The sequence below is a fragment of the Amaranthus tricolor genome, chromosome 1, assembly GCF_026212465.1.
Source record: "Amaranthus tricolor cultivar Red isolate AtriRed21 chromosome 1, ASM2621246v1, whole genome shotgun sequence".
NCBI classification, from domain to species: domain Eukaryota; kingdom Viridiplantae; phylum Streptophyta; class Magnoliopsida; order Caryophyllales; family Amaranthaceae; genus Amaranthus; species Amaranthus tricolor.
In genome coordinates, this window is record NC_080047.1 from 2,557,021 (window position 1) to 2,623,027 (window position 66,007).

General features: G+C 29.8%; 5 protein-coding genes across 6 annotated transcripts; 1 reads left to right on the forward strand and 4 right to left on the reverse strand.

The window, feature by feature from the left end:
* Positions 1-8,353: 8,353 nt before the first annotated feature.
* On the reverse strand, positions 8,354-17,073 carry LOC130798798 (protein kinase STUNTED-like). Its single transcript, XM_057661896.1, has 10 exons — positions 16,434-17,073; positions 16,250-16,323; positions 16,038-16,156; positions 15,747-15,862; positions 13,923-14,534; positions 13,573-13,821; positions 13,161-13,324; positions 12,115-12,327; positions 11,205-11,357; positions 8,354-9,069 (listed from the first exon to the last, which is right to left on the reverse strand). Exons 1-10 carry the CDS (start codon positions 16,597-16,599, stop codon positions 8,803-8,805), a joined length of 2,133 nt encoding a protein of 710 aa, XP_057517879.1. The 5' UTR covers positions 16,600-17,073; the 3' UTR covers positions 8,354-8,802.
* Positions 17,074-29,170: 12,097 nt separating this feature from the next.
* Positions 29,171-31,957, reverse strand: LOC130798819 (ubiquitin-conjugating enzyme E2 10-like). Its single transcript, XM_057661916.1, has 4 exons — positions 31,624-31,957; positions 30,815-30,942; positions 30,374-30,478; positions 29,171-29,538 (listed from the first exon to the last, which is right to left on the reverse strand). Exons 1-4 carry the CDS (start codon positions 31,691-31,693, stop codon positions 29,395-29,397), a joined length of 447 nt encoding a protein of 148 aa, XP_057517899.1. The 5' UTR covers positions 31,694-31,957; the 3' UTR covers positions 29,171-29,394.
* Positions 31,958-33,344: 1,387 nt separating this feature from the next.
* LOC130798813 (rac-like GTP-binding protein 5) lies at positions 33,345-38,967 on the reverse strand. 2 transcript variants are annotated; one of them, XM_057661908.1, is made up of 8 exons: positions 38,778-38,967; positions 38,459-38,667; positions 36,538-36,625; positions 36,288-36,397; positions 36,131-36,194; positions 34,033-34,097; positions 33,875-33,940; positions 33,345-33,786 (listed from the first exon to the last, which is right to left on the reverse strand). In XM_057661908.1, the coding sequence occupies exons 2-8, from the start codon at positions 38,555-38,557 to the stop codon at positions 33,682-33,684; spliced, it is 597 nt and encodes a 198-aa protein (XP_057517891.1). In that variant the 5' UTR covers positions 38,558-38,667; positions 38,778-38,967; the 3' UTR covers positions 33,345-33,681. The 2 variants fall into 2 exon arrangements, with proteins under 2 accessions (XP_057517891.1, XP_057517895.1); XM_057661912.1 differs by having other exon boundaries at positions 38,459-38,662; positions 38,778-38,930.
* A 1,547-nt stretch (positions 38,968-40,514) lies between these two features.
* LOC130798804 (uncharacterized) lies at positions 40,515-44,740 on the reverse strand. Its single transcript, XM_057661902.1, has 11 exons — positions 44,531-44,740; positions 43,951-44,131; positions 43,773-43,847; positions 43,437-43,674; positions 43,221-43,345; positions 42,622-42,655; positions 42,489-42,535; positions 41,916-42,056; positions 41,527-41,591; positions 41,369-41,441; positions 40,515-41,263 (listed from the first exon to the last, which is right to left on the reverse strand). The coding sequence occupies exons 1-11, from the start codon at positions 44,634-44,636 to the stop codon at positions 41,086-41,088; spliced, it is 1,263 nt and encodes a 420-aa protein (XP_057517885.1). The 5' UTR covers positions 44,637-44,740; the 3' UTR covers positions 40,515-41,085.
* Positions 44,741-46,528: 1,788 nt separating this feature from the next.
* LOC130798827 (beta-galactosidase 13-like) lies at positions 46,529-60,195 on the forward strand. Its single transcript, XM_057661923.1, has 19 exons — positions 46,529-46,825; positions 47,811-47,906; positions 48,135-48,247; positions 48,699-48,765; positions 48,888-48,980; positions 50,831-50,974; positions 51,711-51,808; positions 52,989-53,094; positions 53,332-53,416; positions 53,514-53,632; positions 53,828-53,989; positions 54,851-55,017; positions 55,175-55,284; positions 56,141-56,250; positions 57,555-57,662; positions 57,750-57,854; positions 58,070-58,215; positions 58,634-58,979; positions 59,923-60,195. The coding sequence occupies exons 1-19, from the start codon at positions 46,616-46,618 to the stop codon at positions 60,049-60,051; spliced, it is 2,514 nt and encodes an 837-aa protein (XP_057517906.1). The 5' UTR covers positions 46,529-46,615; the 3' UTR covers positions 60,052-60,195.
* Positions 60,196-66,007: the final 5,812 nt, after the last annotated feature.

Here is a 66,007-nt window from a genome sequence, read left to right on the forward strand (position 1 = left end):
ATATTTTTGGGTTTTTTAAAAAACAATAGTATAAATTTTATCAAGCAAATTTTTAGTATTTTTCTGACATCTCTCTTATATTCTCAGTCACTTTAATTATTTTCGAAAATTTTTAAGCTACAACTTAAGTTTCGGTGTTGGGCATTCATATTTTTACAAAAGAAAATAATTCATTCTTAATCAAGGGTTAAGACCCATTTCAGATCCGTTAGAGTACATTTATTGTCTTATAAAGAGTAAAATTGAATTTTTTTTGTAAAAAGGATTGAAATTAGAGTTTTCAAGAAAACTAATGTTTTAAAATTTGATTAATAATTATGTTTCATGATTATCAATTAGGTTTAAATTGAAAGATTTCTTATCAGGGTTATGAATTTCAGCATTTAATTGGTTAGTTAATAAAGTAATTTTTGGGTTATAATTTTATAAGTTGGGCATTTTAACATTGTTACTTGATAATAATGTATTATTAGACATTATTTGTGTAGACTTCTTTCCATTTTTTTGTTGCAATTTAAGTGTGTTCAAAGGTTGAATTTAAAATTTATTTTTGATGACATATTGCAATTTTAAGTATAAGGAATGGAATAACCGAAAAAGAAAGCAAGAAAGCTCAATTGCAATTTAAAAAACATATGGGTTTAGATTAGCATACACCTTATCAATAATCTATTGTTGATGCCATATTTTTGTTGAAGATAGTCAAAAAATCAAGATGATCTTCATGTGTGCTATTTTAAGAAAGAATGTATCATGTATGGGGTGGTGATATCTATAAAGTACATTATGTTTGACCTCTTGATATTATTAGGTAGAAGTAGCTTAAGAAATGAGAGATTAAACACCTATTATGAATTTTTTTTAAGACTATAATACTTAATGAATACTTTTACACAAATAATTCTTATGATTTTGTGCTTTGTATGGGTATGTAACTAGTTTGATTTGAATTGATTAAAGTATCATTTAGAATTAAATGATCAATTTAATTTGGGTTAAAAATTAGTACAATTAGTAATCTGATTCTAGCAAAAATTTTTACGAAATCGTCCAAAAAAGCTAAATAGATAAATGTTATTTATATCATATGATATTTTTTCATACGGTGCTTCTCCTGAGAGACCTTCCTTATAAGATACGACTCTTAAAGCTCAAGCCCAATGATTAAAAAAAAGAAAAAAAACCTAAAAACTGACACGCGCGCTTGAGCCTATTTGTAGTTAGTGTTATAAACCTATTAAAGTTGGTGTTATAAACTATTAAAGGTTGTATTATAACCTATTAAAGTTGTTATTTGGAGTTGGTGTTATAACCTATTGAAGTTGGTATTATAACCTATTTGGAGATACCAACTTTAATAGGTTATAATACAAACTCTAACAGGTTATAATACCAACTTCAATAGGTTATAACACCAACTCCAAATAGAATTACTCAACGCGCGTTTTTTTTATAGTTGTTTTTTTAAGTAATAATGGGTCGGCTCATTTAAGACGCGTCTCTTCTAAAGACAGTCTCAAATAAGAATTTGTGTTTTTCATAAAATATAATATTTTTCCATCACTATAAAAGTAACTTTATTTACATAATTAAATTAATTTTATAATGATAATATATATATATATATATATATATATATATATATATATATATATATATATATATATATATATATATATATATATATATATATATATATATATATATATCCACATTAGCATTCAACTATATATACAATACATTACAATAATGATTTGAATAATTTGCAAACTACAACTTTAAAATTTAGCACTTTTGTGAATTATATTCTTAATGTTTATTTTTTGCGAATTACAACCACTAAAATATCAAAGTTTACAAGTTCAGGCTAAAAACACATAACTTCGACCACTTAGCCTAAATTTCGACAATCAAAATGGTCGGAATTATGTGTTTTGGCCTGAATCTGTTAACTTTTGATACTTTGGTGGTTGTAATTTGCAAAAAATAAATAGTGAGGCTATAATTTGCAAAAATGCTAATTTGCAAAAATGCTAATTTTTAAGGCTGTAATTCATAAATTATTCTAAGATTTTAACTGACATTATCAAGGCATTTGCAGGCTTATAAGGTATTTGAATTAGAAAAAATACTTTTTTTTAGAAAACTAATTTTTTTCTATTTTGGTTTGATAATTGAATTGAAAAGAAAATCTAGGGTTAGAGATCGTTATCTATCCCTTTATAAAAATGGATCTTATTAATGAACATCATCGGGGTGTTACTTAATGATGATATATTACTTAATATAGATAAAATTTAAAATTTATCAACAAATTTAAAATCTATCACAAAAGGCCAAACACCACTTAAATTATATGTGTACATCCTATCTTTTGATATTAGGAAAACTTACCTAGAATAATAAAAAATTTCATAATTTTCCTACAATAATCCCACATATTAATTAACCATGAACAATCTAACTTTAAGGACTATCTGCCTAAAGTAAACACGGATAATCCGATGACCTGCTATAAAATATTAGAAAACTAAAGTAAATCAGCGAAATATTTTGAAAATTTTGCATAAAATTTTTTTGAATTATATAAAAGATTAGAAAATTTTCTAAACATTTTTTTTACATTTTTTCAACATTTTAATTTTAATTATCTTTTTTTAAAAATAAAAATTGCTATAGCAAGTCATTTAATTATCAAATTTACTCTAGAAAAATACCCATTAAAGTTAGAATTATTCTTGTTTATTATGCATTAATCGAGGCGTTTTTACTATTGTAAAAAGATCCAAAACTAAGATTTATAAATTATTAGCTCCATTATAATGAACAAGCTAGGTCTAATACTCTAATATATACAATTTTTGCGACTTAATGATAAATACTAGTATATTGTACGTGTATGAAAGAGACTATTAACTTCAATTATGTAATTTTTTATTTCATTTTATTTATTTATTTGTTTATTTATTTATGTATTTCAACTCCTAGTTGAGACTAGTCCTCATGTCAGATTATAATGATTATAAAGAGAATCATAATATAAAAAATGCTTTATTAAATTTGAAATTTATTAATTTGGACCACGAATCTAAATTGTGAAAAGGATAAAACACAATTATTTTTAGGTTGAGTTTCCAACAATCACAATCTTAATTTTTTTATAAAGATGACTAGCAAGTTATTATACATTTATAATTGTATAGTTTTAATAATTGAAGCAAATAAAAATAAAAAATATTATAAAAATATTGTACGGACAATCAATTAAATGGATAAATATATTTGAGGCTTGAGACGATTTTAATAAACAAAGCGAAGATACCAATATACCATGCTTGATCGTGAAGAAAGACAAAGTCCACTTATTATGATAATAACAACTTGTCAACCATGTACATATTCTGATACTTTGGTTGTTCATATCAAAATAGATTCATTATTTTTATTCAAGGGTAATATATATATATATATATATATATATATATATATATATATATATATATATATATATATATATATATATATATATATATATATATAAAGAGATATTTCATTAATGATTGGCTTTTCAAGAATTTGATTGGCCAAATTCTTTATAAAAATTAGTATTTTCATCACCAAAATAAATTTCAAGTTTATATTACAAGTAATTAGAGTGAATGAAGACCCTTGCTAGTGAGAGATACTCTGAGCCAATCTTGGGTCCCCATTATTTATTTGAATATAATATAAATTTAAAAATTCAATAATTATAATCCAAAAGAAAAAATACCCATCAATATTTATATGAATCGCTATTAATAGTAACCCATTGAACATTTGCAGTGTGAAAACAAAATATATAACAATCGAAAATATTAAATATTAAAATAGTACATTAAATAGTATGTAATAAATATAATAACATTAGAAAAAATATCTGATTAATAATAGGTAATCATACTCAGCTAGGAGAGCCCTTCAAAATTTTGGTTTGGGTTCGCCTATGATATCACTCGATCATAAATGATTCTAAATTTATCGAATTAATATTATGCATATCGTAAATGTATTAAAAATATCATATTCTTAAGTCTAATTAAGGGATATCTCATGGATTAATATTTTTTTAGTGCTATGATTAAATCACATTAATCACCAGGTATAGCTCAGTGAAAATAAGGCATGTGTTTATGAGTAAGGTAGCTTTTCGAGTCCTACATGAAGCCATCACCATTTTTTCAATTTTTACACAAAATATGAGGGACTTGTGCAATGACCCATCTCGCCCACGGCCCACCCAAGGACCGAACCTTGAGATACTCTTACATGTTGCAATGGGTATGTATCTATCAACATTACTATGTATAATTACACCTCGTATGGTTGTTGCATGTTATTCACTAAATAAATGGTGCTCATTAAGATTATTTAACAATTTATACTTTATAATATAATTTTTCATAGAATGTAACATTGTTTTATGCTGATGAAACTTTGATCATTTAAAATTTTTTTTCCCAATTTTCGATACCATCTAATTCTAGCAATCTAAATGATAATGCATCAAAATGAATTTTGTTGATAAAAAATGAGATGATTAAAGTCGAAAAAGCATAACCATTAAACTTCTCAAATTTTTTTTTACCATAATTACATTAACTTTACATTTTCATTCCCGGCCACTATTTAATATTAACAACTAATTATGGTAGATAGGAGTGTTCAATACTGGATATCGGATCGAACGGATCCAGATATCCCAGTTTTAAAGTTTTTAAATTTTTTTGGCCTATTGAAACAAATTTGCAATTTTTTATACATAATTATTTAATCTCACTTCGCGTTTTTTAATCAAGCTTATTTTTTAAAGTTAGAAAATTCATAAACAAAAGATGGAAGTAGCAGAGATACGAATGTTGCAGTGGGTGTGTGGTAACACAATAATTGATGGTTACTAGAACCAAGAGTTTAGAGAAAAGCTAGGCGTTGTCCCATTATCTGCTAAAATGCGTGAAAATAGATTAAGATGGTTTGGACATGTGCAAAGAAAGACTTTCGACTTTTCCGTTAGAAGGATAGAAAATATCATAGTGGAGGGTAACATAAGTCGAAAAAGACCTAAGAAAACGTAGGTATAGCAAATAAAGAACGACATGAGTAAATAGTATATTCAAAACCAAGATAAAGTTTTTTTACAAATATTATATACATATAAAGTAAAATACAAAAAATTTAAAAAGTTAGAAAACCAGATATCGGTTTTGCAAATATCCCGAACCGGATCCTGTATATAATTTTCAAAACTCTGATAAATAATCCGGTTTTTAAACTTAATACCAAATATTCCAAATCGGATATTTTTGTACACCCATAATTACAAACATGGAGCGATTACCCTCTTTTAACAATATCGATTAAAAAATTATGAAAGGAGAATCGCTCGATGTTATTCCTTATCCAATTTTGATCAACTATAAGTAAAGGGTTATTTTAAAAATTAATTTTAAATATCTATTTAAAAAAAGAAAAAACTCATATTTTCGAAAGTTCAATCAATTCAAACTTGGGCCACAAGGCAAATCAAAATTGGTAAGAAATTTTTTCGGGCCAGACTGCATCTCAATAACTGACCAACCATTACGCTACAAGGCCCACATCCAAAAAAATCAAATATTTTCAAATACATATCTTTTTCACAAATTCTTATTTGTGATCGTCTTAAAAGACGCTTCTTAAATTGGCCGGCTTATTATTAATATAAAAAAACCACCAGAAAAACGCACGCTGTGTAATCTTATTTGAAGTTTGCGTTATAACATATTGAAGTTGGTATTATAACCTATTAGAGTTGGTATTATAGTCTTTGAAATCTGGTATCTCCAAATAGCTTATAACACCCACTCCAAATACCAATTTTAATAGGTTATAATAACAACTTTAGTAGGTTATAACACCAACTCAAAATAGGGTCCAATGCCCGCGTCAATTTTTAGATTTTTCTTTTTTTTAATTGTTGGGCCTGGGCCTAGAGAGCCGTCTCTTATAAAGACAGTCTCTCAGGAGAGGCGTTGTATCTTTTTCCAAAAAAATAAGTTTTTTTTAAAAAAAAAAAAACATGTCCAGACAATTTTTGGTACAAGACGTTATATCACTATATTTCAGAGTACAAACGGTCTTAAGGTGTGATCCTTTTTATGTTTTTATGTTTAGGGTTTTATTTGATGTTTTTATGTCTATTGCCATGATTAGTGATTGTAGATTAGTGGAGTATATATCTACGATAGAGAAGAGAGATTGATCCCAACCTGATTATGGATATTGTAAAAATGTCTATAAAATATGGATTTGTAATCAAAACTAGACCAATTAGTTGTGAATTAATTGTTCTTTGTTAACTTTATCGATAATGACAATTTGAGACTAGGAGTGGAGTAACTTAAATTCTAGGTAAAATTAAGTTAAATTCTATTAATTTAATCAATATAGCGGAAATTTGAGATAATATTTGACAGAGTTTTAATCTAGTTAGTTAATTGACATAGCTTAAATTAACATAAATAGACCTGAAAAAATTTGATCCGACCCGAAAATGAACTCGGGACCCGACCCGACAAAACCCAAATCCGACCGACCCGAAAGCGACTTAATCCGAAACATGACCGACCCGAAAATGACCCGACCAGAAACCGACCCGTTTTGACAGATTTAATATCAATTTTTAGAGTAATTTCAATGTTAGAATTCATTTCAAATAAAATTTTAGTTTTCAAAGTATCTCAACATATTGAGTATATCACTTGAACCCTAAAACTCATCAATAGATGTCAAAAAACACGTATTTAACGTCTTTTTAGCCATCGTAATTATTTTTCTTTAAAAACAGAACGTTATAATCATCTTAATTGAATACATGTATCTTGTTAAATCAGTCAAATGAGTTTTTAATTCTTCTACATTTCAGTAAGCAAATTAATATAATTTATACGAACGTTTCGCACGTTTGAATGAGCTTTTCAAAAAACGAATGTCGCTACCCTAAATTATAAACGCGTATCTTATAAGACGAAATAAGTACTTAGTTAGTTGCATATCTTTCCAACATGAAAATTGTGAAGATAATTTTAACGTCATTTTTATCTAACGTTACAATTATAATAAACAAAATAATTTTTATAAAGCGCCTATCTTACAAGTCTTTCAAAATAAGTATTAATTCCCCTATTTTTCTTGCACTTAAATGAACTTGACATACCTACTATTTTTTGAAATCGTATATGTAATTTCTCTAATGATTTTTTTTAGACATTTTAATGATTTTTTTTATGTTGAATTAGTCGATTGGATATTCTAATGTTTTATGGTAACCCGTTGGGTCAATCCGAACCTACCCGAAACCCAGAGTGATCCGACCTGAAACTGACCTGATCCGAAACTGACCCGACCCAAAAATGACCCGACCGAAATTGATCCGACCCAAAACCCGACCGACCGACCGTTTTCCCAGGTCTAAACATAAATCACCCTTGTTTACGTATTTGGTCCATAAATTTAGACAAGGAGTTGCAACCGTCATCCACATGTGAATTGGGTGATTTTCAATATTCTAGGCCTTCAAATTATATAATTTAAATTCAATTAGAAAATAATTTTCAATAATTAGATATAAAATTCAATCAAATTTTATTTTTGTTCACTATGTGCGATTATAGGGTAGCGCAAAAATCATAAAACTAATTCTCTTTTGTTCGACCTACAACTACACATATATTGTGCGCATGCAATAAATAAAATTTCCTCATCAATTGTATATGTAAAATATTTGCTAGAAACAATTAGGATAGAAAATTATCTGGGAGGATTAATTTAATGTTAATCTGGGAGGAATTAATAAGTTTAGATGGTAATCTGACAATATTTATCTAGAAGGATTGGAAGAACATTAAACGTACAACAATAATATTAGTGCATGAGAAGGTCACGTGGGTTGGTAGACACTTGTCAAATATAGAAAATCATCATAAGCTAGTGGGATATGTGTTAATAGGAGAAGCAAAGAGCACCATGAAAAATAAAGAAGAAATTAACACGTTCAGGACAAGCACAATGGCATGCAAGAGAATTTTGGGGATTGGTGATATAGTAGAAGAAAGTTCTGCATGTACGAGGATAAGACTATAAATATACATCAAAGATCACATAAATGTGTTACTTGGAAATAAATTGAATTTTACTATTAAGAAAGATACAAAGAAAACCAAGTAATTTATGGCAAAAGGGTTATTACATCTGATTTTTAAAGATCCCCGTTAATTTTCAGAGAAACATTAATTTCTCAAATCATAAAGTCTAAGAAAGTAATTACTATTGTCATCAGTAAATTTTGCTAGATATTAATCACATAAAACCTCACGTCAGAATAAGTCCTAAGTAGTAATCCACCTTTGCAGCCATAGTGCTCCTGGAATGACCTATTAGGTAATTTGTCTCAGATTGATACTGACTTGGGCGCCGGAGTAGGTCCCCGGAAAAACATGAGGCCCCGCTAACCCTTTGTTACATTTTACAGAAAACAGTCATCTTCTCAAACGATCTTACTGTATAATTTAACAAGATAGCAAAGACAGATTTCCACCAGCACTTAATTTTTTATTAATAACAAATTAGGGGATTAAATTCTTAATTAATTATCCTACTAAATCATACAGGAACATCAATATAATATACCATATTGTTATTATATATACTTGTGTAAATGGATTTGTTTTCTCAAAACTATACATAGATTATGAATAAAATTATTATTTCACATCAAGGGGGTGGCTAATCGAAGCTACAAGACCTTTTGTACGTTGCACTAAAGAAATCCCCGAGAGTACGAGGGCTGCTGCTTCGTTCACCACTACTGCACGACGAAGTGAACTCATCGTGTTCAACATCTAAAAGTGCGAGGCTTAAGTGTGATTTGTTTGCACACGAATTTTGGTAAAAATCGTCCTCATTAATACCCAACTCTTCGTCTTCATTTTCTTGATCGTCATCATACACTTGAGATTTGATACTTTTTTCTCCTTTCAAAAGTTCTAAAATCTGAAAAGATCATTTTTTTTAACGTATTAGCAACATGATCGTAAACTAGTATAGTGGCCCATTAATACTTACATAAAAATGAAACGGTCCTATGGTGAGATAATTTCTATTAGATTGACCCAATGCACACTTGATGTCTTAAAGTAATCACTTACAATTTTTAAGCGATTATTTTTTATAGGGGTATTTGGCAAAAAGTTGATTATTGATTACAGTGGCTGATTTAACCAACTGATTTTATTAATTGGTTTGACCAGCTGATTTTGAATTCGATGCTACAAGCAGCTTGTTCAAAAACAGCTTATTCATATCAATAAATTGTTTCAACCAGCTAGTTTACCAAACATTAGCATTGATTGGTTTGACTATTCAACCCTCTATTTGTATCAAAATAAGCTAAAATGATCAATTAGAGAAAAATTAATTATATAACCTTATTAGACTCATCACTTATATAACCTTAAAAAGTGATCATTTAAGTTTAAAATGATCAATTAGAGAAAAATTAATTATATAGACTTATCTCATGGTGTAATGATTTCATATATAATATTTGCTATCATAGTTAATATTAAATAGTCTATATTTAATATTTTGCCCCAACCTTTCAAATCAAAATCGACCATAATACATTCATATCATATTCATCCACGATAAAAGAATCGCAAAAATTTTGTAGAATGTGTGCAACGTTAGAAAACCGTATTTAAATAAAAACATGACTAGAACAATTAATTTGTGATGGTCTAATCGATAAAAAACATCTTAACCCAAAAATTTAATTTGAATCCCATCAGAAAATGACGAGTCTTTAAATCATTAAATGTATAAAATAATTAAATTATAGACATAGATTCATAGAATGGACCCATTAGTTAATTTAAATACATAATTAATTTAGTTGGTCTTGGACAAGACGACCTCATAATGAGACCTTTAATTTGGGCCGGCCTAATTCGCGCGTGTATCAAATTCACATGCTTTCTCTTGTTTTTTCTATTTTCTGTGCATTTTTCAATTTTAATTTTAAAGGTATTAATTTTGACCTTAAAGTAAACTTTAAATAGATCAATTGACATAAAAAATTCCAATTTTGACCTATTTGTGATCAATTTTGACGTTAAACTGATTAATTTCGACCTAAATATGATTCTATTTCACAATTTGAAAACGAAGTTAGTAAAATGGTATTATTTCAATCATTTTATGGATGAATTTTAAAGAACGAATGAATGGTCAATAACACTATCAATAATAGTGTTTAAACATTGTACAATACAATTACTTTTATCAATGCAACATGATGGTTCTAATGGAATATAAGAGCACTAGTACTCTTTGATCATCGATCAATAATAGTGATATTACTATTTTCTTAACACATATATATATATATTTGTAAATAGTTCAAATTGAATATGTTAATAGTTAAATTATGACACATAAATTGACAATTGATGTTTTATAATCTAACTCAATTTTGAACATATAAGCTTCAATTATCGTTTTCAAAATAAGTATTTCAATGTCAATAAAGATATTGTATAGGTTTTAGTTCAAATTGAATATATTAATAGTTAAATTATGACATATAATTTGACAATGATGTTTTATAATCTAACTAAATTTTGAACTTCTAATCTTCAATTATCGTTTTAAAATAAGTATCCAAATTGTATAGATATATTGTGTAACATTTAGTTCAAATTTAATAGGTTAATAGTTTTAACACTATTATTTATAGTTATATTGACCATTCATTTGTTGTTTGAAATTCATCTATAGAATGATAGAATAATATCATTTTATATAACTTCGTTTTAAAATTGTGAAATAGAACCATATTTAGGTAGAAATTGATCACTTATAGGTTCAAATTAAATTTTTTACTTTAATTGATATGTTTAAGTATTACTTTACATTGAAATTAATACCTTTAAAGTCAAAATTAATATCTTAAAGGTCAAAATTGATAAATGTCCAGAAAATGAAAAAACAAAGAAAAACGTGTGATGTTGTTACACGCGCAAATTGGGCCGGCCTACTCTTGGTCTTAATTTGAGACGGTCTCGTCCAAGTTTTAGTGTAATTAATTGAGAGGGATTGATATTCTAATTGTGGGTCCTGAAACAAACCTGGTTCATATTAGGACGCAGTCTCATTGGTCTGGTCAAGCAAAGGGTAGCTGCCAGGACCATTCTTTGCATTTGGGTCTCATCAACGCTCCCTTCCAAACTCGGGTCTATAATTCTTTTTATTTTCTTCCCACTTTGTAACATTGGTTTTGCCTGCATTTTCATTGATATATACAAAAATTTAGTAACTTAAATTTATTACATACAAATCTCTGCAAATTAATTATAAGATAAAAATAATTAGATTTGATTTACGCACTTGAAAACCAGAAAGTTAGAACACAGAATTTGAACTCAGATTTGAACCATACATAATTTACCAACTAAATTAAAAAACATTTACGACTTTAAACTGTTGTAAAATTTGAGCAATTTGACTTTGGTTGGTATTATAAGTTCCCTTTTAATTTTAGATTTAAACAGGGTGTTTGGTTTAGAAAAGTACATATTTATCTTAAAAGAATTTTAACCAATTTTCATTGTCTGGTTTGATGAAGGATAGAATATGAACAATTTTCCTCTAAAATTGAAATAAAATCAAATTATTTGCACTCTTTCTTCCCAAATCTTTATTTTTTCTCATTTTTACTTGACGAAAAAAATAATTATCAATCACAATTTCTCATCATTATCATCATACCCGATGTATTATGTTCATAGAAAACTATGATCAAATTTGGGGAGAAAAAGAAGGCGGCAACTCATACCCATAAAAAAAATGCGAGTAAAGAGTCGCTCAAATCACAATTTCTATTTACAAATATTTTTTATACAAAATAATTTCTAAAAATGTTTTTCATCAAACCCAAGACCTACAAAGTAATAATTAAAAAGCAACAAGTAGTAATTAATAAATATATTCAAAAAAAAAGTAGTAATTAATAAATAGAATAAAAATAGAAAAACCTACCCACAAGACCAAACTTTTTTGGCCTTTGGAAGAATCAATGGGTTTTCTACCCGTCAATAATTCAAGAAGCACCACACCAAAAGAGTAGACATCTAGCTTGTCGGTGACCTTGCCGTACATGAAATACTCAGGTGCGAGGTATCCGAATGTACCCACCACTTCTGTGTAGGTCTCACTATTTGGACCCCATATTGCTAGCCCAAAATCTGACAACTACAATCAAATTCAAATTAATTCACTCAAATTTTTCAAAAGTGATTATTAATTAATTAATTAATGGCTTAAACTTTATGCAATTTCCTCCATCCTTAGTCAAATTTTGTGGTTGCAAAGTTATATAGTTACTCCTATTTGTATAACTATTATAACATTTAACAAGAAAAAGGTGGGTAAAACAAAAAAAAAAATAAAATAACATCAAACATGATATATGCGAGAAGTTAAGCTCGTACCTAAATTTTTATGATTGCGATTATATTTTTATCAATATTAATTTTGTATATGATATAATGTAAATAAAATAATAGTCACAAGTTGATTCAATACACATATAAAGATGAATTTTTGATTTGCTTTTGTGTTCTTGTATAGATGAGGTGGTAGGAAATTGTTGACTTTTAAGAGTGGCCAGTGGCCCGACAAATCTACTTGTTGGATTTAGTGTTTTGCCCAATTAAATAAACCCTTAATTTGGAAATAAGGTCTTAAATATCTTATGTTTGAATATTCATAAATATTTATTATTTTTTGGGTTGGTGGAATAGAATTTAGGGGCCTTATCTAAGTAAAATGGCATATAGGCTTCTTATGTACAAATTGAAAGATATGAATATTCTTTCAATCAAAACAATTGCATCATGAGTTGCATATGTTGAAGTGAGAAGTTGATCTACAATAAAAGAGATTGTCCTTAAAATTTAATGACTTTTTCCTAAGTTGATCTACCACTCTCAAGACTAGCTCTAAGTTTGGAATGCTCTTTTATCAATCTTGCCATGCTAATATAATGTACAAATAATCATATACTTAGACTTCTAATAAGGTACCTGAGGTTCAAATTTGTCGGACAGAAGAATATTAGAAGTTTTGACATCTCGATGAATAATATTCCTTGAACATCCTTGATGCAAATAAACAAGGGCTTCTGCTATTCCAATCGCTACTTTAAACCTTACATCCCATGATAATCCAAGCTTTTCGTTGTTCTCAACTGTTACAATTTTGGATAGAAAGAAAAAATCAATTGACGAGAGTATTTGACAAACGACTGATAACTGATAATTGATTAAAGTCGCTAATTTGATCAACTGATGTAATCAGCTGATAGCCTGATATTGAACAAGTTGGTGTGTGCAGTTTATTGCAAATTTACTTAAAGTTATTAGATGGTTTCACTACCAAAATAACTTTGAAGAAACAATTAGCTAGAACATAATTAATTTATTACATAAAACTTACCATGTAAATTATCTTCTAAACTGCCTTTGGACATGAACTCATAAACAGAAATAAGCTCACTATTGTCAACACAAACACCAAGCAAAGGTGTAATATTCTTGTGCCTCAAAGAAGACATTATATTAACTTCTAAAGAGAAGTCTTTCCATGCTTGTTTTGAAGATTTTAAAACTTTCACGGCCACTTCCTTACCATCAAGAAATGTACCCTTATAAACGCGACTACATCCCCCTTTACCTATTATGTTCTCTGCATACACAATATAATCATGATTTTAATCGAAATATAATAAATCAAACTGAAACAGATGAATAGTATTTACTAAACAAGATTATTACGGATAAACTAACCTGAAGAGAAATTTAATGTCGCATTTCTCAAAACCTCGTAACTAAACCAAGTGAAATCCAAAAATTTCAATTCAAATGGAAGCCCGGGTTCTTGATCAATCAAGTCATTAAAGAGCGAGTTACTACTTTTACTACTAAATAAACTTTTACTTGTATCGTCATTATCGTGTCCAATGGGACTTTCCGACTTGCTTGAGCACGAGTCATGATTACTATTACTACTACTACGACTACTACTTTGTGGAGTTTCGGGTGGTGAGCGGTCAGGGAAGCTCATAACCCATTGAATTACGGACATTTTCCTAGAGTCTAAAGCCTTTTGTGTTGGAAGGCTAGATCTTCTAAGCAAGGGCCAACCGGGTTTTTGCTCCGCAACGCCTTCTATGCAATTATTGTAACTAGCTGATGTTCTTAGAGAATAAGCTTCTTTTTTTTCAGGATCAATATTTGCATACTCATTTTCTGTTTCAAGAAATTCTATACTATTAGCATCTATTGATCCTGATTCTGAACTCTGACACTCTAATTTAGGGCTTTCCGAACTCAATTCTGATGATTCTGCATGGAGAATTTCGGGTTTGTGGAAGCTTGGCCTTGGATCTTCTTGTAGTCCTAGCATGAATACATAGAAAAAATACATACTTTTAGTCGGGGAAGGTTGCATGTTTAACATGTTCGACCGCACAGGGCCCTAAAATATTGGGGACATCAATATTAATTTACGTAGTATATGTTAAGTGTTTAAAGATACAAAGTTGTTTGAAAAATTAAATAAGTTTTAAAAATTTTAGAGCCTTAAAATAATTTATCAATTTTTGCTCTAGCTCTACTTTTAGTATGTTATAACTTATTAGTTTATTACATCAAAATGAAACTTCTTTTAGGTTTTGGGCTGATTGGGCATTTAATTGCTTAAATAATAAAAAATATATTTGGTAAATGACTATTAAGCAAATTGAAAATTTTAATTTTTTAGCCAAAACCAAAATTAGTGTAATTTTCTTATTGACTTTTGACTTTTTAAATACTTTTATACTATAAATTAAAACAAAACACAACTGACATAAGAAACTCAAAAAATTGAGTTGTCATCTTCTTTTGAGATTGTTTCCCTCATCTAAGCAAAAATGATGTCATTGAATAAGGATGATTATAGGAATCTTAAATGTTAAGGATGATTATAAGATGATTAATTTGACCATCATTAAAAACTTTAGTTAGGACTATAAATACTATTAAAATTTGAAAAACAATATAATAAATGGTAGTATGTAATAAAAATGCACAAATTATTATCTTTGATTTTAAATTTACAAAGCACCATTGATCTATATTTATTTAAAAAAACATTCATTCATTTACAAATTAATTATATTTTTTTTAAATATACTTCAAAAAAAATTTTCACTAAAATGCTAATTATATTATAGATACATTTTATAATGGCCCATTGCTTTATCATTATTATAATGATAATTATAAAAAAAAAAAGTTTGAATTCTAATTTTCATGAATGTAATAAAATGTGTATTAAGAAATAATTAAAATTAATGTAATATTATGCCAGACCTATTCAATTTATTTGTTTTTTACATCAAAAACGAAAAAAAATTGTGCATCGCACGGGAATAATCTAATTAGCTGCTATAAGAGAAAACATTATTAATGGGCAAATATCTTAATAACAATTAAATCAAATAATTAGTTAAAAACTAGCAAATCAATCAAAATTTGTTCTTGACTAACAACTAAAGTTAAAAGATACCCATTAGTTAAGATCAAAGGACATAAACTTTAAAATAAAAAGATGAAAGGATATAAAACCTTGTGAATGTGCATTAGAGTGCCTTTGAAAGACAATTTTGCCATTATGAACGGTGAAGATTTGAGTGGTTGAAGGCAAATGCTTTGCACAATACTTAGCCGTTGATACTCTTCCCCTGAAAATTGATTAACTGTTCACAGTGATCAGAAAGAACCATATAATATTTTCAAATACAAAATGTAAACTATTTTTGATGACAATATTCAATCCTTTCCAAATTTTAATCATAATTTTTATAAGCAGAATAAACTAACTACAATCATTATCCAATTTGAAGAGCTTTTTCTTACCCAATTGAACCCGGTTTACTTATTCCAACAATTACAGCAACAGCACCAGAATTTTTTGCCTCATTTACAATGCTTTTTCTTATTGAATTTCCTGGTAATATCTTCCCACTAAGTTTTACCTGAAATATCATTTTTTTTTCCTTTTTTAAAATTAACAAGGAAAATTTAAAAAAAAATAGAAAAAAACAAAAAAACAGAGGAAATATATATACCTTCTTAATATCACATATGCCCTTATAAATCTCTAGATGATCATCCAACAATATCTTCTCCTTTGATCCATCATCTATAACATAACATTTTATGATAATTTTTTTGATAAATTAACAAATTATTTTATATATATATACAATATTTTAAAAAAAATAATTCCTAGATTAGGTAAAATTATTGTACCTGAATTTCTGCAAACATGAATAACAACAACATGATCATGAATCTCAGCAACCTTAACAATGGCCCAAGAAATAAGCTCTTTGCAATCGGAATCGAATCGAATTGCCACTAATAGTTTCCTAGATTGATTTTGTTTAATCCCCATTACTTCCTCCAAAATTGGCATTTTTTGAAATATTTTTCTTTTATTTTTTTATTACTTGGTATAGTTTCTTGATGGGATTATCTGTTCTTCATAGCCATTAACAAGCTAATAAATTTAAAGAAATCCCATCAAGAAAAAAATCTCACATAACCCTACTTTTGATTAGACAATAAACATAAGATCGGGTTCCTAGATTAGGTAATAATTTCCTACATTTAATATTATTGTGAGAGGTCGATAGGTAGAAAATTACAAAACATTAAGTGACAAAAAAAATCAACCTGAAAATTCTGAACGGGATTTTTATATAAATAAAAAAAAAATAAAGTAAGACTATAAAAGAAAAAAAAAGTTTATACAATATGGATGTAAATGATGGATTTTTTAAATGAGGAGAATGTACCGCCAAATACCATTTGTAGATCAACACTAACCACTTTTGCAACTACATTTTGGACCCATCATTTGTAATTTTGTATAAAACTTTTATTTATGAAAATGATGGATGATTAAAGCCAAAGGATGATATCACCTTATTTAAATTTTAAAATTTAAAATTAGTTAAATTTCATGTAATATAACTTTGAATTTTCGGCTTTTTTGTGTGGTAGACAAATATTTTTTAATCAGTATGGTGACCTTGAACTTCAAATTTTTCCACTAGTAGACAAAATAAAATTTTTTTTTTTAACTTCATGCTATTTCTACCCAACGTCATGACATTTTTTTCAAAAAAAACAAACGTCGTGATCGCTGTAATTGACCACCTATTTCCAAATCCAGTTGAAATAATTATTTAATTTAATCACAATTTAAATTAAACTCTTTTATTAACTGGATCACCATGTAAATTTAAAAAAACATTGGTGAAAAAGTCAAAAACTTAGGATCTATCACATAAATTTTTTCTTATATAATTATTAAGATAAATAACTAGTTTTTGACAATTGGTCGTTTGTCAATGGATTAATTTAGTGAATTTGTTCGATCACACCTATATATGAAGTGTTTTAAACTCTTTTATTCAAACTAACTATAAAAAGTTGAGAAAAATACGAATACTATATTTATATCTAAAAAACGGAAAAAAAGACTTCATGAGCTGAAGAGAATGAAAAGGAAAAATAAATAAATTAATGGTGGAATACGTGAATGAGTGGCTTTATAGAAGACAAGAGATTAGAGAGTGAATAATATATGAAAAAACATATTAAAAAAGATTATAAAGTGAAACTAATTTAACAGAGAAGCCAATACCATAGAACATGCAATTGGTAATGGAAGGGACCCATTAAAATATGGAAAAATTGAATTTTATAACCTTTTTTCATAGGTTTTTCAAAGTCTTAAGATTATTTTTTTATTCAGGAAAATTAATACATCGAGTATGATGATTAATGAGGGATTAATGAGGGGATTAAGTTAGAATATGTTTTCTGTTTGTGTGATAAAGCGCACCTATGACCTATCTTATCCTTCTCTCCCATTCTCCCTAACTTTTTGCAAGTGTTTGAGGATATTATTGAATTTAATTATTCAAATTTAAGATGAGTTAGGTTCCCCTTTTTCTGTTTTCATTTTTTACTTTTTTGTTTAAACGTCATTTTTTACTTTAATTCTAATTTTTGGATCATTTTTATTTGATTTTTGTGTAATTATTGAGAATTTTATTGAATTTAATTTATTGTTTAATTTTAAGATGAGATAAGTTTCCCTCTTTGGATTTTTAGATAGCTTTCGTCATCTTTAAATTTCAATTCATCTACCTTTTTCATATTTTTTTTAGATAATGATTCAATTTTATTATTCCTTCTATCTCTTATATTATTATTTCTTTATTTTCTTAATTTGGTAAATCAAGTATTTTTTTTTCCATATTAAGTTTACAATGATCTTGATTTTAACTGAAAAATTAGTATTTATATGCTTATAATAACAGTAGTGAGATTGTTAGATTATATAATATATCGTGGGATCTCAAATATCAGGTTAAGCAAGCTGATGGTTAAAACTCCAAAATATCTTATATATTTTAACAATATAGTTTGAGATTCAATGTCACTCTTACTTTTACATAAATAATTAAAAAAAAGTTGATTTGGTTGGCATTATTGCAATAATTTCTGATTTAGGAATACCTTACGTTTCTAAGGGGACCAAGAGTTCAAATTTTTGCTTGATAGAACTAAATTTTATTAGGGCAGGGCCATTATTCTTCGTTCAAATGTCTTAATCTAAAAATTTGTAGACCCATGCAATTATATCAGCATATCAAATAAGATGATATTTTTTTAATGAAACATAAGAAAATCTATGTTTTATAGACACGTGTTATATTTCTCTTGAGTCTAATTTATTAAAGAAGTTATTGGGTCAATTCTTTGTACAACATACCAACAACGTAAAATGCATTATTGGGGCTTGAAAGCTTCCTAATAATCTACCAATTAAATTCAGATTTTTGATAGATTATGATAAAGACGTAATTTGCTAGATTCTTAAGGAATAGTATTAGGTATTGTGTGTGATAGCGGAAGTAAGATCGATGAACAAAAAATAAAATAATAAAGAAATTCAAACAAAACAATAAGAAAATGACACAAGAGATTTAACGTGGTTTATTATCAATGTGATAGCTACGTCCACCGGCACCGAGATCAAATAATTTCACTATGATCGCAAAGAATTTACAAGATGAATCAAATATCATTCACAAATAATAATGGCTCTTTTGTGATCTCTCTCAATTTATGAAGATTATTTATATACTAATGCCCAATTAAAAGGAAGTTACTAAATAATAAACACAAGTAACCGGCCCACAATAGCAAAGAGAAACTGCTCCTACATACGTGTAACCCCCACTGACTCGGCTAGCACAACGAGCCTTCAGCCACCGAGTCGGCTTTGCCTTCTGGAAAAATTATTTGAACATCAGTGTCACGAGTCGAGTAGGCTGTCACCAAACTCCATGGACGCCGACTCGGCATTTGCTTCTATGTAGCAGCTCCAAAAACAGCCCACAACGACGACTCGTATTCTTCAATGCCTTACCCAATGCCGACTCGGCGTTGGCCACTGATCCTCACAGGTCTTCCCGGCCTTTGATTCATCTATACACTAAGACAAGACTCGAGTCGAGTCACCATCTTCAACAGGTATGGAGTATGAACGTATGGTGATATTGTTGATTGGTAAATGGTCAGTGTAGGAATATTTAGATGGTAAAATAGTGAATTGATTTATTTGGAGAGGAAGATGAGTGAATATGTAGAATGGATATTCTTATTCTTTTGCCAAAAATTGATTTCATCAATAGGTATTTATAATGATGATTTTGGTTACAAGTTTACTAAAATATCTTAGATATTTTTATTTTTTTAATTACTTTTTCTAGGAACTTCTATTATATTATCTTAGATATTTTTATTTTTTTAATTACCTTTTATAGCAACTTCTATTATATTATCTTAGATGTTTTTAATTTTTTAATTCTTTAGTTTAGATATTTTTTATGTTTAATTAAAATCCTAGATTTTTCTAGATTATTTCAACACTCCCCCTAATCTGAAAAATCTTGAACTCTGAGTTTTCTTCTGTACTCGATAAATCTATCAGTTGATATGGGTTTTGTGAAAATGTTTATGAGCTGCTCCCCTGTCTTGCAGAATTGTAGTTCGATCTCTTTCTTGTCTACTAACTCACGAATGTAGTGATGTCGTATCTCGATGTGTTTTGATCTGCTATGAAACACTGGATTCTTCGTCATTGCTATTATTGACATGTTGTCGCAGAACATTGTAGTTGGTGTCTCTTGCTTATGTTGTAGATCGATTAATATCCTTTTGAGCCAGAATACTTCACATGTTGCACTTGTTGCTGCAATGTAGTATGATTCTGCTGATGATAAAGTTATTGTCGCCTGTTTTTTTGATAACCATGAGACCACTTTGTTTGCAAGTTAAAATACGTACCCGCTTGTACTTTTTCTATCATCCACACTTCTAGCCCAGTCGCTATCGGTGTATCCCTTAGCTTTTCGTTCTCTTAATGTATCTGAGAATCCTTTTTGTTGTTGCTAGATGATCCTTGCTCGGTTCACTCATGAACCTGGATACGATGCTGACAGCGTTGACTATATCTGGTCTTGTATGTGTGAGATAAATGAGAGAGCCGACCAAGCTTCGATACATTACTCCGTCCACTTTTGGTTTCCCATCGTACTTTGATAACTTCTCATTGATTGCCATTAGTGTAGCCAGTAGTTTACATTCACCCATGTTGAGTTTCTTGAGAAGGTCTTCTGCATATTTCTCTTGTGATAGAAATATTCTTCCTAGGGTTTATTTGATTTGTATGGCAAGGAAGTATTTCATTGTACCAAGGTCTGTCATCTTGTACTCCTTCATCATAGCCTTTTTAAATTCTTCGATCATCGTTGGATGTGTGCCTGTATAGATTAGATCATCCATGTATAGGTATAAAATGAGAAAGTTGTTACCTTGTGTCTTGATGTATAGTGAAGATTCACTCGGACTCTTGATGAAACCATACTGGAGAAGATAATTGTCGATGTTGTTATTCCACGCTCAGGGTGCTTGTTTGAGTCCGTATAGAGCTTTTCGAAGGCGATATACTTTGTCTTCTTGGCCTTTGATGATGTATCCCTGCGGTTGCTCAACGTACACTTCTTCGAGTTCTCCATTTAGAAATGCTGATTTCGAGCTGAAAGACTGGTAGCTGATGTTTTGTTGCTAATGCCATGACTGTTCTGATTGTCTCCATGCGGACAACTGGTGCATATGTTTTGTTGAAGTCGATTCCTAGTTGTTGCGCATATTCCTTTGCTACGAGCCTTTCTTTGTACTTGTTGATGGAGCCATCATCCTTATGTTTCACCTTGTAGACCCACTTGAGTCCAATGACTTTCTTGTCTTGTGGTTTGTCTACAAGTTCCCATGTGTGATTCTTCTTGATCATTTTGATTTCTTCGTTAATGACCTCAATCCATGTTTCTTCTTGTGCTACTTCTTGAAATGTTTGTGGCTCACTAGAGAAGAGAGCCATCATTGCTTGGTCACAATGGTAATCTTGTAGCCATGATGACGGTTGTCGATCGCGTGTTGATCTTCGGGCTTCTTGATGTTGAGGAGTTGAACATGATGTTTGGCTTCTTGAGCTTGGGGATGATCTTGTACTTCCAGGTGTGCTTAGACTCGAAGATGATGGGTTTGTTGGTTGGTCTGCTCCGTCTTCTTCACTTGGATCTCCTTCGTGAGCTTGAATTTCTTTTTCATTCCACGTCCATTCGACTGCTTCGTCGAAAATTACATCTCTAGAGATGATTAATTCTTTAAATTCAGACTTGTATAGGCGATATCCTTTTGTTTCATGACTGTATCCAGTGAATATGCATTTTTCTCCCTTCTCATCGAGCTTTTCACGATTCTCCTTCGGGATGTGGGCATAAGTTACGCATCCGAACACTTTGAGGTGCTCTACTCTTGGCTTTCTCTTGTGTCAAGCTTCATATGGTGTTAAATCCTTAACTATTTTTGTGGGAGATCTATTGAGGATATATACTGCCGTGTGAACAGCTTCGACCCAGTATCTTTTGGGTAGATGTTTACCCTGCATCATGCTGCGAGCCATCTCTGCTATAGTGCGGTTTTTCCTTTCTGCGACACCATTTTGTTGAGGTGTACGCCTTGCTGTAAGTTTTCTTTTAATTTCATGCTTCTTACAGAAGCAGTTGAATTCGATGCTTGTAAATTCTCCGCCACGATCCGTTCTAAGAATCTTAAGAGAATGCCCACTTTGTGAGGGCTTTGAATTGCATGAAGTGGGAAAAAGCTTATGATTTTTTTCTCCAGGAAATATACCCACATCATGCGGGGTACTCATCTACGAACAAAAGAAAATATCTTTTTCCACCAAGAGACGGATTCTTGGTAGGACCCCAAATATCTGCATGAACAAGCTCTAGAGGAGCCTTCGCCCTCTAAGATGCGGTAGGAAATGGCAATCTGTACATCTTGCCATATATACAGCTTTCGCAAATTTTTCCTTCATTTTTTTATTGATGGTAGTACAATTACCAATTCTTTTTGTTTTAATAGTTTTAGACTATTAAAATTTAGATATCCAAATCTCAAATGCCATAAGATGGATTCATCATATTGAGCTTAAAGCCAATTTTTCTTCAAATGGCATTTTTAATGGGAATATTTTGTTATGAGCATTTCGACAGTTGTTATTATCTGACCCTTATTTTATCATAAATTTGACATTTTTTATTCTCAAATTTAACCCTATATCCTTTTTTTAATTAATTGATCTACACTTAATAAATTTTGTGCAAGTGCGGGAACATAGAAAACTTCATGAATTAATTTTGATGAGCCATTTTTTGTTTTAATGGCGATTGTCCTCTTTTCGGTGACATCTTCTTTTTTTACCCTCGTCAAGTGTGATGTGTGTTTTAACATTTTCGTCAAGAGTGACAAAATAATTTTTATTGCCAGTTATGTGATTTGAACAACCACTATCAATATACCATATGTCACTTACTTTTTCGTGTGCATTTAATCCAGTATAAAATATTTTTTCTTCGGAATTACTGTTTTCGGAATAGTTTGCTTCTTCTTTTTGTCGATACCAACAATCTTTATCGAGGTGAGTGTGTTTTTTACACCTCTTACATTTAGACCGACAATCATTAGTATTGTGGTTAGTTTTCTTACATAATTTACAATAAAGGTCACTTTGATTATTTAATCGACTTCCTTGATTTTTAAAATTTCCTCTCCCCTTGTTACGATTAGTTTATGTTTGTCCTTTTTCATAATTTTTATAATGACCATTTTTATTTTCACCATTAGAAAATTTTAATTTAGCTTGAAAAGCTTGTTCTAATGGTTTTTCGTTACATCTTTTTAATCTATCTTCATGTGCAAGTAGTGATCCCATTAGTTCGAGTATACTTAATTGAGAAAAATTTTTCTTGTTAAGCTCTTCTATTGTCGTAGCAATAATGTTATATTTTTGTGAAAGACTCATTAATATTTTTGAATCACATTTTCATCTTTTATTTTACCGCCATTTGATCTTATTTGATAAACTATATTAGTGACTCGGTCAAAAAATGAATGTATTGTTTCATTTTCTGCTATTAGTAAATTATCAAATTCTCTCCACAATGATTGAAATTTAAAAAGAATTACCTTTTCGAAACCTCTGTATTTTGTCTCCAGGATCCTCCAAGCCTCTGTAGTTGTTTTTGCGGACATGATCGTTGTAAGTATTGCCTTGTCGACTCCACGATATAATAGGGATAACATAGTTATCCCTTATCCTATTTTGTTTATATTGTTTTATTTTTGTTTCATCCCAAGATGACTCTTTAGTGTCATCTTTGGGTGGTTGCTCATCTCCTTGTACTAATTCCCATCAATTTTGGGAGATAAATATTGACCTCATTTGCATAGCCCATGGTTCATATTTTTCTTGCTTAAATGTGGGAACCCAATTAACTTGGGGGTATAATGGTTGAGGTCATTTTTTTATTTTGTGGTTAGAGGTTTATTTTATTATGGAGTATATTGGTTAATGTATTTAGGTTGTTTGGAGGTCTTAGTTTTAATTAGCTCTGATACCAAATGTAGGAAAATTTAAACGGTAAAACAGTGAAATGATTTATTTAGAGAGGAAGATGAATAAATATGTAAAATGAATATTTTTATTTTTTTGCCAAAAATTGATTACATCAATGGGTATTTACAGTGATGATTTTGGTTACAAGTTTACAAAAATATGTTAGATATTTTATTTTTTAATTACTTTTTCCAGGCACTTCTATTTTATTATCTTAGATATTTTTATTTTTTTAATTACTTTATCTAGGAACTTCTATTATATTATCTTAGATATTTTTAATTTTTTAATTCTTTAGTTTAGATATTTTTTATGTTTAATTAAAATCCTAGATTTTTCTAGATTATTTTAACGGTCAGGAATTCTATATGTATGCTTAAAGCAATTCTGCGATGTTACATTATGCATGCAAAATCAAACAATTTGAATTTTTTCTAAATCATTATCATACTCGGTGTATTTCTTCACAGAAATTATGATTAGGCTCTGAAGAGGAATGAAACTCATAAAGGAAGATGCGTCCAAAAAGTCTATCGGCTCGAGACAGACGCCCTGATTGCGAGATTCCCACAATGAGAGAGAATGATTAAGGTTGAACCCCCAAGTTGGCTTGTTTCTAACAACCTAATGCTGAATATTCCATTTTAAATGAGCAGTGATTGAGATTTGAACCCCTGACCTCTTGTTTTGCTAGCTCTAATACTATATTAAGGAACCAACTCAATCAAAAACTTAAGTCAGTGGTTGAGGTCTCATGATATATTCTATTATAATAGAAGTATATGTTTGCGAACAATGATTTTATTTAAAAATTTAGAATTATTCAAATTTAGTATTTGACAAATAAAAAAATTCAAATTTGGATTTGAGTGAATTTCTCATTTATTTTAAAAGTAGTTAAGTTGAAAATGAGAGTGACTTTTCAAACTTTCTCATTCTCAAATTTTTCTTTTATATAATTTTCATAATTGAAATTTACAGTTTGAAATAAAATATTTATTTTCAAACACAATTTAAGATAAATTATTAAAAATGTTAAATATCCAAAAAAAAAAATACAATGGTCCATTCATTTTTTCCATTTAATTATCATAGTTAATTTTGTAAACCTGATAATTAAGATTTTAAATCTGTCACCGCTCATAGCATATGCTAGCAAATTTTATAATTTAACTCGATAAGTAATCGTACAATAATTAGAAGGCTAATAATTAAAATGCAATCATGATTAAAAGATAACAAAATAAAAATTGTTGTTCATCTAAAGTTAATTTTTTTTTTTTTTACATATATATAACAAGTAAATTCTAAAGCAAACGAGATCCAAATTAACCGACCGACAGACCGACGGCAGCTCACGAGAAAAAGGAGGGTTAAGATATTGCAATAGTGTAATTATAATCCACTTGTTTTTTCCTCAAAATATAAAATTAATTAGTTGATTATAATGGACTAATATAAAGACAAAATAAGATATGTTTGGTTTCTTTTTGGTAGGGAAACTTACATCTACATTTACTGCTATTGCATCATAATTATATCATTCATTGTTTGGATTGTAAATTCGTGCACCATTTTGAATGTTGATGCACATAATGACGCATAACACTGTTAATTGTGAATTGTGATAGAAGCAATCACAATAACCCTCTAATTTAAGGGACACCCTACTTTCAAAAATTGTTTGGGTTTATTTATTAGTTGAATTTTAAAAGATTCAAAAAAATTAATTGAACATAAAAGTGATAAAATCAAAGTAATTAACATGGGAGTTCCCAAGTTAAAACATTAAATAATACACATAAGCTAAAATATTACACTTTCAAATCCATTGGTGAGTATATCCCTGATCTATATAAGATACGCATATTTAAGTGAAAATCAATATAATTTTTTAGTTTTATTTTTTGGCGTATAGAAAAAAATTGGATGTAGTTTTACTTAGAAACCAATAAGAAAATATTGGCGAGTTTTTTTAAGCTCAAATATTTATACTTCTGTTATTTTGAGAAAAATATAATTATTTTGATTGCATTGTTACACGTATTTCTCTCAACTTTTGAATGTTCACGTAAATTTTATATTTGTCATTCTTATTTTTATATTAAAAAACTTAATCTAAAAAGTTAATCTTTAGATAGTCTTTATCTTGAATAAGCTCATATTTTCTAATTCAATATGCATAAATTTTGTCTACTTTTTTTTCATATATTTATTTGAAAGTCTAATAGACTAGCCCGTAAAAGTGGGCCAATAGCAATAATGTGATCAAAGTAAAATTAAGAACTAATACACATGATCTTTGGTTAATTAAATAAATTGAAATTAGATGTTTTTTTTACAAATGGTATAGGTCAATTATATATTAGTCTCAAGGAATCAACTCAATTAAAATCTTAAATTAATGGTTAAGGCCCAAGGATATGATATATACTCTAACGCACCCACTCACACAAGAGCACATTGGGTTATAAGTGTAAATACGCATAAGCGCTAAACATTTTACTTTAAATGAGGGATGGTTGAGATTCGAACCCGTGACCTTTTGTCACGTTGGCTCTAATATCATGTTAAGGAACCAACTCAACTAAAAACTTAAACTAATGGTTAAAGCCCAAGGATATGTTATATACTCTAACAATTAGACCTTTATAATCAAGTAGAAAAGTTAAAATAACAAAGAAATAAGTATGATTCATAAATTATTCAATTATTAGACAGTTCAATTTTTTTCCATTGCACAATCAACATTGTAACAGTAGAAGAACAAGAAGATTGATTATTTCAAAGCACAAATAAACTAGTTAAACGTAGAATGTATTACGTAGACTGCATGACTTAAAATTAACATAATTACTAAAAGCTAACAACGTTGAAGAACATTTTGATTTTAATTAGTGTATAATTTGATAAATTTGTTAACGGGTTTGTATACGGCAAGATTTGTATAAGAAGAAAGCTTGTTTTAAGGAGGTCCATCCTAAAATCAATTGATATTAGGAGGAGTAGCCCATTAAATATATATATATATATATATATATATTAATGAGTTTTTCTTTAATTTTCGAAGTGGAATCACAAATAGGTTATTTTCAATTAAATATTTTGTTCCTGATAAGTATGCTATCTACTTCATTAAAAATAATTATGCTATTTATTTACTAAAAAGAAAATGATAAACTCTGAGTCACATATATATGACTCAAATAAAGACTAGTATTCTGGTGAGAGAAACGTGAAAGGCTGCTGTCTATTTGAGGAGCCATCCACGAGGACCAAGATAAGTTCCACTATTTAGAAGTGGAAATTTGATCATTATCTAATAATTCATTTGAAAATTATGCAACTAATTCAATCTAATTAATAAAGCTTTATAGATAGTTTAAAAGTTAAATTAAAATCTAAATTGCTTGAAACAGAGGAGCTCAGATGATTAAATAATGAACAATATGAACTAGGAAGAAGCGCTAGGATGCGTAGTGCTCAAATGAGCACACAATGTGTTCCAATGAGCAACTATTGCAGATTGAGGCAAATAAATTGTTCGGGTAGCAACCTAAGCGTTTGGACGATAAACAGCTATGCGAGACAAGAATACAACCACTATACATAATCTTTATGAGTTTTAATTATAAAATTAATAATAAGTATTTCCTCTGTTTCAATATACTTACTATATTTGACTTTTTATGATTAGACGATACAAACAAGATCCCATTTGACTATATTATTTCTTACATATTAGCCGCAATATATAAAATAAGTTTGAACAATGAATAGTGTCAAAAATTATTATATAGCGAATATTTCAGAGCATGAGAAGTAATTAGTAAGATAACCCACTAGAGTATATGCTAATCAATAATCATACACTTAGCTTACAGTTTTACAATGTTACTAGTGTGTTTCTCTAACAATCATAATTTTAGTCATCGTCCCTCAAAAAACGACTTACAGAACTACACTTTAGTTACGCATAAGTACGTGTGTAAGGGTGTCATTGTCCGCTAAACCTTGAATAATTAGTGGAACGTACAATTTATTTAGTACAGCAATTTGCTTAAATAGATGTCTGGCTGAAGCATTACGTATTCTACAAGCATGGTTGTTTAAGAATTGAAAGATAAAGCATTCCTTTTATTTTGACGATGAAAATTACAGGATTGACGGATTAGTATACTAAAAAGGAAATCAATGTGTAAAGAATTGGAAAATTTGTAATTTGAAGGGAAGGACCACGCAAATGGAATGGGGCACCAATCATAGATTAATCTTGGTCATAAATGAAAAGTGGTCATATCGATATCCATCATATTGGGAGTTATTACCCACAAAAGAAACCAAAATTAGAGTTTGATACATGAATATCGCTACTCTACTCGCTGTTCTTAAATATAGTCTAACTTAGTTTTTGTTTGATTTGTTTCAATATTAATTTTATTAATATTAGATTTTATAATTTTAACCAAGCATAAATAGAGATATTTAGGATTGAAACAGTGTATCAATAAGTATGCAAAACCAATTGAAACATTTAAATTGAATAAGAGGAAATAATTTTTACAGATAATTAAATATATACTTGTCTTTAACTACTTTTGTGGGAAACCGTCTTTTTAAGAAACGACCTCAAAACAAAAAAACGGCATTCTTATTTTCTCTTTAATTTGTATTAATAGGGTTATTTAACCTATATATCTAATACATCTCTCAAAGAGACCATCTCACACAATAAATAATTTGTGACTAGTCTTTTCTTCCACCCATTTTGATATGTTAAAATTAAAAAGCTTTCACATTTAAAATCCAAATGTCATTCTAGTTTATGTGTTCCAAACATTCAGTCCACTATTTTAACTATCAATATCTTGATTATACAAATATAAAACTTCAATAAATATATAGAGTATAAAAGCCGTTATGTTTTTACTTCCAAGTATTATTATACAGAGAAATTACTTCATATTTTACTCCTTTTGGCCTTTTCCCTCCAAGTTTTTTTTAATTCGACAACTTTATTGAAAGATCATAATTGGGCAAAATGTTGTGTTTTGCTTAATACGTTTCCAGTCTTTACTTGTCCATATAATAATTCAGTTACACATAAATAGACATGATGCTTAGAGGAATTGTTTGTCCCAGAAAATAGAATAAAAGAAAGGCTCAGAAGATGGCATACTTCTGAGTCCAATTACGAGCCATGGTTTCGTATGCGTTACGATCAGTCTTGTACAAGTGTGCAAACTCCGGAACCAATGGATCATCTGGGTTCGGATCCGTCAGCAATGAACATATTGATAGCAGGACCTAACATAGGACATCATTAACCATGAATATTTTAGGACTAATCCTACCAAAACAGAACAATACTTTTATCATCATCATATCTAGTGTATCTCGCTCATAGAAACTATGATCAGGGTCTAGGGAGGAAAGAAAAGTGACAACTCATACCCAGAAAGGAGAGTGCGGCCAAAGAATACCTCGCCTCGAGAAAAATCCAAGATGAATCCTTAGAAAAAACCTCGGTAAACAACACTTTTATATTTAACTTTATGTTGTCTTTCTATATTTATTTTAATAAGGTAAGAGATGAGTAAGGAAATTAATCATTTTTATAGACAAAGGTGAAAATCAAACTCATATTATAAAGATAAAAGAAACAACTTTCAAGCATCTGATTAACACGTTAACTTTTTTACTACGTTCATATTTTTGTTTAAATGATCTTGCAAAACTAGAGGCAAATTTGAGGAAATAATTATCATCATAGACTCATAGTGCAACAAATCTAGGATATTAGGACATTAGTATAGGGTTGATTGATTTTTTTTTTTTTTTTTTATATATATTTGTCACACAATTCTCATATAATTATAATATTTACTCAAATGGCCCGCGTTATGTGCCATGGTCTAGACAGACCTAGACTTAGATTCTCCTTTGATAACAGATCCATACCAAGATTTTTTCACTAGGCAAGAAAAAAAAGAAAGAGTTTTAGAATTTAAATATATTAGTAATCTTCTACGTTGAAAAAAGATTTATATAATGGAAAATCCAATTTCATAATAAGTGAGAGTAAATGTTGGTGTGTTTATTTCATGCATATGTATATTGTCAGAAAATGAAGGAAGATAACCTTGGATATGGTGAGTGCAGGACTCCATTGCTCTTTTAGTATGTCAAGGCAAATACTCCCATTGCTATTAATATTTGGGTGAAAAACCTTTGTCTTGAAGGCCACCTGCCAATTTATTTTTAAGCATAACATCATCAATATTAATCAATTTAACATTTTCGATCAAAAAATCTAATAAATTATTCATTTTTCCAGGTAATTTTACGGGTTAATTGATCGAAAAAAGCCTTTTCATTATTATAATGCTAAAAATACATATATTTACTCATCTAAACTCTATTAAGGTAGGCGTCAGATGTAAGTCACTTAAAACATAACGAGAATCAAACCCAATTATTAAAAAGGAGATGACGAGAATCATCCGCCCCAATTCTTTTTTTTTTTTTTATAAAAAAATACATATACCAATAAAACAAGTCATGAAATTAAATGACATATTACCTTAGGAGGTTTAAAGGGATAGTCAGGTGGAAAATGAATGTTCACTAGGAAAACACCACCAGCATAAGGACTTTCATTCGGACCATAAATTGTTGCCTGCCAATGAAACATATCTTCTGCCACTGGACCTAAACATATATCATAACTTACTCAAATCATCAGCATCAAAAAATCCCAGAAAACTGATGAATTCTTTTCTGTGTTCGGTCCGGTGACGCAGCCATCATGGCATTTGGGAGTGTCTAAACTTCACCACAAATTACAATAAATATACTATTTTTTTTTTAAGTAATATCGTAAAAAATGTTGAATATCTTGAGTAAAAAAAATCGGACCCTTTCATTTATTTTGTTTTTTTTTCTTAATTGTGGTGAAATGCTTGTAGTAACATAATTTTTTTCAAAATTCACAAAATAGTAACATAATTACGCAATCTACTTTGCCCTTTCCTTGGAGGAGTACAAATATGGTCTGTCCGCTACCTTCTCCCCCTCCAAATTCCAACACGTGCGAGATATTGAGTTGATGACTATGACTATGATTATGACCAGACAAGAAAAACTAAAGAAAATGAGAGGAAAAAATAAAAGGCCAAAACCCTACCCTGCCCAGCCCCTGCACAGGCGAACCCCTAACCCCACTGCCTGCGTAGCCCCTAGCCACCGCCACTGGCCCGCTCCTGACCTTACCCCAAAACCCGTAAAAACTCGCATACAAAAGCTTATAATCGGAGCAAACTCAAAATACGGAGAGAGTAATAAACACAAATTAAAAAAACAAAATAATGCAAAATTTGAAAAACATGTTACCTGCACTGCAAGAACTAGGTGGGTCTCTTTCTAGTTCTTTGAGCTCCTTCAGAATCCTTCTAGAAGCCATTCTGAATTTTCTGTTTTTAACACAAACACTTGCAGAAAATTCAAGACACTAATAAATTGAAGGACCTGAATGCAATAGGCAATTTGCTAGGATATAATAAACATTGCAACGCAAGGAAATATGATAAAGGAAGGCAAAGTGGGATTACTTGTATTTACACTGCTGAAAGTGGGGATAGAACAAATTCCTGATAAAGAAAGGAATAAGGAAAGAATCCAACCTATAAAACTTAACAATAACTTTGCTTCTAAATTAAACTACTATTACTAGTTCAAATTAAATTACGCTATAATTATAATAATAATAATAATACTGAGATTTTAATATATTTTTATAAATATAAATATAAATACTAACCTTGATTTTAAGCTAAAAAAATAGAGTAAAAGTAGGCCATGCATCTAAAAATAGAGAATCCATTGAACAAAACCATGATAGACCATCCATAGTCCCCCACAGCACTAATAAAGGACTAGTATGGATGTACCAAATACCAACCATTCTTTTCCTCTAAAGAATCTTGGGATGAAATTTTGGACATGGGTTTTTTAAGCATCAGATTTCCTTGCACAACCCATTTTAAAAGAGAAAATGCTGTAAATTTTGCCATCTTTGGTCCTTTCTACTGCCGAAGAATTTCATCTCCAACTTCTACGAAATGCTAGATGTGTTCAAAACTAACTCGATGACTTAATATTCACCCGACGTTAAAGCCAAACACAACTTTGGTCCTACATCAAATTGAATTCAAAACTATTTAAAAACCAGTGTGGATGCAAGACTCGATTTTAAACCGATCAGAAACAGCCAATCCGAAATCGACCCGATATTCTGAATGAACCCCCCTAAATTTAGCAATGGTTCAAAAACTTGGTTAACTTGGATAGATATACCATTTTGTAACATCACAGAGTTAACTTGCTACTTTTAGTATGAGGATCTTTGGGAATTATTTGTTGGCTAGTTCAATTAGGTTATTTGATCAACTTATTTTTTTAGTTATTAAGCTAATTATATTAAATGATTGTTAATGAAGATGCTAAGTAAAATTAGCTAGTGATTGTTAATTGTTTATTAAAAACAAAATGGTCTAACAAATCATAAGTAAAAAATTGTCTAGCCTTTTCAAAACTTAAAAACAAGATTTAAAGTTGACTCAAATTATTTATCAAACACAATTTATACTCAACTAACAAGTCAAAAGTCAAAAAGATAACGAATAAGCTCGCCAAAAAGTAAAATGCTAAACAAGGACTAAACTAAATTTAAAGTTGACTCAAATTATTTATCAAACACAATTTATACTCAACTAACAAGTCAAAAGATAACGAATAAGCTCGCCAAAAAGTAAAATGCTAAACAAGGACTAAACTTTTTTATGAAGTAAGGACAATCTCTTATATGAAAGAGGGAAAGGGAGGGGAATCAAACACCCGTTAAGTGATCAAAATCAAATCCTTATCACAAGGATGGAAAGGTAAACATTCAACCACTAAGTCAACCAGACGACAACCACTAAGTCAACCAGACGACATTTTAATTAGCTTTAGAATAGAGAATTAAAAGGAACTCCATGTCGAAAGAACTACATAGACTTTAATTCAGAGGGGCAATGGATATCTTAATTGCATGCAAGATACAATGGAACATATAATACAACCAAATGTAATGTTGTAAAATATAAGCCTCTAAGAGCTTACTAGTTTACAAACACTTCTATTACTACATTTTCAAGAAAGCACACAAATTTTACAGAGAACTTCCTCTCTGATTTAAAAACATAGGGCGAATTCGGTATAATACATAACACAACAAGGTTGATCACAACAATCAATCTCACAATTGCTATGAACCCCTCGGTTTCCGTCGGTCACAAACTACTAGCGTCTAAAGAACATCTCGCTACTCTAATACGATAGATGAGAGAAGTTGCAAGGCAAATGTAGCAGAAACGGGCGAAGTAAACTTCTTTAGCCAATATCAGCTCGTTACAATATTGAACAACCTTTCTGCGACTTTCTCTTCTTTCTCTTCTTCTGCTTAGGTGGTTGAAGGACTACTTTAATCGCAGCATCAAACACGGACTTGATATTCTGCAATCGAAAGTCGAGTAGAGATATGCCATCACAAAAGGGTTCAGAACGTTCAGACCAAAAATATTTTGAAGGGCGAACGGATTACCTGCTGTGTTTTTGCACTACACTCTATGTAAGCAGCGGCTCCGATCTGCCTTTTCAGTTCCTCTCCCTTCCATAACAGAAATACGGGGCAATTTTGGATTAAAATTGGAAATTTGACAGAATAGGTCGGGAAATTGTCTTCAAAGATGAATAACTTACCTGGGTTGTCGTGATAGGCACTGCACCAGGATGGTCTAGGAAAAATTGCTTATCATCTCGAAGATCTAGAAAACCCAAGAAAATGTTAAGATGCATTCGAAGGACGGAAAAACGTCCTGGAGATAGTTTGGCATACAGTCAAGTCGGTAAATTTGAGCTCGAGTTCTTTTCCACTCGGGCAATATGCTTTACAATGTGTCGATAGAAATATAGATGAGAAAGAAAAGGGAGAAAAAGAGGAGAAAAGGGGTGACTGAAGAGAAAGACAGGATTCCATTTTCCCTCCAAATGTTTTGAACACCGGAGGGATGTACTTCCAATATGCGGGCAAGTTTGCTAGTTTGACACATTATGACTTTGAATTATATATACTTGCAAAATCCTAACCCCAAGGCCCAAACACTCTGCATAACTATTTTTAGGTTCATCTAGCCACAACGTAACGCACTCATCTACTTCTATCGAGTGAAGTAGAAGTGATCCTTGCTGCAAACATGCATATGAGATCATGAAGTGCGCACACTAAAGCAAAATGGTCTACTTTCTACCGAACACCAATTACCACATAATTCAAGACAGAAAGATATTCTTTTAAAAATTCATTCATTTAACATAATTGATGAAAGCATCACAAAACCATCAAAATTAAATAAGAACGCTATTTATGAGCTTAAATTGCCTTCCAGGTAACGCTTGTTTACTATATTTAGCTCTACCTCACTAATAATTTGTCAAACTTTGAAAAAGTTTTTGGAATTCACTTGTGCACATAGTGGAACACGTAAAAAATAAAAAGAAAAAAATAATGAAATAGAGGGAAAAAAAACTGCATTATATTATGCATATTTATATACTTGCAAATTGCAATGTGAATCACCAAGAAATGATTTACAAAAATGAATAGAAGGGAAAAATAATGTACTTCCACTATCAGGCAAGACAAAGGTCGCATCAATTTGAACCTCCTGTAAAGTTTCAACAAGGTGCTCTACATCATGACCATAAGTTTATTTACAAGTGCACAAGTGGTGCAAAGGAATTTGATCCAATTTTTGTAAGAATAGGCTTAAGGATCACTAAATCCTATGGTTTTTTCAATCAATTTATCGCACAAATCAATATATTCAAAATTCATGTCACACTCATTTAGTGTAAACTTCCCTTCACAATTAAATATGAATCATTGCCTTTGAACCTAAGTTGGGGATAAGTGGATAAGTGGTGCAAATAGGGGTTGGCGAGTTGGAGAAGATAGGAAAAGTTGGGGATTTTCCTCGAGGTGTAAACATTTTCCATAGCTATTTCGCACTCATAAGAGTCGTTTGCCATCCAATCAAAAAAATTCCCAAGCTTCATCTATTGATATCTCCAAAAATTTACTATTACTCATAAACTCAATCAAAGGTGTAATTTCTTCATTAATGCAATCATACACCACTTAGCACATTTCACCCTTTTCAAACACATTATCACAAGGGAGATAATCTCCAAGCCTCCAATAATATCCCTAAAATATGTCAACCTCAGATCAGGAAAAGAAAGGCTTGTAGAAGATTCAGAGTTTTTTCAAAGGAATAAGGATAAGGAAAATAAAAGAAAAACAGAAAACTACATAAAAATGACAGTCTTATAGACAATCTTCCATTCAATCCTCAATGCCAATCCCTGCTAACAACGCCATTTTGATCTCTAGCTAGTTTAACTTCCCATTCACTTATTGTTTGATTTAAGTCCAAGTTTAGAGGAACTTGCTAACAACAGAGTTTTTTTACACATATCAGGGATCTAAAAAAGGTTACTTCCACGACTCTAACCATTTAATTCCACCACCACAATTCTAACCTCTTACATTCATGGAGTTCATAAGTAAAAAAAATTAAGCATGTTCCATAACTCCAAAAAAATAGGAATACTTTGCAATCCTCAACAAAAGAAGTCGCCAAAATTTTAAAGTTTACACCCGATTCAAGTCCAAATAGGTGTAAAACCATTTCCTACGTTTAAATTTCATTGATTTGAGGCAACCACATCAATACATCGCTATCATAATGCAATGTAATATTGCGTGAGTGTACAAGAACAAGATGAAACATCATACCTAGTTTTGTTCCAACGAGAATGATAGGCACACCAGGAGCATAATGCCTCAATTCAGGAATCCACTGTACCATTAAAGACATGAGAAGACATGCATCAGGATCCACTCAGGAGAACTCCGAAGCATTATTTACAATATAGATCACTGCACATCTTACCTTCTTCGAAACATTTTCATAGCTTGCTTTGCTGATAAGAGAAAAGGCAAGAAGAAATACATCGGCGCCTCGATAGCTCAATGGTCTCAATCTATTGTAATCTTCCTGGCCTGTCAAAAATTATCAGATTTCAGACGACAATAAGCTTAAATCTCACAAGATTAGAGTTGGGTAACCAAATATCAGAATTCTGAAAAAATTTAAAGAATCATCCAAACAAAACTACAAAAAAGGAGAAAACTATACATACCAGCAGTATCCCACAACCCAAGATTAACTGTGCTCCCATCCACCACCACATTAGCACTGAAATTGTCAAACACTGTTGGCACATAATCCTGACCAAATAACGATTAGAAAAGGTTCATCAAATTTTGGCAACTAATTTCTCATTTTTGTACAAAATAGAGGAAATATGTAACCTTCAACGGCGAATGGAGATGTGAAACTTATCTTTTTTGGGAATATAAAAAAGTATACCCAATAGGACAACTCAACACACAAGGGTCATTAAAAGGGGCAAGATCTAATATTGAGCTTAAAAGCTGAGCAATCAAGCAAAAATTTACATGGAGAAAGGGGGCACTTGACTGCTTACAAGGATTAGCAATAGAATCTTCCATCAAGAACAAGAAAAACTCACACCCAATCGACTAGAAACTACCTCTCAGTTCATGCTCATTAGCATTATCATCCCACTGTACAAACCACGCGCCAACCTACCCCAATAGCCACTCCATCATCCAGGCAAAAAAAACTATTTTCTTTCTCCCTTTGAGTTTGCCACAAATTTTCTTTTGGGTTACCTCTTGGATTTTGTTACATTTTATTTTTAGTTTTGTTCTCATTCTTGCTCATAATCTCATCCACAAACTCGTGCCCTGCCTTCATCTCACCCATATTCTTTCCCCTCCACTTACGTTTTGTCTTGTTTTCCCATTATAATTCATAAAGAAAATTTTGCTTAGTGCAGCAAAATTATAAAGAGAAAAAACGCAGGAGTAACTTTGAAACAGCTACTCCAACTACTCAAATTCCGAACAAAAAAATCCAGCTCAATTTGGTAGCGGGAAAACTACAAATATGCCTGCAATGCAACAATGCAGCAACTCAAGTGCTATTATCAAGCTGGGAAAAGCAATGCCCATTATTCTAAAAACATTTAAGCAACTTCATGCTTGGTCCTCGGTTTTTACAAAAAGTGCAATCCCTAATGAAAATTACATAGAAAATTTCCTAAGAGTCTGAGTAAGGAGAGGTCAATAAGCTTCCAAACAGCTAATTCACATCTGGGCTTTACAGAAGCCTACAAGGGTTAACCAGATGTTAATTTGATTGATATCACAAAGGCTCTCACGGCTCCACCTCAGAATAATCTGTTTCTAAATATAGATGCAATACAAGCGGATAATCATCATTCCAACATTAAGAATAAGAAACAATGGATGTTCATCAATAGCCACACGAAGTCAATATCTACATAGGATTCATGAAGATTTTTAAACATCATCTAAAATTTCCAATACAGAAAAGGAAATGTAACCGGACTCACTTCATTTCAATTTTGTCCTATGGCTCAAGCAAAATGTCTAACCCTAAAACACTTCAGAATAAGACAGATTCCCACTACAATTTATGGCCTTAAAGGGGTAATGAGCATTAGACAGCAAGTATTTTAGGGTTTCAGCCTTTTACATTTCTGTTCATTAAATAAAAACCCAACTTCCCGCAAACATCTCTGAAGCAAAGGCCTTTTACTCATGTAAATCAAAGAAAAAACCACAAAATAAAAACAAAAAAAAAAAAAAAACCATCAAAATCAAAACAAAAATTAGGGTAACTAACTGAAAATAGCTTAACCACCTAATTAACCAATATCATTTTAATTATCATATAATATGCACTTTGTTCCAAGAAAATTGAGACCCTAATTTACATTATGAAAATTTATTCTATATATTAAAAATAGTTTACTTTGCTACAAATCTGCCTACATCAAAGCAAAATTTCAGTCACAATGAACCCAGAAAAAGCTCATAAAAACCCATTTAATAAAACAAAAACCATGAAACTTATAAACTCAAATTTGCAATTGTCAAGGGTGAAAAGCATAAAAAAAAAATTTCCAAATTTAAAATTATATAGATAAAGAAAAGGAGAAAATAACTCACAGTAGGGAAAGTGTTGCTGGTGTAAGAAATAAGCATACAAGTTTTTCCAACAGCTCCATCACCAACAGTAACACATTTTATGAACCTAGAAGCACTCATCTTCTCAACAACGCCAGAAAACTCAAACCTGGCGTCGTTTTTCTGCTTCTTGAGACTAAAATCTTGCTCTTCCTAATGCTTTTCAAATTTGGGTATTTTTCCAATCTAATCTAATTTCAAAAAAGATTGAAACTTGGTCAAAAGTGAACAAGAAAAAGTGTCAATCAAGAGAAGAAATAGTACATCTTGGGTGCAAATTAAGAGAGAAAAAAGTACATACCTTTAAGAGTTTGGAGCATTTAGAGAATTGGGGATTGGGAGAATAGTTGAAGTATTGAAGAAGAAAGACAAAAGATAAATTAAAACAAGTTGGTAAATTTTCATTAGCTTTATGTTTGTGAGGTATTGAAATTTTGGACCCAACCCAACTCACCCACCTATAAGCCACCCACTCCAATTATATAACTCACTTGAACCAACCCACTTCTTAATTTTGAATTTGAATTTTTTTGTCATCAAATGAATTGGATTTTAAAGAGGAGGATTTGCTTTTTTTTTTCAATAAAGTTTGATGAGTGTCTTTCCTTTTGGAACATTTATGACCCATTTTTTTGGTTGTATTAATTAATGTGTTATTTTATAAAAATATATGTTTTATTTTACATGTTAAAAGGACTTAATAAATACAGACTGAGTAAGTAAATACTAAGATTATTGAAGAATAACTCATTTAATATATACTATGAGAATATAAACTCTTTATTTGAAATTCTCTCATAAGAGTAACTCATTTCAAATTATTAATGTCATTAGTTTGATGAAGTAGAAGTGTAGAACTAATATAAATGATCACTTTTTTTGGATAAAGTAGGAGTGTAGAACTGATATAAATGATCACTTTTTCGAAGAAAGTTTATAATTATTCGGTGTGTTAATGTAAAATTCCCTTACTAATAGAACGTACATGTCTGAATTCGTTTCTTACAAAATGTTTCATTTTATTTTAAAAAAAAAACTTTTAGATTTCGATTGAATTAGGATATATATTAAGGGCGATGAGAATATTAAGAAGATGTGATCTATAAGAATAATGTAAACAAACTAGTATACTACTATACTAGTAACTAAGTTAACTAGTAAAACTAGATTAATAATCCAACCTACAAATTTAATTTGTTGTTTTTCAACATAACTATCTTATTAAAAAAAATTCACTAATTGCTCAGTATAATTTTTATATTCAAATTTTATATTTTTAAATCTTATTTATATATAATGATCGTCTTTATTTGTCTTATTCAAAAGAAAATAGGTTTTGAACTCTTGATACTACTAAATACTAACTACTAACCTTAGAACATAATTTGAGTGCAAAATTTATGCTTCATTTCTTAGTAATAATAATATAATTCCTAATTCTTAAAAGTGAACCAAACACATATTTTCCATATCAGAATTAAGACTAAGAGTAGTCTTTAATGTTAAGGTTAGATAGAAAGTAACAACCAACAAGAATAATGGAGCATATTATAGAGTAGTAATAATGAAGAAATATTACATTTCATTGCTTTTACTTAGTAGTTAGTACAACTTGAAACAACCAAAATTTTACTCCCACTGAGATAACAGATTTGTGGTGGTAGTTCATAAACATAATAATAATATTTTGCCTTCTACATGAAGCCAAGAGCTAATTGCAAGAGGGTTGCGGAATCTTGACTTTTAAGACCCCTAACCCTAACTTAAAACACAACTAAACAAGCTTATACTTCACATGTATGAATATAGACTAGGTTACTACAAGATAATTACAATTTATTAATTATTAATTATTATACTAATTAGGTAAGCTACACTATAACCCAAGTTGTCACTAATAGGTTTTAAAAAAATATTAAATTGAACAATATTTCACTATTCCAATTACAGTGTAAAAATATAAGGTCATAACTCTCATTATATTGTATCAGTCATATATTAAAGATTTTTTAAAAATCAAACTGATAATTCTACGCTACAAAGCTTTTTTGAGGAATATCTCATACACTCAACCAATATTTAGCATTCAGATGTTACATTCATTACAACGACCAAGACTGTTGCCATATTTTTGCACTATAACTCCAACCTGCTAAGAGGCTTACATTTCAACAAGATTTAAAAGAATCGAATGTACACACCCTTACGAGCCCACTTTTTATAGTGCATTTGAGCTGATGTTTTAGGAGAAATGAACTGGAATACAAAAGAAAGTTTGAATTAAATAAGGGAAAGGGCCAGGCTTGTTTTCACTTTTATTTTCCTCCTATTGTAACTTAATTTGCAGCCAACTCTTCTGCTTTACATCTTTCCAATGTTTTAGACCATGTCATTTTCAAAACTTCATGCTTCAGACACAATGCACAGTTCAGATGAATTTAAAACTGAAACAAGTAACTCTATCTTTGGCATACATTTCCTTAGACACAAGACAATATACCGCAAAAATCCCCTTTATATTTTACAATGCCGAACTAGTATTAGGGTATTAATCGAACTCCTAAGGACTATGATGCCAAAAATCTTGAGTCCACATAACTTAGTACTTGTTACAATACAAAAAGATCATCATCATCAGAGCTGACATAATCCAATTCAATCATCTTTTTTGTGGTTTCCAAGGGTTGCTGGGATGAGAGTTGCCTTGGCTCCGTCCTTACCCTTTTTGAAATGGGTTGCTTATTCTTTTGTGCGGCAGATGAACCTTCCTTTGCTGTGGAAAGAGATCTATAAATTGGGGATAAAAAGGTTAGGTATGCATCATGAAGAGAGTAAACAAGAACAAGCAGAGAATAATATGGAAGTTGACAAGTAAAACAGTTCTTTCAGCACCTTTTCATCAAACCCGTTTTCACTTGGTTTTTTTGGGCATTTTGAGTTTTTGCTGTTCTAGCACCCATACTGACTGCATGCATAAGGGAAATGTTAAGACGAAGAATGTAAACTTGAGCCATTCCAAAATGAGAGAGAAATGAGGATTGGTTACAAACCTGTGATTTCATTAAGAAATCGTATCCCTTGAGAGTGTGTGTTTGTTGTTACATTACTTGCCTTGCTGTTGAGTTAAAGAACCATAAGTTACAGGATGAGTGAGATCGATTTTCATGAGCATGGATGTGTTTTAAGGTTAATGATACTTTGCACACTTTGCTTTTATACTAATTTTAGTTTACTTTTGGCGCTACATTAGGTATTGTATTTACTAGTCGTTACTCATTATGCAACTAAGAAAAAACAAGCGTTCCACTGAGACCCTGCGAATATCACCGGTAATGAGACTGGGTTTAGCTCAGAAATGTTTAATACAGTTTCAAATTTTAACGGTGAAGAAGGACGAAGTTATGAGTCAAGAGAGATGCAATATCCCCAATTTCAGTACCTTAAGGCTTTCTTTAATCCCTCAACAGAGAGCACTTTTGGAGGTTTGATAGACTTCATTGCATTCGTTCTGTTTGCTAAAGGATCAACCATATAAATTCCTTCAGGTTGACGTGGATTCCTGAAAGCTGTTTTTAGATTCCTAAAAACAAGAAGAATGAATTCATTAGCACACAGTGTGAGCAAGAAAAGCTGGCTCTAACCACTAGGCCTCCCAATGACAAAATCCCTTCGATAGCTCATAGCATAATAAAAGTATTCATTGCAATTCACACGCAAGAAATTGAGCTATCATTAGCAACATAACTTGAAAATTTGGAAGATAAAGACTGCTCCGACATTACAGAAAAAAAAAAGCATCAGGTCAAATGAATAGCACGAAGTTGAAAAAAGAAAACTCCTCCATCCTCATGTGTTTGCCCAGTTGACCCAAAAAAGCCCATACTTTCTAGGCTAAGGGGAAAATTATCCTGAAAGTAAGGAATATAAAGTATGCAATCCCATCTTCTCGAGGGAAACGAGCATTAGTTCGTGCAATATAAAAACTCTAATTTATGCGAACAATATAACATACCCTCCTTTGAGCTCGGTACGCGTGGAAGTATATTTATTTGAAGTTGTCTGCGTGAACAATTTCATCATCAATATAAGGGTTATAAATATAAGGAAGATATATTTTAAAGTCATTTCTGACAGTTCATACTTACCACCCTATGGAAGCTGCAGTATACCCCAAGACGCCTAAGAAGGAGCAAAAGATATTGTTCAGACTTTAGGAAGGCAAAGCTAATTCACACATTATTTAATAAATTAATTTTAAAAGAGAAATTTCGGAAATTTTAGCACAGCAATTTCCATATCATCAGTAACGTCATATTGAGAGTAATCGAAGACAGAAAATCAATTACATAAATGAGATCTCAAAGAAGTACAGTGCCTTGTTCTCTCCTTAGATAGCATGGCTTATGGGCTTCCTAATGCCTCTACATTTTTAAAACTGACTTGTCCAACTAAATGTGATACATTTTTTTATGTTAAAGTTTGATATACGATTGTGTGAATTAGATGCAAACAAAGAACATCTATGAAGACCAAGGGAGAAATATGTCTGAAGATTCAGGTTGAACTTTAAGGAGTAACAAACTTCAACAAGTTTAGGCCAAGGAAGAAATAAGTGATAAGCTTAGGCAATGTACATCTAAAAAAATTATTCCAGCTCAAATGTAACTCACAGCCAGTTATCTCAGGCAACACAAAAACACAGCCAACAAATCAATAAGTGATTGCTATCATAGAAATAACTTACCTATTTACTACTATGCTACAAGGCACACCATCTTTTCTACGCCCTTTGCAAACTGCATAATCAACAGAAGTACCAATCTTTAAGACTTGATTTGCATTGAAAACGCTCAATTGAAAACCTGGAGCCTGCAAAAACTCAAGAAGTTAGACAAAATAAAAAACAAATTATTTAACAATGGCATAAGCTACTACAATATCAAATGACACAGCTTATTACAGAAGCATCTTTGCGAACACCCGCATTGAAGAATGCAAAAACAGTTGAAGCAGGCTCCTTGCTGTGCTGCTTGTAAGCATCACCAAACAAGAATATGGTTATGAGCTGTCCATCCAAACACCCAACCTTCCATATGCCATATGCCTTCCCAGTAGAGCTCTTCTTTGGACTTGCTTTTTCAGTTAAAACACCAACAGTTGCCCAACAACCTGATAAAGTGTCCCCTTTTATCAAATTCCTGTTTCGACACATTTTAAGAACAAAGATTAGCTACTTTCTCAACACTTCAACAAAAAAACTGGATATAGGAGAATGAATATTAGTCCAAGCAATTACTTTATGGTAGACAGCCGGACAAATCGGATATCTGAAAACTGGTTATTAAGCTCTGCTGACGAAACCACCTGGTTCCTACATCATTATCACCGAACCAAAAGTAAGTGTTCAAATACTTTTCTGTAATCTATCAAAATACTTAATATGAGAATCTTGCATAAGCTTGTGTGTTTCATACCGGATTCGAAGACCAGAAAATCTCTCAACATCAAGATCAGTTGGATTCTTCAAGCGATTTGATTTCAAAGCTTTTTTAGCGGCTTCAACATCATAATCCATGCAATCTTCAACAGCAGACTTGAATGCAGACATGTCCACATTTCCGCTTGGCCTTCGTACTTCATCATCAGATTGATAACCTGCAATAAATCACACGCATTTAAGAGATTCTGAATAACGCTACATTTCCTAAAAGCGCTAGAATGGCTCCAATCTAGGCCTACTAGAAGGAACAAATGTGGGCGGACATAGCCTTGCAAGCTAGGTCGTTTCAATGACCCTTATTTGTAAACAACATATACAAAACCAATACATCCAACACATCCAATCAAAGATAAGTACAGATAAAACCCTAAATCAGCGACGCATCACAAATGTATGATAAAATGCTTCAATGAAAAGCTGACATAATATATTAATGTTTGAGGATTTTAGATTCTTGAAAGACAAATTAGGTTTTGAATCGAAGGGGAAGATTGATTTTATAAAAATTAAAGCATAAATTAAAACGGAATAAAAGAAAAATAGAGAAAGATTACCTGGTGAGTTAGGATGAGAAGAAGATGGAGACAAAGGCGGAGTATCAAGAACACGATCTTGGAGAGAGAGAAGGAGATCTAAGTCACCTTCGTGATCAATTGACATGGTTACTGCCTTACTGGTGTTCCTTAATTCAGTCAAAAAATTATCGCAGAGAAGCCAAAGTTAGGGTTTATGTTAATTTTGTTAAAGTTGAAGGAGGACTATGTCTGGCGGGAGTTTTGAAATTTTATCAAATTGTTGCGCCAGATTTGGTATTGGGCCAATTTTAAAACTTTGATCACCTTAAGGTTATAAATGATAACTTTAACACTATAAAAAGCTATCACTTTAAAAATAAATGTACATTGGGCCAATTCAATTAGAATGGTTTTACCATGAGACCGTCTCATATGAGAATTTGTAATGGATTGTTTGTCATCTTTTTTCATCCAGACCCTACTTTCGAGTAGGATATTGTGTACGATGATGATGATGTGGCATATTTGGTGGTGAGGCGAGAAATGACCTCAAATTAAAAGCTCATAAGGCGTGTTTTGTGTTGTGATCGTTTTAAAACAATTTGTGAATCTACCCAAGTAAAGTTGAAGTATATATATTCCCTCTGCTTCATTTCAAATATCTCAGTTGCTTTTTGCACGTTTGTCAATATATTAATTCAATATTAAATAATGATAAATGTGTATAATTAAAAATTATAAAATTACATTTTTAATGCGTGGATTAAGATTAAAATACTAATTAAGAGTGACTAATGAATATAATCCAAAAGTAAATGGGAATTTGAAAAGAAACGAAGGGAGTATTATAAAGATAGTTACTCTTGTGGGAGACTGTCTTTCGCTGACACGTCATAAACATAAGGAACTTATAAACCATAATTTGTATTAGTTGAGCTACTCAATCCATATATAGAACAAATCTCACGGCAATATCATCCATCACATACAATAATTTGTGTATATAAAGAATAAACATGAACACGAGGCGGCCCAAACACACAAGCTATGCGCTATGAGTGTTGTTCTTTTGTCCCTTTTGGCATGGAAAAATTGAAAAAAAATAATTTTCAGAGTAAGTTTTAAAAATTTTAAATTCTCAATATAAGTGTTTTTGTGCCTAATCATAAGATCAGGGCTTGTTTGTTATTCGTAATAGCAAATAAGAGAAAACATATTGAAAGATAAAAAAAAATTACTATTTTATTCACTAATAACGAACATAAAAAAGACAATATCATATTATTTTACCGACCATTTATTAAGAAAAATGGTATTACTAGTTTAGTACACACCTACATCTAGTGATTTACCCTACTATTCCACCAAAATGTCCAAACCAATTCATTGAAAATTAGTTCTTGTGTTGATACGTTCTTGTTTCCTTATAAAATTTTGACTTGTTTGCTTCTTTTTATTGTCTATGTTATTCAATTGTCAAAAAAATAAAAGAATATGTTGACAACCATTAATTTTGTATTTTGATAATCACTATAGACTTTTTATTATCCAAAAAAAATGATAAATGGTTGGCATAAAATTTACATATTGCATAGTATAACCAACTATATATGTATGATTTTCAACCCATGAACCTTGTATTGTAAATTTTCTTCAATTTAATCAATTCAACAGCAAACAATTGATATATTAGAAAAATAACACTATTTTTAGTTCATTAAATATATATTCACACAATTTTTTTCCACATATACACAATTTGGAGAAGAGACATTAGTATATATATATATATATATATATATATATATATATATATATATATATATATATATATATATATATATATATATATATATATATATATATATATATATAGTAATGTTTAAGCTAAACAAACAATTGTCCTTCGATTTCTTCCTTACTTTTCTCTTTCTCAAAAAATTTATATTTATAATTCTGTTTAGCGATTATAATAACTTTTCCAATTAAGTTTTTGTTTCCTATTCCTAAGTGAAATTTATAAAGCAATGGAAGAGTAGAAATTCCTTTGCGATTAGATTATATTATTTTATAATCTAAATTTATTTAAAAAAAAAAGAAAAAAAATAATTAGGACTTATAATCATGGCGAAATGTGATTGGTACATGGTAATATTAGGCCTAATTTTGATATTGGTGAACGAAAATGTAAATTGTGAATTAGAAGATGATGTTAGTACGCAAAAACCAGGAAAGCCATCTAATGTTACGTATGACGGGCGATCCTTGTTCATCAATGGCAAACGAGAAATCTTCTTTTCTGGATCTTTCCATTACCCTCGTGCTCCTCCGGAGGTATGATTTTTGGCTTTGTTATTCTCCGATCAAACAATTAATAATGTTTTTGGAATTTGACTTTTATTAATTTTTAAACAAGTTGAAAAAATAGACTTTTAAATAAAAATCAAAAAAATATTTTGTATAGTTGAGTTTTGGTATTCTACCCATTTTTTTTTTAATAAATAACGATCAATTAATAAAAAATCTTACCAAACATCCTATTATTAACATTGGCTAAAGAACTAACACAAAACTAGATAGATTTCCATGCTAAACATAGTTTATGAATTATTTAATTAAAAGTTTTTAATCATATATATGTAATTAAGTTATTATATAACTCCTTAATCATATTGAAACTATAAATGTACAAAATTATTTTATTTAAGCTATATTTTTTACATAAATAACTAATATTTCATCCAATAATTATCCATTGTAATTAAATAACTAATATTTCGTCCAATAATCATCCAATATTTTATTTAAGCTATATTTTTTACATAAATAACTAATATTTCATCCAATAATTATCCATTGTAATTAAAAGATACTAAATATCATAATTGATTGTATATGTTAAAAAATTAACAAATTAGGTATAGTTTTAAAATCTTTTGTAAGTAATTAATTCATCTAATCTAATCAGAAAGATATTACATCGTATGTTAAAAAACTTTTGCCTAATTAGAACTTGAAAATTGCGGGAAATTTTTATTATAAAGTCAACATGTGTTCTAATTATTTCTGCATTAGTATATTATATAGATAGATAGATAGATTTAATATTATCAACTGGTCAAATAAATGAACTGAATCAGTTAAGAGGAAGTTAGTGTTGATTCATCGATCTTGTAATATATGGATCAGAGTCAATTGACCACATTTATATTGAAATAATTTTGTAAATTTTACTTTGAAAATTACAATTTATTTGATAATTTTTAAAACTATCCCCAATTTTTTTTAAGATGGTGCTAATTGCAACTTTGGGTTCTAGATGTGGGGAGATATCCTTGACAAATCAAAAGAGGGAGGCTTGAATACAATAGACACATATGTGTTTTGGAACGTTCACGAGCCAATTAAAGGCCAGGTAACATTGGATATTCCCTTGTTTTTTCAATTTGTTAAGTTGGATCATAACATTTTACAGGTTTTGTAATTTTAAATATCAACTTTACATAACTTATAATTTTACACGTCATTAAAATAATTAATTGTTGAAAAGGAAAAAAAAAATTAAAGTACTATAATTATTTAAAGGATCATTAGATAAAATTTTGCTTTATTATTTGGTGAAAATTTCATATTTGTTTTACAGTTTAATTTCACAGGAAATAATGATATAGTGAAATTCATCAAATTAATAGCTGAAAAAGAAATGTGGGTCGTCCTTAGGATTGGGCCATTCATCCAGGCAGAATGGAATCAAGGGTAAACATTTAGATACTACACCCCAACCCAATTAATCAATACACATTTAGTTTCATTCTAATTTCAATTGATATTTACGTTTTTTATTTTTATTTTTATTTCAGCTTGGTTTGTATGAAATATTTTACTATTAGACATACCTATATAATTATACTATTTATCTAAGTAATCAATTTGAAATTATAAATGATTACTTTAACATACTAAATATACATAGATCAGCTTAATAATAATAATCTCACTATGAGACCGTCTCAATTAAGAATTTGTATTTTTTTTTAATCGTATTTCCTTCATACTCTACTCCTAACAAAAATGATCCTTTCTTTATCCGTACACTTATTTGCTACATTTATTTAAATATAAATATCAATAAATGACGAAAAATATCATATAGTATATATATTAATGTAAAAACAAATAATTTTGGGAATAAATTGTGTTGCAACAGTGCGCTTCCATATTGGTTAAGAGAGGAGGAGAAAATTATTTTCCGTACAGATAATAATGCATATAAGGTGATTTATTAGTTATTGCTATAGTGTTAAATTTGTATTAGTATAATTTATGATGTTTGAAGTTAGAAGTTGATTGTATTATAGGAGACTTTTGTAATGAGAAAACAATACACTATATGCAGAAACATATGGAGCAATGGGTCACCAAAATAGTTAACATCATGAAGGATAACAACTTATTTGCTCCTCAGGGAGGTCCTATCATCCTAGCTCAGGTACGTCACCATATACCTCCATGGCTCCATCCATATATTTCTTTTCTCCTTATCTATATAGATTTCCTAACCTATTTTCTACTAAAATAAATTTCGTCCAAAAGTAAGACCAAAATCATCTTCAATTTTTTTTTTTCTGGATTATAAGGTAGGCTGAAGGATTGGAATTGAAGACTTTAGAGACCTTACCTAGAATAGATATATAATATTTGCTCCAACTGAGATAAGACCTAATTCTTGGGGCCTCAATCATGCATCAACTTAAACATTCGGTTGAGTTGGTTTCTTGACATGATATTAGAGCCAACGTGATCCACCCTCATTTGAAGTGGAATATTCAGCACCAAGTGTGAGGAAGGTTTGTGCTGCAAGCTACATTCACACTTCTAACCCATAGTGCTCTCGTATGAGAGGTCGTGTTAAAATATATAATAAATCTTGAGGCTTTAACTACCAGCTTAAACTTTTGGTGGAATTGATACCTTGACAATATAATTCAATTAATATTAACTTCAATTAATATTAAGTTATGACAGGCTAAATCCTACATTTCTGGCTACAAATATATAATGACTTAATTTTTAATATTATTTAGATATTACTATCTAGCAATTGCAATAGAGATAAGAACTTGAGGCATTGGTATTGGATCCTAAAGGCCTAGATCTGATCGAATTGAATCCTAATTTAAGAGTCTGAATTGTCTATTTTTGATCCCTATAGATCCAGGTTGGATATGGGTCCAATGACCTTTTGGGTCTGGGTTCGGATCTACACTTTTCAAACCCAGATCTGATCCATAGATACTAAGGGTTTGGTTCTGGGTCCAAAATTTCTAGACCATATAGATATGAGCCCGAATTCTGTTGAGTATTTAGAGCGCGTAGGACTTTATGCAAAGGCTTAAACTATAAACTAAGCAAAAACTTAACAACGAGAACAAATCAAGCATTGCTCAACCATATGCTCGTTCAAGCATGATAGTGCTCGTTCGAGCACTTTAGTGAAGCATTGCCAGTTTGGTTTTTGAGCTTCTGTTTGATGGTCTGGGCATATGCTCATTCGGGCACCTATAGTGCTCGTTCGAGCACTTCAAAACAGTGCATCTGTTTGTGGATCAAAACTTCGTTTCATGGAGTGTTGTGTTGTTATGAACTAATGTTTTACTTGATATAATTAGTAAATGGATTTGAATGAATCATTGCTCCTCTACTCTATAAATAAGAGTGAATGCATGGAAATCACTTATATCTTTGAAATATTAATTTATGTCATCTTTCTCTCAATCTCTTGAAACATAGAAGAGAGTAATTGACTTTTTTATTGTTTTCTGATTTTAATCTCTTCATAAACACATAATCATTTAGTTCAATCAGTTCGTACTAATCGGTTGATGTGATTGATTGTATTTTATTGTGAATTTTCGGTCTCATAACCCATGTACCTTTGTGGGGGAAATATCACAATAGGAAAGCTTGTAGTCGCCTTCAATCTATATTAAGATTTCTGAGTGACGTTTATCGTTACAAACATATCTTCTCTATGACGTTGTTTAATTCGTGGTTCATTCAAGTAAGGAGTTCATTGCCATACATAAAAAAGATACTACAAACATCATCTTGTATTTATAGTTTCATTTCCGCATTATTATTTGTAATAAATTTGAATTCAATAAAAAAAATAGAGTTAAAATCTGGATCTAGCTGGACCCGACCCAAAGCAACCATGCCCATGCCTATCAGCAATGTATAAAATGAATTTCTGGAAGCTTTTTTTTTCAATGTGAATATGTGATAATTCCCAATGGTAATGAAGTAGGAGTAAAGAATTGATTAGTTTTGCTAATGCAGATTGAGAATGAGTACGACCATGTAAAAGAAGCCTACGATGAAGCAGCAGGGAAATACATCCAATGGGCAGCAGAAATGGCTATTGGTCTCAAAACTGGTGTTCCATGGATTATGTGCAAATCTAAAGATGCCCCAGATACTGTGGTAAATATTAATATACTTTTTTATGAATATGCCGTTTATATTTTTATTAAGATTTAATTATCAACACAACTAAAGTTTATACTGTCGGTTGACTGGTTATTATAGTCCTGTATAATATGATGAACACTAAATCACACAATTAGAGGGAATTTAGCTAGGTTTAAGTCTGCCTAGGTTATAATTTAAGTCATTTTATTAAAAACCAATCTATCTTGAATGGTTTTGTGTTATATTATATTATATTAACAGTAATTTTTTGTTAAGACAGTCTCACGGTGAGAAAGTTATATTGGATTGGCCTAAAGTAAAACTATTTTTTTATAAAAATATAAACCAAAGAAAAAAAATATATCACAATAAGACGGTCTTATACATGACGAATTGATTATTTAAAAAAAGGTAGTCAAGCAAGTTGAACACATATATAGAGGTTAATATTTGACTCACCCATATACTAGTAGTTCTTGTACTCAACGTCGATCACACTATATAATACAGAAGCTTTTGGACTAGCCAGAAATATAGATGTAATAGATCCACTCATATATATGATAATAAATATTGACGAACTTATTATTTATTTAAAAAATTGAAAAAGATAAAATAGTTATTAAATTTAAATGAGTTACTATTTATCTTTTCGGAGATTAATATATGGCTATTGGCTACTCAAAATGTTGTAGATGTACATAATCTATTAATCTTCACGAACTTATTTTTTTCGCATTGAAAACAGATCAATGCATGCAATGGTAGGGATTGTGGTGACACATTTGCTGGTAAAGACGGTCAGCCTAACAAGCCATATTTATGGACTGAGAATTGGACTGCTCGGTATGTATATATTACCTCTATAAATTTACTTAATTTTTTCTTTAGTTGATAAAAGACTTCAATTGTTTTTTATGTCGACCAACTAGTGTTGTTGATTATATATTGTTGGAAAAATAACTTATGTGACCCACGTCGAAAAATTAGAGAGAAGTTGATTATCATATATATTAAATATGTACTACTCCTCTATGGGTTTTGGCAATGTCATTCTTGACAATTTTCGGGCTCTGGCGAAAAATAAAAAAGACTCTTATATAAGTAAGTTTTTGTTATTTTTTCTCTAACTATGTAGTTTAATAAATATGCACTTAACTGAGAAACGTAATGCTGCAAGTTCGATCCATATTAGAAGTTACTTATGCAAATACTAGTGTTTAATTATAAGGATTAACTCATTTGGCCCCTTCATGAGTTGGGCCTTGGGCGGTTGCACCTCAAAACTAACCTCAGAAACGGCACTGGCCCGTTTTGGGATGAAACTTCATCGAGTTTGTGTTCGGCCAACTTTCCTCTTATGTGGATTTTATTGTGTACAAGCCTAATAACAAATCTATCAAACTAGTGTAGTTGATAACCTATCTATTGTACTATATGCTAAAATTGTTAATCTTAATGACACGTTTTGTAAACATATTAACTTTTCCCGTTAAAAATACTAAAGGTATAAATATTCATATTCAACAAACTAACAAATATTTGTTTCCATTAATATCAAGCAACAGGGTCCAGCTTATGAAGGGGTCCAAATTGAGTTAATCCTTATTATTAAAAATTAATTTTTTAATTATACTTTTATACCTTATCATTATATGATCTTAATTTATTTGACATTGATGTGATGAGCAAAAATTATATGATGCATAGTTGAAAAAAAACAAAACTTTACTTATAAAAGGGTCTATTTTTTAGTTTTCACCTAAGGTTCAAAAATTATTAAGAACGCACGTACATATTTTTATTGATAAATATATTAAAATATGATCTCTATCATAGATATACATTCTGACATAATATTAATTTAGTTTATTTATATGTCGAAATCATCCCGACTAGGGATCTCTACAATTCAATTTATGTGGCTCGCTAAGCCAAAAAGTGAAAAAATGAAGATAAAAATAATAATACTAATTTATATTATTTTACATATTTATAAATTTTCTATTTTGTTGTACACTTACAGATACAGAATTTTCGGACAAGTTCCTTCTAAAAGGACAGCTGAAGACACTGCATTTTCAGTGGCTCGTTGGTTCTCAAGGAACGGATCATATGTCAACTATTACATGGCAAGTAAATTAACTAACATGATTGACTCAGTACAAAATACGTTATTTTTTTCACTTTAATTTTATTTGAAGTGAAATTATGCTTACCTATTAAATTAATATGGATTGAACAATAAAACTAATCTTGACCAACTAAAATTAAAAAATATTACTTGATTATAATCGTCTTTATTCGTTCTAATTATGTAGTCAGTTTTTCTTGCAATAATCATTTTTTACATATTTTGGTCTAAATAGTATTACGGCGGTACGAACTATGGGAGAATGGCTGGTGTCTTCATCACCCCTCGTTACTATGATGATGCTCCGATTGATGAATTTGGTAATAACCATTGTAGATTTCGTCCCTGTTAATGTCATTAAACAAATTATTATATATATTATTTGATTCTCATTATGTTTTGATTACAATTTTTTAGGTCTAATTAGAAACCCCAAATGGGGTCATTTGAAAGATTTGCACCAAGCCCTATTGTTAGCCAAGAAGCCTCTTCTCGAGGGGACGTGGAATGTCCAAAAGATTGAACGTGGTTTAGACGTAAGTATGTGCTAGGTATACCTTCTGTCCCACTAAAAATGCAACATGTTTCTTATAAAACTCTCATATTAAAACTTAAATGTTGCATTCTTAATGGAAGAAAATAAGTAATATTTATATAATTCTGTATATTATCACGTATTAATTAACAACACATTATTAGTGGTATTCATGTCAATTATAATATATGGGCAGATTACTTATTTCGAGAAGGGCAAACTTTGTGCAGCATTCCTATGGAATAACCACGATCATTTGGTAAAAAGAGTGAAATTCAAAGGCGTAGAGCATATTGTTCCACCTAAATCCATAAGCATCCTCCCCGATTGCAAGACTGTTGTCTATAATTCTGACAATGTGAGTAGCAATATCAAAATAAATCTAACCTAAAATCATTCCCAAATTTTTATATGAGACAGTTTTATGATGAGATTATTCTTATTGGACTGATTCATATACGTTTACTATATTAAAATGATCACTTACAAAAATTAACTAATTATTTGAGTTCGTCTTATAGTGAGATAATCACATACAAGACGAGTTGAAAATTATTATATTTTAATTTTAATTTATTTTTATTTTTTCTAGTATTCTTGGTCATTTAAAAAACTCATAAAATCGGTAAAGTATATTAATTAGTTATTGTTGATTAATTTAGTTTAAATTACATAGAATAATCCTACTTTTTATGATTTTCCTACAATAATTCCACCAATTGATTAACCATGAATAATCTCAACTTTAGGGGTTTTATGCCTACAGTAAACTTAGATAACTTGTTGACCTGCTATATCAAGTTTTATTTTTTTTTAAAAAAAAGATAAATTAAAATAAAATGTCGAAAAAAATATTAAAAAATAATTGAAAAAATCAGGATTTTTTTTATCATTCAAAATTTTTTATGTAAATTTATAAAATTTTATCTCTAATTTTACAATAATTTTCAATTTACTTTTTTGGTGAATTATCTACTATAGCAGGTCAATAGGTTACCTATGTTTACTCCAGGCAAATACCCTTAAAGTTGAAATTATTCATGGTTAATTAATAGATAAGATTATTGTAACAAAATTATAAAATATTGAATTATTCAAGGTAATTTTTTCATTAATTTTGTTTTCTCGATTATGAGAGATCTAAACAATTATGCAACATTTGATAATTGTAACAATTTAAAATTATGAATATAAAGTTCTAAGTTACTTTGAAGAGCAGATGATATCTCAACATAGTGTAAGAGAATTTGAGAAGATACAGAAAAGTTTGAAATGGGAGAAGATAAGTGAAAGAATACCACGAAAAGGATCCATATTCTCAAATCAACCAAGAGAACAATTTACGACTACAAAAGATACAACTGACTATTTGTGGTACCAAACCAGGTATTTTTTAAGTGTCTTATATTTTTTTTGATTATAGGAAGACTGAAAGAATTATAGAATTATGTAAAATTCAATTTTATTGCCTTTACTTATTTCATATCATGCTATAATGTATATTTTTATAATTATATATTATAATATTATAATTATTATTCAGTGTAAAGATGGGCGTTGTGGACTTGCTTCGCACGAAATCTTTTCAACCAGTCTTGGAGGTTCTATCTCTTGGCCACTCTTTGCTGGCTTATGTCAATGGAGATTACATAGGTATTTTATAAGTTGAAATAACTTTTTTTACACCAAATTTTTTTAATAACATTTGTAATGAAATTGTATGCTAAAAATAGATGAAATATGATTGTAAATATTTTGGGCTAAATAACTAGATAAAAATAATAAAACGGTAGTAAATAAATAATTAAAGCAGTAGTAAATTAGTAATTATAATGTAAACAAGTAAACACCTAATATAATAGTGAATTCAAACTAATCAAAATTACCTTTTAAAGAAGTAAATATGTGATATTTTTGGGGTTTTCAACCATTAAATTAAATTAAACTTTTGATTGAGTTTATATTATTAAATTTTTGGTTGACTTGATTTCTTGATATGGTATCAGAGCTAAAATGACTGAATGATCACGAGTTTGAATTTAGCATAATCTATGAGGAGAACATGTGTTGCATCAACAGTTTCAGCTCAAAATATTCTCTTATGAAGAGAAATGATAGAATATATACTCCATAATATATCATAGGTTTAGATAATTAACTTAAACTTTTAGTTCAGTTAATCTTTTGATATCCCACACAAAATAAATTTATGCAATGTTTGGGAATAATGATTTCATTTGAAAATTTAAAATTGACTTAAATTTATTGTTTGGCAAATCAAAAATTTTCAAATTTGCATTTGGATTAAATTTTACCATTATTTTAAAGTAGTTAAAGTCGAGAATTTGAGAATGACTATCCAAACCTTGTCATTGTCAAATTCTTCATTTATGATTTCATAATTAAAATCTATAATTTTAAATGAAATATTTATTCTCAAATACTACATTATAGTATTCAAGATCATATGAAATGATAAGACTTTTATTCATACAAATCATATTTTTAGGAACTGAAAAAGGAAAAAAGACTGAATACACCTTTGATTATTCAGCAGCCATAAGATTGAAGGAAGGAATTAACAATATATCAATTTTGGGATGCACAGTTGGATTGCCGGTAAAAATACTAAAAATTTTCCTCCATTTTAGACAACTATTATAAGATTTGGTACTCCAATACTCAAGTATCATCATAAAATTCTAAAAGTTTTATCTAATTTTTCTCGATTTTTAAATTGTATTTTCAAGTCTTAATATATTTTTAATTTATAAACATATCATAAAAAATATATTTAAAATTTTAAATTTAAAAAGATTCTATATAAATATATTTTAATTTATGTATAATAATCCGAAAAACACATTTATGTTTCTCTTTCCTTAAAGACAAAGGGAGCAAATATTATTCAGAAAATATCATGGTGGTGTCATAGTGTCAGTTAGTATAAAGGATCTGACTAACGGACGTGCTAAGACATTCATTAACAAGGTTAAAATCAATTTTAAATAAACTAACATATAATTTAATTTTTTTAAATTATATAGGTGTTAAATATATTACCTAAAATAGCAAAAGATGTGAAATTTATCAAATTAGGTGTTAAAATATATTATATTATTTATTTTAAAATTTATTTTCTAATTTACTCTTATAAATCTATAACTATTACTAAAATAAAACACTGTTGATGTCATCACTTTTTAAAATTGCTTACGTGTCACTCTCTCAATAAAAATTTTTCCTTTAAAACTCAATAATGATGTCATTATTATTATTATGACTAATGTTTATATCTTTGACTTTTCAACTTTTTAATTATAACCATAATGTTATTCATACTGATTGATTTTTTACTATTTAGGTCAATACAAATGTTTTATTTTATTTTTTCAATTATTTATAAAATCTTTATAATGTTATTTATTAAATGAGTATATGATATTTTGAGATGGTTAAAACATAAAGCCGTAAATTTTAATTTTTTTGTTTATACAAATATGACAAAAAATTTAATAAAGCCTTGTATTGCACGGGCATTATCTAATATATTAATATTTTTGTTAACAAAATTTGCCTTATATCTTTTTTGAAAAATTACCAGGAATAATACAACATTTTGCTTATTTTCCTACAATAATACCAACTTTTGATTTAACCATGAATAATACTCCGTGTCTCCATAAAATATCCCTAACATGTTAAAAATCTAACTATAGTAGATTATATACAAAAAAGATTGATAAATTAGTTAATAAACTAAAATTGGTATTATTCTAGAAAAAAAATAGTTAGTGTTATTCATGATTAATCAAAAGTTAGTATTATTCTAGGAAAATTAACAAAAGATTGTATTATTCACGGTAATTTCTCCAATTTTTTTTAGTTAATACTGTGTATTATGATGTTTGTTACTTTTTAAGGAAAGTGGAAGTTATATGGAGAAAAGGTACACGGGTCTTAGAATGGCTTCCATTGAAGGTCTTGGTTCAGGAACCATTGATATCACAAACAACGGCTGGCACCACACGGTAAAACTAAAGAAAAGAATTTTTATGCTTACAACTTGAGTATTTTTCTAACTATTTTGTTATTGCTTTATTTTGAAAAATATGTAGGTTGGTTTAGAAGGAGAGAGACACAAGATTTTCACTGAAGAAGGAGCAAAAAGAGCTAAATGGAAACCTGCACAAGGTGTTGGAGAACCTCTTACTTGGTACAAGGTATAAATTTATACTACTATAATTATAGTGGTTTTCATGTTTATTTTAATAATCGTTTTAGTTATTATAACTAATATGTTAGTTTGTTATCGACTTGATATAATTTTTCTATAAAATTATAACATAATTTTAGTTATTACTTGTATTTTTGCTAGGATCAAATTAAGGAATAAGGTATATAATTGAGTAATTAACTTAAATTAACTTTTTTATAGGCCTTCTTTGACGAACCAGAGGGAGATGAACCATTGGCTATTAGGATGGAAAATATGACCAAAGGTATGATTTGGATCAATGGGAATAACATTGGACGTTATTGGTCATCCAACCTAGCAGAAAATAAAAAACCTACTCAAAGCGAGTAAGTGCTTTAACTGTGTGCATGAGAAGGAATAAAAGTAATGGTAGTATCATTTGACTTATATTGATAATATCAAAAGAGAGTTAAATTGTGTGGATGAGAAGAAATAAAAATAATGAAAAATTTTCATAAATGTAAATTGCAACAAAGTAAAATCATTAATATAGCAATCTATTAGGAACATAGGGATACTTAATAGTTAATACTAGTGCTGATTTTTCCAAGGCAGCTAAGCTCTTCTTTCAAGGCATTAAATAAATGTTAAAAGAAGAGTTTTTGTTTTGTCGCCTTGAAAGAAGAGTTTTACTGTCTTGGATTTTATTTTTATTCTTTTTATTATTTTCGGTGTTATATTTTTAAACGATCTCTTGATTATGATCATATGTAATAGTTTTGGAGAAAAACTTTAATTTTGCAGATATCATTTCCCAAGATCACTACTTAAACCTAAGGATAACATGGTGGTGATCATGGACGAGGCTGGAGGGAATATCGACACAGTGCAAATAGAAACAGTAAATAGGGACAACATTTGTAGCTACATAGAGGAAGATTGGGCACCCAATGTTTGGTCTTGGAAGAGGGTAGGAAATCAAATTGTGCCCAATGGTGAAACCCCTAAACTTAAGGCAAACCTCAAGTGCCCTAAAGATAAGGTCATCAATCATGTTGAGTTCGCAAGTTTTGGCAATCCTGATGGTGTTTGTGGCCTCTACCTTCTGGGAAATTGCACCTCTCCTAATAGTCTTCCAATCATTGAACAGGTGAACATTACAATGTATATTAGTACTTTTTCTTGTAAGCTCTCAACCATCAGCTTAAGCTTTTGGTTAAATATCAGAAGATAGCGTGATAAAAAATTATGAGTTCGAATCCCAAAGACTCCCTCATTTAAAGTGGAATATTCAACGTCAAGTTGAGAAACACTTACGTAGCATCTACACTTCTATTCCAAAAAGAGCTCTTATGTGAGGGGGCGTATTAGAGTATAAAATATTATATATTTTGAAGCCTCAATCTCAATCATCAGCTAAAATTTTTTGTTGAGTTGGTTCTTTGACGTACTTTTTTTTATGTTTGTGTCATTTTTCATTGTATCAATCTCATGATAACATAAGGAGTAGATTTTTAAGGTGAAATGGATATATAGTAGTTTATTCTCAAAATAAAAAACTTAATAAATAGAGTTAGTGATATATATATATATATATTAATATATATATATATATATATATATATATATATATATATATATTAATATATATATATATATATATATATATATATATATATATATTATATATATATATATATATATTATATATATATATATATATATTATATATATATATATATATATGTATGTATATATATATATATATATATATATATATATATATATATATATATATATGTATGTATATATATATATATGTATATATATATATATATATATATATATATATGTATATATATATATATATATATATATATATATATATATATATATATATATATATTATGAGGTCCGATCAACAATTAGGTTAAGCTTAATTTTTTTTTAAAAAAAAAATTCTATCATAATATGAGAATTTAGCTTGCTGTTGGACCTTTATTTTAATTTGTTTTAATTTTAAATCATAAATTAAAAAATTCAGTGTAATTAATAAGATTAATAATTTAAAAAATAATTTTATTTTGGAGCAGAATTGTTTAGGAAAAGAGAGTTGCACATTTCCGGTTGATAGAAAATTGTTCGACAAGGATAAAGATCCATGTCCACAAGTAACAAAGAAGAGATTGGCCGTGCAAGTTAAATGTGGCTTCAAAGGATAGAAGTGTTGTTTATGAATTCAAAATTTGAGAGGATATTTTTTATATATATAGTCTTTTGGTTGTACTTTTTCTGTTCTATTATACTTGTAATATGTAGTGATATTTTTTTACACAATCGGTCTGTTTAGTAGGTGGTAATAAACGGTGGTGATGGAATGAAAAACTAGTGTAATTTTGGTTGAAAAATATCTTGGCTACCTTGATGATCATGCTTGTCCAACTTCAATCATCTCATTTTTTTCATAAAATTCATTCCAATGTATTACTATTGGAAGAAGTGATATTAGGTGGTAGTGGAAATTTGTAAACAAAAAACTTTTTTGTGATCACATTTCATTATCATGGGAATGAAATGAAACTTTTGGATGAAATTTTACACTATAAATCATTTTCATTACCACTATCTAGTACCACTAACCAAACGGACCCAATATGTTACTATCAATTATAAGTACCTTAGTATGAAATTAATATTTGAATGTCATTGTATTTATAATTAGAGAACACTTTTGAGCACAAATGTAATTGTAAATTCGCATTTTTAAAGGCTTAAAAATATACCATATATCTTATACTATATATATACTAGTATATGAGGATTCACTTTGGTCTTATATTGCTCAAGAATTAAAAATACAATACAAAAATAATACACATAAGTAATGAGATTATGATTAATAATATTTAATTTAGTCTTATCTAGTTTGGTCTAATCTATAGCTTTAATTTTTTTTTGAAATAAAATGTGAAATTTAAGAGGCTGTTTGGTTGCACTCTCTTGCAAAACAGTGTGTTTGATTGTCAAAAAAACAACACAACAACATAAGAATTTAAGATTTTAATCACCATAGTTCATGGCACCTATTGGTTATTGAAAGTTTTTGTGTTCATAATAATTTTTCATGTGCTAACCAAACATAAAATGAATTTCCTAGGTATTTTATAAATGGAAATAATTTCCTAAGAAAAAGAATGTTACATGACAATGAAATTTTAATGTCAACTAAACAAGTCTTAAAAGATAAAATCAGAAGAATACAATTTTCTTAATGTGTACTTGGTAGATCAATCACCCTCTTTGCATTGCCCTCAAGGTCTAAGGATCACATTCTTCCGGCCGTACAATTTAGTAAGGTTGCAAGTCTATTATTATGTTGCTTTGGCTATCAGATTGTGCAATGGGTTATCAGGATCGGGTCGGGCTCCAGTAGAAACAGGGCGGGGTAGGTCTTACAAAATAGAAAATGGACTTTTAATGGGTTCGAATCATTAAAACCCGACCCAACCCGTTTATCTTATTTTTTAAAAATTTCTTGCATAAAGTAATTTCATTATTCATAACTGATATAAAACATAGGCTTTGAAACAAATAAAGACGAACACTTTTGCCATTTTTTCATTTACCATTCACCCATTTATCTCATTCAACAAATGCCTTTGTTCTAAATAAATACAACTTAATTGAATACTTCATGTTCAACCTTTATTTGACACATATTCTTATATTTCAATAAAACTCTTATTAAGTTCAACCCTTTTGAAACCCATCGAATTACGGTTTTTTGAACTAGAAACTCTTCCCTTATTTGTAACATTAGGTTATACGTATACCTCTATGACGTGATGGGTTTCCCACTTCCCTCTCCCCTAGGCTCCAAAGCCCCAAACCTTAGTATTCCAAATTAGGGCTGAACATAATTTGGTCTAAACTGTAAATCAAATTAGACCAAATCATAATTTAAAAATTTGATCTAGTCTATGGCCTAAATGGTCTGGTCCAGTTTTTTTTTTTTGTTGAAATTACAATTCCCGATCCGATTTAGATTTCAAATTTTTTAACCAAATCAGACCATAAACGTAATATATTCTGATAAACCTTAATAATATAAGACATAAGCTATTAGGCCCAACTTTAAATAACCCTGGCCGGCCCAATCTTGAAGAAATGTTAGAAAGAAGTAAAGGTTTGAAGAAAATTTAAAATACCTAGGCTTAAAAATAAAGTTAATTAAATAAATTAAGATTCAGACTATTTTCAAAAGTAAGCGTTGAAAATTTTAAAACTATGATTTGGAGTTGTTCGCAGTTACTAACTGCGAACAGCTCCAAACCATAGGTTTGAGATTTTCACGCTTACTTTTGAAAATAGTTTGATCCGTAGCTTATTTGTTTAATTTTTTTTTTTGGCTTAAGTATTTCAAAATTTCAGGTCTGAAAACCTATTTCTTATTCAATTACTCATTTGACATTTCTTCCAAAACTTCAAGGAACTCAAAGTGCATGCGGCGCCTCTTTTATCTTCTACCCTTTCTTTGATCAACTTTCTCAAGTTTCATTGATTTGTTTGTGCTTGATTCAATTTTTTTTTGATTTTTAGTATGTAGTTTGTTTATTTGGAATTTTCCTTGATTTTTTTTGATATTTTCGATTTTTCATTCTGTAGTTCCATCGATTTTTCGAATTTTGGTTGATGTTTTTGTTCATTTATGCACTTTTTTTGTTTTGTATTTTTTTTTTTTAGGGTTTACTACTTTTTTGTGTACTGGTTTTATTGTTTGTCTACTATTGAATTTTTAAGGGTTTGCTACTCTCTTTTTATTTTTAATGAGTATAACAGAATTTGTGGTCTATTGTTTCATTGTTTGTGTACTGCCTTTTCTAATTATAACACTGTTTATCTTCGTAGATAAAGATGAATACATTGTCTTAGTTAAAAAAGTGCATTAAAAAGAAAAAATGGTAGACAAATGGTTTGATTTGGTCCGCTTTGATGTTTTAATTGGTCTAGTCTGATCTGAAAAATTTTTAGACCGAAATTTTTGATTTAGTCTGATTTTTGTCTCAAATCAGACCAAACCATGTGCACCCCTATCCCAAATTGAGGAAAACAGTAGGTCTTTCGAGAGACCGTTTCTCTAAAAGCCCAGCCCAATTCATTCAAACTCCTACAACAAACCTTAGTAGGTATTTTGTATAATGAAGTAGACATATAAATACCTACAACACATAACATAAACTCCTATAACACATAACATAAATACCTACAACAAATAACCTAAATATTTACAGACTAACACATAACAAAAATACCTACAAGGCTACAAGTCTGCAACACATAACAAAAACACCTACACAAATCAAATAACCTAAACACCTACATTAGATAACCTAACCTATACAGGAAATAACCTAAACACCTATATCACATAATATCTACTTAACAACTTCAGCACGTATTTTATTCATTCCATTTGTAAGTTGCAGGTTTCTCTTTCTTTGAAGATCTTTCTCGAGCCGAGGGACTCTTTGACCGCACTCTTCTCTATGGGTATGAGTTGCCGTCTTTCTTCCCTCTCCAAACCCTGACCATAGTTTTCTATAAGCGGGATACGCTGGGTATGATGATGATGATGACGATGACAACTTCAGCATGTTTAAAATTCATACTTGACATACTGTGAACTCTTATTTGACATATCTTAAATGTCTACTTGAGATATTCTAAATGATCAATTTTAACATAGAGCGAGGAATCAATTTTAATTTTAAAATGATCAATTCCTACTTATAAATTTATAACTTTAAATGAATCAATTATTTGAAAGTTTTTAATTTGACTTAAAGTTTGCCTAGAATTAAAGTTGAAAATATTCAGGAGAACTTATTACAAGGAAAGTAGTCAAGTAGGAAAATATCTACTTGAGAATTACAACAGGTGGTTTGGTATATTTTCATGGCCAACTCTAATTTTCAAAGTCATAGCCTCTATTGGTGGTAGAAAAGAAAGAAATTTCTAATAAAGTGAGTTATTGAAACGAAAAGAAATACATAGACACTAGATTGGATAAATAATATTCATTATTTTTCAGGGGTAATTATTTTACCCTAGAGGATCCTAAATGGGGCTGTGCATTAGGCCAAATATTTTATCTAATTAAAGAAGTGAATCGTTCACTGTTTTGAAGTGTTGATAATAGAAGTAATAGATAGCAAATGTCTTTCTCAATATAATTCACTGTTTTTTGAACTGAATTCAATAAATTTAGGACTACACTAACCTATAATTTATAGTGGTAAAGTTTTAATTAAAGACTTTGTTTGAGAAGTTGAGATAGTGAAGCAAAATAAGTTGCTGAAGGTAATGTAATGTTATGCTTTGTAACCAAATCTCAAGCAAAACGTGAAGGCCCGTCTAGGATCCTTGTAAAGCCCGATTTCAACCTGCTCCATTTATAAAGTAGGCTCCTATTGAAATCTGACCCATTTAAGACCCGGCTGTCTAAAGCCCGTAAAATAAAGGGTTGGATCGGGGGCCCGATGGGCCTCTAGCCCGTTGCACAGGTCTAGTCCTAAAGCAAATATTTATGCCTTTTAAAGAGTAATGATTTAGCCTAAGAAAAATATACATTCAATCCAGACTCTTATAATACCAAGGAAGTTTTCCCCTTATTTAGTATCTCTAGTACTGTCAATACAGGCAGACCCTTAGTGATAAATTATTATAAATGGACAGGAGTAGTAAAATAACTGATGAAATAAGCTTTTACAAGCCCCGATAAAATACCCGCCTCTTTTCTCGTAGCACCTATTCACCGCCATTAAAGTATCTTTCTTACTACAAAATATCTACTTAAATCTTTACATAATTCTCCATTTCTTTCTCCAATAATCTATTTCCTTTAATTATAACCCTCCTTTTCGAACAAAATCTCAAACCCCAGTTGGATAGACGTATGTGGGTGCCTGGGGTAGCCCAGGCAACCCCATCAAAAAATTTAAAAAACTTGTTGATGCTAAGGATCGAACTCGAGGCTAAATTGAGCGCAAATCTACATACCACTTCCCAGAAAAACCATGAATATTTCAAAACCATATTATACTCCATTCAAATTTCAATTCATATAAATTGTCACATTTTATTTTTTATCAATCACTCTAAATTTTTATTTTATTATTAATTTAGATATTAAAATATATTCAAGTGCTATATCGTTTGATTCATCTAAATGTTTTTTTTAATCAATATCAGCTTTCTTATAATTTTTAATTTTGCACAATTAGAGATATTGGAGGGAGTATAAAATAAAAACATATTCAATTAATTATAATAATAAGTTTATTTCGGTAAAAAACATTAGATAAAGGAAAAATTGTTTTTAGAAAACCAACGTTTTGGCCATCTGCAAATAAAGGGTCAACGTTTATTTATTCAATAAAAATACAACCTTTGTCTCATTTTTGCAAATAAAGAGATATTTTAATGGTAACCGGTTTAACATTTATTTCATATACCAACCCATCCATAGTTGTCTCTGTTATTACTTTATTTCAAAATCCATCGTCTTCTTCAACTTCCATTTGCAAATACATCACAATTAAACTTCCTCCTTCAACCCAAAATTTTCACACCATTCCACATTCTTCAATGGCGGAACAAATAAAATTTTAGAGCAAATTTGATTTCCAGTAAAACATCACAACACAAGTAATTTTTTAACTCTAAGTTTTTGCAATTAGTGTCTCATTGTTGATACTTGTTGAAATTTGCTTAGAAATTAGGTTTTACTCTTTTTATGGTGGAATTTGGTTAAACACATTAGAAATTAGGATTTGTTTGTAATTGTGAACAAATGAATGAAAAGGTGTCTATTATAATTTGGTATGAGGGTGAATTCAAGGAAGCCAAAGGTGGTATTAGTTATGTCGGAGGTTTTGGTAGAATAATGGAGGTAAATCCAGATGATTTGTTCATGGATTATTTGATGAGTTTAGCTAATAAGTGCAATGGAGATAGAAGAATACAAGGGCTTTTTTTACATGCTTTTAGGTTACACTTTAAAGGATGACTTAAGGAAGATAGATGGGGAAAATGTTGTTGTTGAGTTACATAATGCACTAATTCAGATGAGGACATTGAATGTGCATATTGTTGAATATAATGTAATTGTATATATAT

Excerpts from the sequence above, each read along its gene's own strand:
- LOC130798798 (XM_057661896.1), bottom strand. The coding sequence starts at position 16,599 with ATGCCAATTTTGGAGGAAGTAATGGGGATTAAACAAAATCAATCTAGG. Across the intron at positions 16,157-16,249 it reads GCATATGTGATATTAAGAAG|GTAAAACTTAGTGGGAAGAT; the intron begins GTATATATATTT and ends ATGATATTTCAG. Across the intron at positions 11,358-12,114 it reads AAAAAAGTTTGGTCTTGTGG|GCAAAACCAATGTTACAAAG; the intron begins GTAGGTTTTTCT and ends ATGAAAATGCAG.
- LOC130798819 (XM_057661916.1), bottom strand. The coding sequence starts at position 31,693 with ATGGCTTCTAGAAGGATTCTGAAGGAGCTCAAAGAACTAGAAAGAGAC. Across the intron at positions 30,943-31,623 it reads ACCTAGTTCTTGCAGTGCAG|GTCCAGTGGCAGAAGATATG; the intron begins GTAACATGTTTT and ends ATATATGTTTAG. Across the intron at positions 30,479-30,814 it reads ATCCCTTTAAACCTCCTAAG|GTGGCCTTCAAGACAAAGGT; the intron begins GTAATATGTCAT and ends ATAAATTGGCAG.
- LOC130798813 (XM_057661908.1), bottom strand. The coding sequence starts at position 38,557 with ATGAGTGCTTCTAGGTTCATAAAATGTGTTACTGTTGGTGATGGAGCT. Across the intron at positions 36,195-36,287 it reads ATGAAAATGTTTCGAAGAAG|TGGATTCCTGAATTGAGGCA; the intron begins GTAAGATGTGCA and ends TTAATGGTACAG. Across the intron at positions 34,098-36,130 it reads TCTCGTTGGAACAAAACTAG|ATCTTCGAGATGATAAGCAA; the intron begins GTATGATGTTTC and ends TGGGTTTTCTAG.
- LOC130798804 (XM_057661902.1), bottom strand. The coding sequence starts at position 44,636 with ATGTCAATTGATCACGAAGGTGACTTAGATCTCCTTCTCTCTCTCCAA. Across the intron at positions 43,848-43,950 it reads TTTTCTGGTCTTCGAATCCG|GAACCAGGTGGTTTCGTCAG; the intron begins GTATGAAACACA and ends ATAATGATGTAG. Across the intron at positions 42,536-42,621 it reads ACTGCAGCTTCCATAGGGTG|ACAACTTCAAATAAATATAC; the intron begins GTAAGTATGAAC and ends TTGTTCACGCAG.
- LOC130798827 (XM_057661923.1), top strand. The coding sequence starts at position 46,616 with ATGGCGAAATGTGATTGGTACATGGTAATATTAGGCCTAATTTTGATA. Across the intron at positions 48,766-48,887 it reads CAGATAATAATGCATATAAG|AAACATATGGAGCAATGGGT; the intron begins GTGATTTATTAG and ends CACTATATGCAG. Across the intron at positions 58,980-59,922 it reads GTCTTCCAATCATTGAACAG|AATTGTTTAGGAAAAGAGAG; the intron begins GTGAACATTACA and ends ATTTTGGAGCAG.